At 37.7% G+C, this 72,089-nt stretch overlaps 4 protein-coding genes across 4 annotated transcripts; 1 reads left to right on the forward strand and 3 right to left on the reverse strand.

Moving 5' to 3' along the window:
* Window positions 1-215: 215 nt before the first annotated feature.
* On the reverse strand, window positions 216-1,154 carry LOC100018206 (olfactory receptor 4X2-like). The gene has a single exon (XM_001371485.3). It carries the CDS (start codon window positions 1,152-1,154, stop codon window positions 216-218), a length of 939 nt encoding a protein of 312 aa, XP_001371522.3.
* Window positions 1,155-27,238: 26,084 nt separating this feature from the next.
* LOC100018133 (olfactory receptor 4X2-like) lies at window positions 27,239-28,166 on the reverse strand. The gene has a single exon (XM_001371435.3). The coding sequence runs from the start codon at window positions 28,164-28,166 to the stop codon at window positions 27,243-27,245; it is 924 nt and encodes a 307-aa protein (XP_001371472.3). The 3' UTR covers window positions 27,239-27,242.
* A 12,700-nt stretch (window positions 28,167-40,866) lies between these two features.
* LOC100018093 (olfactory receptor 4S2-like) lies at window positions 40,867-42,249 on the reverse strand. The gene has a single exon (XM_001371411.3). The coding sequence runs from the start codon at window positions 42,159-42,161 to the stop codon at window positions 41,226-41,228; it is 936 nt and encodes a 311-aa protein (XP_001371448.2). The 5' UTR covers window positions 42,162-42,249; the 3' UTR covers window positions 40,867-41,225.
* Window positions 42,250-67,756: 25,507 nt separating this feature from the next.
* LOC100018060 (olfactory receptor 4X2-like) lies at window positions 67,757-68,711 on the forward strand. The gene has a single exon (XM_001371392.3). It carries the CDS (start codon window positions 67,782-67,784, stop codon window positions 68,709-68,711), a length of 930 nt encoding a protein of 309 aa, XP_001371429.3. The 5' UTR covers window positions 67,757-67,781.
* The last annotated feature ends 3,378 nt before the right edge of the window (window positions 68,712-72,089 follow it).

Below are 72,089 nucleotides of genomic sequence, written 5' to 3' on the forward strand. Positions count from 1 at the left end.
AAACTCTTCATGACTCTAATCAGAGAAAGATTTTTTAAAACATCTCTGGGAGTACTATTGCTGATAACAGTTTCTATTACTCTATAGTCTTATAAGTTTATTATTTTTGTAACAATAATATTATTATTATATTAAGTATATGTTAATATAGAATAATAAAAATTCTCCTAATTTTTACCCATTCTACTTCACAATCAATTGTTAGGGGTCTTACATTACCCTCTTCCTGTCTCTCCTTGATTCATTGCCCTGAACCACAGTTTCCTCATGGAATTCTTCACTTCAGCATTCCGCAAGGAATAGATGAATGGGTTGAGGAGGGGAGTGATCACTGTGTAGAATATGGCCACCATTTTGTCCATGGAGTTTGTGGTGGAGGGTCGCAGGTAGATGATGGCACAGGGTCCAAAGAACAAGATAACTACAATGACATGGGAAGCACAAGTGGAAAGGGCTTTTCGGCGTTCTTCCTTGCTATGCCCCCTTAAGTGAAATAAGATAACACTATAAGAGATTAATAGAATTATGAAGCTGACCATTGATAGGCTCCCTCCATTAGCCACAATAAGCAACCCAATGAAGAAGGTATCAGTACATGCAAGCTCTAACAGAGGGAGCACATCACAGAAATAATGGTCAATCACATTAGGTCCACAAAAGGGTAAGTGGAACACAAAGACAATTTGAGCAATTGAGTGTAAAAAGCCACCCAACCAGGCCATCCCAACCAGAATGGCACAGATCCGGCGGTTCATAATGGTCACATAATGTAGAGGCCTATAGATGGCCAAGTATCGGTCATAAGCCATTATTGTGAGGAGAAACATTTCAATGGCACCAAAGACATGGAAGAAGAATGTTTGTGTAATGCAGCCCTCTAGGGAGATTGATTTCCTTTCAGAAAGCAAATCCACAATGAGTTTTGGGGAAGTGGTAGAGGAATAACAAATCTCCACAAAGGAGAGGTGGCTGAGGAAAAAATACATGGGCGAGCCAAGGCTCTTGCTGAAGCTGACAGTCAACACAATGAGAGAATTTCCCAGAATAATAGCGATGTACAAGAACAAAAATAACACAAAGCACACTCTCTGAATTTCTGGATTAGGAGAGAGTCCTAGAAAAATGAATTCTGTCACATTGCCAGACTGCACCATGACTTCTGGTCCAAGAGTGAAGACCTGGGATTTTTACCACAGCACACAGCTTTTTATGAGACTTTGGATGCTAAACTATTCTACTTAAAATTCCAGAGGAGAAACTAGGATGGTAGTTAAATAGATTCCCAAGGATCACACAGACAGTTTAGGAAATCAAAGGATAGTGAACAAGAATCTCCGATGTGACCATGCAGCTTTCAGATCAATGAACCAAGATAAGGACTAAGGAGTTGGGCTTTCAGAATGGGTGGTCAAACTTTGGGAAACAAGCCTTTTGAGGATGATGTATCAAGTAAGTAAGCTAGAAAGGATAAAAAACTATTAGAATGCCAAACTTTCTCTAGTTTTTCATTCTGCTCTTCTGATCTTTCAGATGGAGCTCTTGTTCTTGGGCAGCCATAGATCTTGAACAGTCTTGGTGAAGAGACATCTACAATAATTCCAAGAAATAATGTTGTCAGGAAAATGGAGGATATAGAAATAAAAGAGACTTTGGAAAAAGTCTTATTGAAGCCCTCTCTTCTGCAGACAAATTAGGGGCCAAGAAAGTGAAGGAATATGCCTAACATCACATGGCTAAGTTCTCAATTTTTCCATTCTGTAGTGTTTCCAGTCTGTAGTGTTTGCTCCTCATCTTTTTATGTTTCATTATTCTACTTGTTTATCATCATTCCTTTCAATGATGTTATCCTCAAACCCTGAATGAATGAGTTACCTTTTCTTTTTCAGATGTGATTATGATGATGGTGATTCTAATGATGATGAGCTTAGGTACTTTTTATAAAGTATTCCTACTTTGTCTCACTAAAGACATCTATGAACACAGGAAAACAATTTATTAGTGGATGATCAGAAGGGGATGCCAAAAAGAAGTCCCGAGGGTAGAAAGAGCACCTTCTCAATCTGTTGATTAATAAACAAGCTACCAGCTAGTGCCATAACATTGTTTGTTTACTTAATTATTCCAAAGCCTGTGACTCGGTTCCATCCTCATGACTTTTTCCTGTATTGTAAATATATAAAACATATTGAAGTTACTGAACACTCTAATGAACTTGATGTCCATTTGGACAATAATTCTTGATTTAAATTTAGTCCAACATTCCATTAGCACAATAATGTCATGAACCACTTTAATAAAATATAGCAATTTTTAGGAAGATAGCTTGAATCTTTATAGTTTTGCCCTAGCTTTGAATTTATCATCTTTCCTCAATAGAACTTTAGATTCCCAGTCTTGCCATTACATTACAATGCTCTGTCGGTAGATTGTATCATGTTGCCTTCTCCAAAGTATAGCCAGATTTTTTTGTTTGTGGGTAACAGATGTAACACTTTCACCTGAAGAGTCATAGTCAGTTTGTGCAGGCAGGGTCTCTGATGACTACTTGCCAGCACAAGAATAATTAGGATGGTACAACATGGGTCTTGCTCCATGCTGGCAAATGTAAATGGTCAAAGACTGAGAGTGACCTAATGATCAGCATCCTATACTGTGGGGATGAGGAAAGGCAGATTTGGGGGGAGGACTTAAATATAATTCTTCTAAGCAAAGAGGTCAACCTTCTACTATGCCATGTCTCCTTAATTTTGAAACTTTAAAGCATTATATGAATATGATTTATTCTGATTCCTTTAAGTTTCAGTCTACTCTGGGATTGTATCCCGACATTCTCCATCCTTCTTCCTTCCCCTAATTTGCTTTAAGAAGAAAAAAAACCCTTTACCTTCCTTCTTAGTATCAATACTGTTCCAAGGCTGAAGAATGGTATGGGATAGATAATGGAAATTAGGTGACTTGCCCAGGGTCACACAGCTAGCAAGTATCTGATGCAATATTTGAACCAAAGATCTCCTATCTCTGGGCCTGATTTACAATACACTGAATCAACTAGAACCTCTGATTTTAAATCCAGAATTCCTCCATTATACCACACAACCTAATTTGATCAGATAATCTTGGATTTGCAAGGAACTTCAAATACCATCTACCAACCCCTAACCCCTAAGAATGTCCACTTTGAGATATTCCTATAATCATCTAGCCTTGAAGACCCTCAAAGAGAGGGACCCCAAATATTTGATCCCAAAGCAGTCCCTTCTGCTTTTTAATACAATGTCTTCTATTTTTCCATGTTTATATATTTAGAGTTTAAAAGGACCTCAAAAGCTATCTATTCCAACCCACCCATTTTGCAGATGAGGAAACTGAGGCTCAATGAGATTAAATTAATTGATGAGGGTTTTACAGAGGTGGAATTCCCATTAGCAATTCCTTATTATCTCCTCCTACATTACTCCCCATCTTTACACAAATTCTACAGTTAATACAAACCAGCCTTCTCAGCACTCATCATATATAGCAATATGCCTCTACCTTTAATCCATTGATCCTAGTTCTGCCTGTCAAGACCAAACTCAAAATTATAGCTTCCCTCTATGACAGCCCCCCAGATACTTGGAGACATACCTGGAAATCTGTACCTTTAATTGGTTCTCAGGGGAAACTAGAATGTAATTCCTCTTCCCATTCAACTATTAGAATCCCTTTCTCCAAAGCTCATAAAGCCTTTCCTGACCATCCTCTAAGCTTTTGGTGCCTTAACATCCCTGCAAATAATCTTGTATCTGTTTTTGCATTTTAATGGCTATAATGGTACAAATCTCTCCCAAAAGAATGTGAGCTTTTCAAGGGCAATAACTAACTTGTGTCTTTGTTTCCCAAACACCTAATACAGTGTAATGGCATAAAGTAGGTTCTTAATAAATGTGTGTTGTTTTATTATTCATGGAGCCAAATCTCTGAGCATCAATGGTATTACACCCAGTCTGTTGGAGACTCTACCAAGGTGGGTTGGAAAACAAAGGTAATGTAGTTTCAGAGGACTAGCCTAGATTACTCTTGAATGCTACTTTGTGCCACACAGATACTTGTCCCTGTAACAATTCTGATTGTTTTCATATTTTAGGAAAAAAATAATTTATGAAACTGTCTTCAGGGAGTCATCCAGGTAGCTCAGTAGATTGAGAGCCAGGCCCAGAGATGGGAGGTCCTGGATTCAAATCTGGCCTCAAACACTTTTCAGCTGGGTGACCCTGGGAAAGTCACTTAACCCCCCATTGCCTAGCCCTTACCAGTCTTCTGCCTTGGAATCAATTGATTCCAAGACAGACAGTAAGGGTTTTTTTTAAAAAGAAACTGTCATCAGGAAGTTCTGGGTTCAAATGTAACCTCAGACATTGTGTGTCCCTGAGCAAGTCATTTAAATCCATTGCCTAGACATTGATGATCGTCTGCCTTGGAACAAATGCACAATATTGCATCTAAGACAAAAGGTAAGGGTTTAAAAGAAAAAGAAACTATCAGGAAATGTAAATAAATATGTGATATTGAGTCTAAACCTGAGGTCAGGAATCTATTAACATATGCAATCAGATCATTAATGAGAGCTGAAAGAAATCTTAGAAGTTATCTCACACAGCTCTCCTCTAGATTCATTCTACAACCACTTATTAGTAACATGCTATGTATAAGGTATGTTTTGCTAGACTCTGAGGATATTAAGACAAAACAAACTCTGCACAGAAAAGTGAAAATACTTACCGGAGGTCACACAGTAATAAGCACCAAAGTCAGGATTTGAAATCACAACTTCTAACTGCAAATGAAGAGTTCTCTCGACTTGACATTTACAAAGTAGACAATTTTCTTCTGTGTACAAAGCATCACCAGTCAAGCATTATTGAGAAGCATCAACAAATAGAAATTAGGAGAAGATCTCTTCACTGAAATCCCACTAAAACCAATGATAATATCATACAGAAACAAGCTCTCATGGCTGTTAGTTTTCAACACACCAAAAAATTGATTCAAACAGTCTTAACATCTTGACCATTGTCACTAGCCAGTCATGGCAATGAAGTGAATTCCTTTATTATCTAAAGTCAGATGAACTTGACCAGGCTGATCTTTTCCCCCCTCCCAGGCATGCCTCATATAATTACTCAAGTTCATTGATTTCCTAGGAGAAAGGATCTTGAGGACACCAAATGACTAAACAGTACCCTCTTGGGGCAGATAGGAGGCTCAGTCCATTGAAATCCAGGCCTAGAGATGACAGATCCTGGATTCAAATAGGGCCTCAGACACTTCCTAGCTATGTGACTCTGGGAAAATCATTTACCCCCTGTTGCTAGGCACTTAGAACTTTTCTGCCTTAGAATCAATATGCAGTACTGACTCTTTTTATACTTTAAAAAATGGGAGCTTCTCTAGCCTTCGCTTTATTGGACATATTCTCAAGGAGGGCTTCAGCTGAAAACATTCTCCCCTTCTCTCTCAGTGAGCAGCAAGGAAGTCTGACATAGCAATCTGAGGGTGTCAGTTAACTAAGGATTAATGCCTGATGAGACCTTGCCTACATTCACTTCAATGCCACCCTTTAGCCCAATCTATTCTAAAAGCTACTGACCTTTAGGAAGATCAGAAGTAGCTATTTCTACTCTGAAGAAGCCTTAAGTTGATGAGATAGAAAACTGAAATCAGGGAATTGAAGTCCCTGAGGTTTTCTAGCATTCCCTGTCAAGAGCCTTTCCCCAGAAGAATAAGGTAAACTGAGAGATTAATTAATCCAATCAGAGATCCTGGACCTCTACCAGAGAACTATTTGGCTACCTTCTTCCTCCCTAAAAAGTTATCATGATTACTTGGGCCTACCACATGGACTCTAATTTGCTTTTTCATCACAGATGCATAGACATAATTCAAGCACACACACACTCATCGCCCATAGGATAAAATTTCTATGACTATTAATCTGTATTTGGCCAAAAGCAAATGCAGTTGGACATGCTTATAGAATTAACATTAGGAGAAACCTTAGACATCTTCTTTGTAGTCCAAGACTACTGGACACAAATCAAATTGACTAAGAAAAGGCGATTGCTATATTTTCATTAAGAACAAATATAGATAAACCAAGGGGTGGAGCCAAGATGGCGGCTTAGTACCAGCAAAGGCTGAAACCCCTATGACATTCCTTCTATATTAATCTTTAAAATCACCTCAAAATGACAGGAGTCAAGTAAGACAAGCAAGAAGGTGGGGCATAGGGGAGGTTCTGCTACTGAAAGCAACATAAAAAGTAGAGAGGGAGAGAGTAAATTTTCACAGGATAAGGGGGAACTGGAAGCAAAACTGCACACAAAGGAGTATTGGTCAACCACCTCCTTCTACTGTGCTTGGTTTCACAATTGGGCATAAGCTAATTTCTTGATCCCAGAAAAGGGGTTACACCAGTAAAAGAGCACCTAAGATCATCCCTTGAAGTCCCAGGTCCTGACAACCACCCACAGTGATGGCTGGAAATCATGAGCACTGGCTCCTTTCAAGCCTTCCCTGCTGCTGTACCAGACCTAGCTCCGGAGCAAAATAGCTCACACTGCCAAACCCAGAGACCCAATGGCAAGGAGGCAGACTTTCTGAAATCCCAGTCTACAGGCAAAAAATAGTGGGCAGATGAAGAAACATTCAGTATTCAAAAATCCCTATGGGGATACACAGCAAAACACAGAATCAAAAGATGGTGGGAGCCAAGAAAACACATGCAAAAACTTCCCAAAAAATGGGAATTCATCTCAAACTCTGGAAGAACATAAAAAAGGAATTCATAAGTCAAATAAAACAGATCAAATAAAGATGAAGAAAATAAATGAAAAAAGATAACAACAATATGATTAGCAAAATTAGTCAAATGGAAAAAGAGGCACAAAAATCCAACAAAGAAAAGAGTTTTGTTTTGTTTTGTTTTGTTTTTAAACAGAACCAACTTACTGGAAAAAGAGGCAAAAAATCTAATAAAGGAAAGAGTGCCATAAAAAGTAGGATAGAGGAAATGGAAAAAGTAGGATCAAAAGGTTATAGCTGAAAGTCAGTCTTTAAAAATTAGAATTGGTTAAAGAGGAGCTAATGACTTCATGAGATATCAAGAAACATAAAACAAATTCAAAAGAATGAAAAAATCAAAGAATATATGTAATATCTCATTGGAAAAAAACAATTGAACTTGAAATTAGATGCAAAAGAGACAATTTAAAAATTATTGGACTATCTGAAAGCCATGACTTAAAAAAAAGGCTAGACATCAATTACAAGAAATTATCCAAGAAAACTACATTACACAGGATCTGGCAACTTCCATATGAAGGCATGGAGAGGGTGGAATATGATATTCTGAAAGGCAAGGCACCTGCGTTTACAAACAAGAACAAACAAACTTATCCCTCAATACTGTCATAAATAGACTCGAATACAGGACTACAATCCCCACAAGCCTTTGTTCCACTTCCCCAAGATGCTTTGTAATTTAATGGGAATTCTGAGGTGGGCCGAGATCGAGGAAGGATTTAAACTGGTGGCAAAGGTTTTTGGGTCTCTCTCGCTCTTTTGGACTTCCGTTTTGGAGCAGAGGTGTCTCTTCCATGATGTGAGGTTATTTTGTCTAGGCCTCTGGCCTAGGCACATATTTCTTACTTGTATATTCTTTAATCCTTAATCGTTAATAAACCTCTAAAAAATACAATACTCCTTGCAGAGAGAAACTAATTTCTACCTGCCTCAGTCTCCCCATATTCCTAAATTTTAATCTTTACAATTTGGCGACCTAATGGGAAAAAAAACTCTCAATGTTCTGATTTCTTTTCTGATCTTTAGTTAATCTTTAATAGCTAGTACCTAGAAATTTTTTTTGAGCCACATCTCTCTGGCCAAGGTTTGTTTTTTTTTAACCCTTGCAAAGCTACAGTCCCTGATCCAGACCTGTTTCATTTGCCGCCCACCTTGCCCCTGGCTGCTAAGTTCTGCCTGCCTGCTTCTCCTGCTTCTGCTCCTGGCCTCTCACCTGGTGCCCGAGCTCCCAGCCCTGCCCACCCCACAGTCTTTCTCTCGCTCACCTGGCCCACCTGATTCAACCAAGATTGCAATCACCTAGTGACCTGCCTGCCCAACAAACCCAGTTCCTTGGAGGAGATCGCTCAGGACTCATTTCTATCAGCTGGTAACATAATAAGCTGGTATTGGCTCCACGTGGGAGGCCTGGGCTCCACGTGGACTGGGGCAGGAGGAGGTATCAGAGCAGGGGAGAGAGAAAAGGGAGAGGAGAAGAAACAGATTTTTTCAAACAGAAACTTAAAAAGCAATGGGCTGTTTAAAAGGATACCTTTTGACTCTTCTGGTAATTTCATTGATTTTACCTGCCTGTCAGGGATCAGATTCAGCCCAAAGATTCAACTTTAACTTTGAAGGGGCAAATAGGTGGCTCAACAAACTGGGAGCCAGACCTGAGGACATGCGGTCCTGGGTCAAAATATGGCCTCAGATACTTCCCAGCTGTGGGGCCCTGAGCAGACCCCTTAGACCCCATTGCTTAGCCCTTACCACTCTGCCTTCTGACAATAGACATTTAAATGGATAAGAACCCAAGGAACTTTGAAGAGACTAAAGGCTATATTCTAAGGCATTTCAGACTCCAATGGTTTATAAAAATCTTTGTATTCTATTGCATTTTTTGTTATGATTTAACTTTGTGATTTTAAGTTCATATATTACTGGATTCAATATTATTCTGCTTAAACTGAAGGTTGATTGAATTTATTTTGAATGTACTGAGTTTTTAAAATTCTGTTGTTTTTCCCCTATAAATATTGAACAAATATTATTGTGAATAAGCCCATATATGAAAAAACAGCTTTTTTCTATTTTGCCAAGAAGAGATGGACTTCAGAACTGGTTATAATTGTATTAACAACCTTGGAAAAATTTAATGTGCTAAATACCTCAAATGATTTGATTTTAAGGGTTTTTTAAATATGATTTTTGGAATTTTTTTTAACAATCTGGTTATTTTTGCCTGCCCCTACCACGAGGTAAGGCCCATTCTAGTAGCTGAAGTGAAATACATTTTATAACCCCCAACCTTCCCACATGTGAATGGAAGTTGGGCAGTTAATCTCAGGGCATTTGTATCCCTAAAAGCCTCCAAAAGGAGCACCCCTTTATTTATACTCTTCAGCTCACTACTTTACTTGCACCAGAATGATATATAGATTTCTTGATTATGTTCTTAACTCAAGATGAGTTTTACTTTGTTTAAAAAAATATGTTTCAATATCAAGGTTGAAAGATTGCTACATTTGTAAAAATTGTGACAAATGTCCATCAATTGATAGGTTTTAAAAATGTCATACAGCAACTTATGTGAAATATGAAAGTGTGTTTGTTTGCTATTGTAATTAATTGGACTATTGAGAATTTTGGGGATATTGATAACTACATATTTGTACTACTGTATTTTTAAAGATGAAAAATTGTTAATCTTGTTCAATTCATTTGCCTTCTATTTACAGTGGAGCATGGCCAGATATTAAGAGGAAATGGATCTCATTTTTGGTGAGAAAGCCTTGTATTTTATATTTTCTTAGCTGACACAGAGTGTCAATGATTATAAGCTATATTTTTGAATTTTTTAAAGCTCTTTTATTATTATATTTTTCTTGCATGTGCAACATACTTTTTCAGTTTTTTTATTTTTTTCTCTCTTTTTTATATTTGAAGCACATGTCACCAGCATTAAGATTTTCTTTAACCTTTTGATTTTTCAGTACTACAAATTTGAAATACATTTGCTAATGCATGTCCTAAAAGGCTTGTGACTATAAAAATGATGCCACTATTTAAATAAATTATGGGACTTTGCTTAATGATTCTGTCTGATTCCAGGACAAGATATACACAACAGAGCCATTGCACAGAGCCAAAGAAAAGCCAATCCAGGATGGATTGATGCACTTCTAGGCCAATACAAAGGTCTTGAACCTAGTGTGAAGACTCGAGGTTACTATGTTTAACATGTGTTAAGATAGGCTGTCCTTGTGTCCACACTCACTCTGAAGATACTCACAGATGAGTATCCCCGAAACTTTGGCTCATATAATCTGGTTCCCTTTTCTGCCTTTCATAGTGTGGTACCTTTCTGTAGTCCTGACTACTGACTGGGTAAATGCATCATTGCTTAGATCATTTTAATTCGTCCCTGATTCAAGGACCTGTTATAGATTTATTTTTCTTTTTACTTGGAATTTTTACACATAAGACTTTGATAGTCTATATTTTCATCCAGAGTTTTTTCTTTTTTTATTTGGATTTTTCTGATGTCTTTTTAATATCTCTTGCCAATTGATTCATATACCTCATACCTCAGCCATACATCCCTAAGTGATCCTGTATTTGTCAATCACCCTCTTAACGGGGAGAATGTAAAAAAATATTATTATTTTAAATTTCAAAGTTTAAATTCCTTTTGAGAAGAATTTTAGGTAAAGAAGATGCTACCTCTCTGAATCCAGAACTGAACTGTTGGAGAAGCCACCATGAAGAAACCTCCAGACCACAAGTTGCACAAAATTGAACTTTGGGTGTGGTTGATTGAACATTTATTTGTATGTATACTTTCATGCCAAAGGGGACTGCCCCCTAATTGGCTTTCTGTCAATGCGTCCAGTAATTATTGGTTTTGTTTTTTTTTCTCTTATCCTCAAATTATTGTAATCTTTAAATTGATTATGTTTTTATGATCCTTTGGGAAAGGACTTCTTCCCAGAGGATCAAAAGGAGGTATGTAAAAAATAGACTCGAATACAGGACTACCATCCCCACAAGACTTTGTTCCACTTCCCCAAGATGCTTTGTAATCTCACGGGAAATCTGAAGTAGGCTGAGATCGAGGAAGGATTTAAGCTGGTGGCAAAGGTTTTGGGGTCTCTCTCGCTCTTTTGGACTTCCGTTTTGGAGCAGAGGCATCTCTTCCATGATGTGAGGTTATTTTGTCTAGGCCTCTGGCCTAGGCACATGTTTCTTACTTGTATATTCTTTAATCCTTAATCCTTAATAAACCTCTAAAAAATATAATACTCCTTGCAGAGATAAACTAATTTCTACCTGCCTCAGTCTCCCCATATTCCTAAATTTTAATCTTTACAATACTGACTATATTATTTTAGGGGAAAGTATGATCATTTAACAAAATTAATTTCTATGCCTTCGTGAAGAAAATACCAGAATTAAAAAGAAAATTTGATATCCAAATGCAAAATACAAATGAAACATAAAAAGACAAGTACAAAAGAGGAAAAATTTATGGACTACAATAAGGTCAGAATGTTTATAGTCCTATATTGAAAAATATCTGTAACTCTTTAAAATTGTTATTATTATTATAGTATTTAGAGTATTTAGTATTAGAGTATCATAGTATTTAGATAGACAGTGTGACAGTAAGCTTTTTAGGATGACATGAAAAAAACTAGGACTGAAAAAGATGATTGTACTAAGAGAGATAAGAAGAGAGAAGTAAAATGAGGTAAATTTTATTAATTTTTATTATCGTTGGACTTGAATATTTAAACTGGTGGTTACAAGGGATTTCATTTCTAAATCCAAAAGTGAATTACAAAATAATTGACATTTATGGGAGTTAAATTTTACAATAGAGGGAAGGTATTAAGGAAGAGAGAAAATATGAGAGAGAGAGAGAGAGAGAGAGAGAGAGAGAGAGAGAGAGAGAGAGAGAGAGAGAGAGAGAGAGAGAGAGAGAGAGAGAGAGAGAGAGAGAGAGAGAGAGAGAGAGAGAGAGAGACTTCTGGCTTCCTCAGAGTTAGGTAGAAATTCTAAGCCTCAGTCAAGGGAAAGGAGTCTCAAGACAATGGGCCTTACTCATGGTTCACACCTCCAGAAAGGGCAAGGAAACTAAGTCAGTCTTTCACTCACCAGGGTGACTGTCTAAAAGAAAAATAGATCAAGATCGTGGTGTAGAGGCAACAAAAGTTCAGACCACTGAAAATCCTTCCTTACCAATTAGGAACTAAATGCTCCTAGGGGACTGAAAATCAAATGTAACAACAAGACAGAGTCAAGGAGCCCTCCTGCTGGACTCAAATTAAAAGTACACCCCCAAAAATTGGAATTCAAGAATACACTGGGTTAAGGGGAAGGAAGAAGGAAGGTCCCGTGACCCCTCCCCCACTCAGAGTGCTAAGTCTCCAATGGCAGCTGGAAACTCTGGGCAGGCAAAGTCTCAGGTCTGGAGGGAGTACCTTGTGGGCATCGCAGTCCCAGGCTCAGAGCATCCAGCACAGGCAGTGGAGAGGCAGATAGAGGAGAAATGCAGAGCACAGAGCAGGAAGCATAGTTGCAGCAAAAGAGACACTCCATATTGCAACCCCCCTTCCTGAGGTTTTAGACTCAGGGCACATTCAACAACCCAGCTGTACTTAACCCCATCAAAGCTTACAGAGGGCAGGGAAGCTCAAGCACCAACAACTCTCCCCCACTGACTGAACTGAGAGATTTATGTGACAAAACTCCAAGGGTGAAGGTGGGAAAGAAAAGCACAAAAGCACAAAAAGTAAGAGAAGCAAGAGCTCAGGCAATAGCAGGGAGTAAAGAAGGGGCAAATATGAGCAAACAACACACACAAAAAGAAATTATAATCAGCAGCTTCTATACAGGCAATAAACAAAGAGCAAATGGAACAGATAAGAATGAGGGAACTCCAAGCAAAAAAGGGAAACCCCAGTGAATTGGATACAGGCTCTGGAAGAACTCAAAATACAATTCAAAACACAATTAAGAGAGGCTGAAGACAACTGGGAAAAGAACTTAAAAACTAAGATAAGCCATCTGGAAACAAAGCAACTTGAACTAAAAGAAGAAAATACTGCCTTGAAAGCCAAAATCAACCAGTTTGAAAATGAGGCAAAGGAGATGAAAGATGAGGCAAAGAAGATGAAAGATGAGGCAAAGGAGAAGGAAGATGAGGCAAAGTAGATGAAATATGAGGCAAAGAAAATGAAAGATGAGTCAAAGAAGATGAAAAATGACCTCCAAAGAAAATCAGGAGAAGGATGACCAAAAAGTCAAGGAAGATATCCAGTCTCTAAGAACCAGAATACAACAACTAGAAACAAGTTACTTCACAAGGCATCAGGACACTATAAAACAAAACCAAAAGAATGAAAAAAATTGAGGAAAATATGAAGCACCTCATTCACAAAACAGAAGATTTAGAAAATCATTCCAGCAGAGACAACTTAAGAAATATTGGTCTACCAGAAGACCATGGCAAAAGCAAAAGCCTGGACATCGTACTACAGGAAATTATCCAAAAAAAACTGCCCTGGTATTCTAGAACAAGAGGGAAAAGTGGAGATTGAAAGAATCCACAGATCACCTCCTGTATTTAATCCCCAACCGACAACACCCAGAAATGTTCTAGCCAAATTCAAGAACAATCAGACCAAGAAAAAAATATTACAAGCTGCTAAGAAGCAGTCATTCAGTTACCATGGAGCCACAGAGAGGATAATACAGGATTTCGTTGCATCTGCCCTGAAGAACCATAAAGGCATGGAATATGATATTCTGGGAAACAAGGGAACTAGGCCTACAACTAAAATCACTTACCCAGCAAAACTGACTATATTCTTACAGGGGAAAGTATGGTCATTTAACAAAATAGAATAATTCCAAGCATTACTAAAGAAAAGACCAGACCTGAACAGAAAATTTGAAGACCAAGCACAGAATTCAAGAGAATCATCAAAAAGTAATTTTAAAAGAGGGAAAAAGAAACACACCAAAAAAATTTTTAAGAGACCCAATAAGTTAAAATGATACATATCCCTATAACAAAAGAGGTCATTGGTAACTCTTAAAAATTGTCATTATCACCTGGGCAGCTAGAAGAAGTTCACTTAGTGGAAACAGTGACAAACTATATAGGATGAAATGACAAGACATAAATATGCATATAGATATATGTATGCATAAATACATATATGTGTGTATATATATATATGTACACATATACATACACAACTAGAGCTTTAAAAAGAGGCTAATACTAAAAGAAATGGGAAAAGAAAATGAAAGGGGTAAATTTATATTTCACAAAAAAGCTAATGGTGGGAGGGGGGAGAATATCAATACACTGGAAGGGTAAAGAGGTTGGAGAAAGAAAATACTCAAATCTTATGCTCATTAAAATTGAATCAAAGGAGGAAGAACAATCAAATCCACTGGGGCAGAGAATTGATTTGTGCCCTATACTGAAGTAGAAGGATAACAAATGGACTGTTGGGAAGGGAAGCAATATAAGGGATGAAGAAGGTGGGGCGTAGTTTAAAACAACTGTAAAGAAAATAAGGGGGAAATAAGAAGGAATGGGGTAGAAAGAGAAGTAAAATAAGGGTGGTAATTAGGGGAACTGATTAAAAACCATAACATTGATGTAGAAGGAAATAGTGGTAGTCTCTCAGTGACCGAGAATGACTATAATGTCCTGATGTTCCATGCTCCTAGTAGGAGTTTCTTTGTATTTTGTTTCTTTTGATTTTGACCACTTAAAGGGATGACCCACCAGCCGTGGTGTGCTGACCTGGTGTTTGTAGGGCAGGCAATGTTTGGGACACCTTTTCTAGTCCCCTCCCTTGATTAGGGTGAGCAGTGCTGTCCTAGAGAGGGCTGCTCAGTCGCCCAGGATGCTGCCAAACGTCCCTGCTGCCCTACATGGCCAAGCAACCACTGGTCCATGGGCCACCTATGTGCAGGATCATGACTACAACTGCCAGTGGTCACCTCCACCTGTTGCGTCGCCACTCCCCCATCGCCGCAGGTTTTGAAGAGAGTGGACAGGGTCAGGATAGATGAGTGTGCACAAAGATACTTATGCGTGAAAGAGATTTAAGTGGAAAAGTTGATGCACAGAGACAGTCCTACTCTCTTGGCATTGGAAGCCTGGGTCCAGTAGCATGAAAAATTGTTACATCTGGAGACTTCCTCAGCTGCATTGGATGGCCATGTTGTCTTTTGTGCTCCAATACACCCTAAGCACTCCACAGTGCTTTGCTGCATCGCCATCTCAGCCATTGAACCTTCTTATTGGTTTCTTCCACCTGTTCCACTGGAGCAGTTTTCACATCCTGGGTGAGCAAAGCCCTAGTTCACCAGGGGTCGATGACCCAATGGCTACCCTCACAAGGTTTAGCCGGCCTGTCAAAGCCGTTGCCCGGGGTGTGGCCGCTGCCACATGCTAGCAGCTACTGGGAGCCACAAGTGAGAGCTGGGTGTTAGGTGGGGGTCAGAGTCTGGAGAGCTGCCCTAGGAGGGCATGACAAGCCCTCCATACCAGAGATACTACCCCTCCCTGAGCACCCCTTACACCCCAGAAAGGTAATAGTGAAAGAAGAAAAGGCAGGACTGGGAGTAGAAATCAAAATGCTGGGAAATACACAGCTAGTAATCATAACTCTAAATATGAATGGAATGAACTCACCCATAAAACACAAGCTAATAGCAGAGTGGATTAGAAACCAAAAACCTACCATATGCTATCTACAAGAAACACACATGAGGAAGGTAGATACACATAGGGTAAAAGTAAGAGGATGGATCCAAATCTTTTGGGTATCAACTGATAAAAAGAAGGCAGGAGTCTCAATCATGATATCTGACAAATCCAAAGTAACAGCAGATCTAGTTAAAAGAGATAGGGAAGGTCATTACATCCTGATAAAAAGCAGTATAGACAATGAGGAAATATCAAGTACTCAACATGTATGCACCAAATGGCATAGCATCCAAATTTTTAAAGGAGAAACTAGTGGAGTTCAAGGATGAAATACATAGAAAAACTATACTAGTGGGAGACCTGAACCTTCCTCTATCAGAACTAGATAAATCAAACCCAAAAAATAAATAAATAAGAAAGAGGTTAAGAGCAGTGAATGAAATCTTAGAAAAATTAGAGTTAGTAGATATGTGGAGAAAAATAAATAGGGACAAAAAGGAATACACCTTCATGTATTAGGGTATGAAAACATTACAACCAAGTGCAAAAGAGCAGTAATAATAATTGCAACCTTCTCAGATCACAACACAATGAAAATAATAATTAGTAACTGTACATGGAGAGGCAAATAAAAATTAATTGGAAATTAAACAATACAATTCTCCAATATTGGCTAGTTAAAGAACAAATCATAGAAACAATAACTTCATTGAAGAAAATGACAATGATGAGACATCCTTTCAAGATCTATGGGATGCAGCCAAGGCTTGAAAAGGTTGATTTCATCCCTAATGAAGAGTAAATGAAGCAATTACTAGGAGCTATTTCACTATATGACAATAAATCTAGGGGAAATGGATGAATATTTACAAAAATAAATTGCCTAGATTAATAAAAGTTGAAATAAAATGCCTAAGTAATACCATCTCAGAAAAAGAAACTGAACAAGTCATCAATGAACACCCTAAGAAAAAATCTTCGGGGCCGGATGGAGTCACAAGTGAATTATATCAAACATCTAAAGAACAATTATTCCCAATACTATACAAACTATTTGGCAAAATAAGCAAAGAAGGAGTCCTACCAAATTGTTTTTATGACACAAATATGGTTCTGATACCTAAGCCAGGAAGACCAAAAATATAGAAAGAAAATTACAGACCAATCTCCTTAAGGAACATTAATGCAAAAATCTTAAATGAACTATAAGTTAAGAGACTACAGCATATATCACAAGGATTATCCACTATAATCAGGTGGGATTTATACCAGGAAAGCAAAGCTAATTTAATATTAGGAAAACATCAGCAAAGTTGACCACATCAATAATCAATCTAACAGGAATCACATGATAATCTTAACAGAAGCAGAAAAGTCTTTGATAAAAATACAACAACATTCACTAGAAAGCTTAGGAATAAAAGGGTCTTTCCTTAAAATAATAAGTAGTATTTATTTAAAACCATCAGCAGGTATCATTTGTAATGGGGATAAGTTAGAAGTCTTCCCAATAAGATCAGGAGTGAAGCAAGGATGCCCATTTTCATCACCATTATTTAATATTGTCCCTGAACTAAGTTAATAATTAAATTTAAATTTTCAAACTATATTTTACTAGAAATGCTAGCGTTAGCAATTAGAGAAGAAAAAAATTAAAGAATTAAAGCAGGCAATAAGGAAATGAAACTATCACTCTTTAAAGAGTGTACTCAGAGAATCCTAAAAAAATCAATTAAAAAAAACAGGTGAAATAATTTTAGCAAGGTTCTAGAATACAAAATAAACCCCATAAATCAACAGCATTTTTATGTATTGGGAATAAAACTCAGGAGCATGAATTAGAAAGAGAAACTTGATTTTAAATCACCCTAGACAATGTAAAATGTTTGGGAATATATTTTCCAAGACAAACACAGGAAATATATGAACATGGTTACAAAATTAGATCTAAACAATTACAAAAATATTAATTGCTCATGGGCAGGCCAACTGATATAATAAAAATGACAACCCTAACTAAATTAATTTACTTATTCAGTGCCATACCTATCAAACTACCAAAATTTATTTTATAGGACTAGAAAAAAATAACAAATCTAATCTAAATAAATAAGAGGTCTAGAATATAAAGGGAATTCATTAAAAAAATGTGAAGGATAGTGGCCTAGCAGTATCAGATCTTAAGCTGCATTATAAAGCAGTAATCATCAAAACAATCTGGTATTAGCTAAGAAATAGAAGGGTTGACCAATGGAATAAACTAGCGATAAATTACCTCAGCATGATACTGTTTGATAAATCCAAAAATCCCACCATTGGGGACAGATTTTGAAAGGATAAAGTTTTGGAGCATGAGGAGGAAATAGATAGTAATACTGTGCTAGTGAGCGACCTCAACCTTCCTCTGGCAGTTCTAGATAAATCAAATTTAAAAATAAATAAGAAAGAAGTAAGAGATATGAATAAAATTTTAGTAAAAAGATAGAGTTAATACATATATGGAGAATAGTAAATAGGGAGAAAAAGAATATAACTTTTTTTAAAACTTTACCATTCATCTTAGAATCTCTAATAAATATATTGGTTCCAAGGCAAAAGAGTGAAAAAGGCTAGACAATGGAGGTTAAGTGACTTGCTCAGATTCACACAGCTAGGAAGTATCTCAGACCAGATTTAAACTCAAGACCTCCCATCTCTAAGCCTGGCTCTCAATCCACTGAGCCAGCCAGCTGCCCCCAGGAATATATTTTTTTTTTCAGTAGCACATTGTACATTTACAAAAACTCCCCATATACTAGGGCATACAAACATTACATAAAAATGCCAAAAAGCTGAAATAATGAAAGCAACTTTTTCAGGTCATAATGTGATAAAAAATTAAATTTACAAGAGTCCATGGAAAGGCAAATTTAAAATTAATTGGGGAACTAAATAATCCAATTCTTCAAAATTGGTGGGTCAAAACACAAATCATAGAAACAATTACAGATTTCATTGAAAAGCATGACAGTGAGGAGGCAACATGTCAAAATTCATGGGATTCAGCCAAAGTCATACGCAAGGGAAAATTTATATCCCTGGGTGCCTATATTAACAAAAAAAGAGAATGAGGAGATTAATAAATTGGGCATGCAACTAAAAAACTAGAAAAAAAATTCAAAAACCCTCAGATAAAGACCAAAGTGGAAATCCTAAAGATCAATTGAGAAATTAATAAAATTGAAAATAAAAGAACTATTGAACAAATAAATAAAACAAGAGCTGGTATTAAAAACACACACACATACACACACACACACACACACAAAATGCAAATGTCACTTCTTGATGATCATACCTGGAATCAGACTCAGTGAAATCAATTACACTTCCATAAAATTTCACTTCCAGGAGAAACTTTCACTAACCACAAGTCAGAGCCAATTTTGGATTTCTCTCCTGGTGTTAAATTAATAAAGTTGACCAAACCTTAAAATGTTACTCACATAATTCTCTGAGAAGTTAAACTCATCCTGCTACAAAATCTATCACTAGAAATCAAAAATTAATTATATTCTGGAATTACACAGAAAGAATCAATACCTAGTAGTTGACTTAAAACTCTCCAAAAAAAAAATAATGTTGGACAAATAAGTCAACCTTGAGAAAAAGGGAGAGGGGGAATATCTATCTATCTATCTATCTATCTATCTATCTATCTATCTATCTATCTATCTACTAGTCGTCTATCTATCTACACATACAAATATGTACAAACCCTTTGAAGTACTCGACACATAAACACCACAGACCTACCTTCCCTCTTTCAGGCTTCTGACAAGGAAAAGAAGATAATTCCAAGGCAAAGCTACAAAATCTATCACTAGAAATAAAAAATCAATTGTATTCTGGAATTCCATAAAGAGTCAATACCTGGTAATTGACTCAAAACTCTCAAAAAAAAAATAATGTTGGACAAGTACTGTATATATGTGTGTGTGTGTGTGTGTGTGTGTGTGTGTGTGTGTGTGTATACCCACACACCCATATATACACATATACCTATATGTTTGTGTGTGTGTGTCCCTCTATATGAGGATTATAATTCCACTGCTGCAGATATAACTTCATAGTTCATAATAAAAGAGTTCTATGGGATGAAGAAAGGAGAAGAAATTGCTAATTACTTTCCCTGTTATCAAGGACTGGTTACAGTGGGGGAAGGAAAAAGAAATTCACTACTACTACTAACTAGGACAGCCACCTGGGTGGGATCTCTCCTAAGTCTGGCACTCACTCACACCAAGATGCTGATGGTGATGGTGATGCTGACTGTGACAGTGACGTCTGCGATGCCCACGCCCATGCTGTCGCTGAAGCATCTCCATCACTTGGAGGAACTTTTCTTTGTCCCACACTGGCACATCGGAGGCCAGTGCCTTGACCCGAAGGGTCCTATCCTCCGAGAGGAGGACCAGGTCCCCAGCACACAGACGAAGAGGAATTTGCTGCTTTTTACGAGAACGACCTTTATTTACGGTTTTTACTGGCCTGTACTTGAGGCCACATGCTAAGATGTTGTCATCATTATTTCCAGGCTGCCTGATGAGATTCTTCTCCTCATAGGCAATGGTTGCAAGCTCCTTCCCACAGGAGCTGAGGGCCCTGAGGTGCCTGTTGGAGAGTTCAAACTCTTTCTCAAGGAAGACAATGGAATCTTGGGCCCTCTGCTGAAGCCCCCCAGCCTTCTGCTCTCCCTGACGCCCCTTGGACAGGCCCCTCAGCTCATGGACCACAATCAGGGGCACCAGAATGACATATCTCCGGCTCTCTAACAGCTTGCTGAGGTGCTCCAAGTGCTTGATAAAACAGTTGGTGTCTACTAGCAGGAACCTAGGTTGCCTCTCTTCTTCCACCTGCACCTTCTGAGCCTGGGCCTTCAGAATAGCTTTGATCTTCTCTTGAACTTGATGCCCTTCTGCTATCTGTTGGGCCAGGACCTGTCGCCTAGCCTTCAGGTCTCCGATGTCCCACTTATGTGCTCCCAAAGCCACCAGCAAATCTCTCAGCACATCAACCCTTCTACAGTCAGCTGCGATGACCGGGTCTGAGTTCCTCTCCATGTAGCAGTGGTCTTGGGGACTAGCCGGCAATGGGCCAAAGCCAGCGAAGAGCTGATCCTCTTCCAGGACAAGAGGGGCAAGTCCAATGCCTGGTTCCTTGTACAAGAGCACCTCTGAAGTCTTCACCACCGCCAGGCTTTTCCAGAACTGACTGAGGGTCTCCTGCACCTCCTGGGTAACGTCTGGGTAGGGATTCCAGGAGGAGGGAGGAGGAGCGCTCCACAGAGGTCGGGAGATCAGCATCCATCCCAACCAAACCTTCACGCTGGGCAGCAGTGTCTTCAGGGCAGAGCCAAAGGAGGAAACAGGGACCTGACCAGGTGGGGGATCCTCCTGAGCTCGCGGAAGTGTCCGCTGCCGAAGCCAAGAGGTGCAGCACCTCACCGACACGTTAAACATGGCCAGGCCCAGGGCGGTAGCCTCTGACTAATCATGTGCCTACCTCTAAGTTGGTTTTATGAAGAGGTAAGGGTCCATTTATAGTTGAAGTAGAGTGCAATGGCATAGTTATATTTTCCCATCTCGTCCTTTATTGAAAATTTAGTAGGTGACACATGTGAAGTGATTTTCACTTTTACTCCTTGGCATTACGTGAAAATGGTTAGGACATATTGGACACATTTCTGTTGCACTGTTACAGTCTCATACCAAGAGGGAGGGAGGTGCCCAAGTGTCTTAGTTACCCTGTGATGTGTTATAATCTCATCCAGGAAGTGGGAATGATTTTCCCTGTGAAGCCTAATACCTTCAACATGGACTTATTATATTTGTAACTCTTCAGTTTATTCTACCATTTCACCAGAATAATCTAGATTCTTGGTGACATTTTTGGACCCACAAGGTTTTCATCAATGGTACAGAAATTTTCTGGTTTTTCTCCCAGGAATTTTTGGAATGATGGTAAAAATAGACTTTGTTAAAAATCTCTTCCAAGGTTGAAAGATTGGCTACGGTTGTAGAACTTGTATATTCATGATTTCAAAAGTTTTTTAAAGGTCGCACAGCAAGTCATATGAATCCTAATGATACTGGGTTTGTTTACTATTGTCATTAAGTGGACTTTTATAATTTGGGGGATTTGGGTACTTCTTAGAATCTGTATTCCTTATTGAACTACTGTTTTTAAAAGGTTTTTACCTGGTGAAAAAAATCATGTATACTCACACTGTGGATTCTGGACAGTTTAAGAGAGATATAAAGATCATTTTTGAGTGAGCACCTTTTGTGTTATGCTTCTGCATGGCTAACACATTGTCACATGGAATATGAACTGTGAAATTATAATTTTTTAAATTATTTTTTCTCTTTCTCTCTTTATGTTTGTAATGGGATATTTGATTTTTTTCTTTCTTTTTTTCCTATCCTTGATAATACTTGAAATATTATTGAGAAAGGAATCTCAAGACAATGGACCTTTCTCAAGGGTTCACACAGAAAGAGTAAACTGGGAAGTCAGCCTTTAACTCACCATGGTGAGCTTCTAAAAGGAAAGCAGTCTGAGGTCTCCTATAAGAGCTCCTCCAGGGGTCCAGTTCCACAGCCAAGTATCTTCACTCCAAGTCTGAGTGTCTGTCTTCAAGTCTCTCCTCAAGTTTCTGTCTTCCAGTACAACTCTGAGTAACTACTGATTCCAGTCCAGGCCTGAAGTGACTAATTCTTCCAGTCCAACTTTGAGTGACTGAATGAATTCTTCATGTGTCTCTGTTACCAATATTTAAAGACCTTTTTCTCCTGTGTCACCTCCCCTAAATTTATGTCTACCAATCACAGCAGATGCTTTTCTCCAGGACTTCCCATTCTTTCTCACAAGGGTCACAGACCTCCCACTCACTCAATGTATGAACTGGGTGTTCACACCTTTTGTGGTTAGTTCACACCTTTTTGCCCTTAAAATGGGTAGATTTATTTTAAGTACTGGGTTTACACTTTGGGGATTAAGACCTAAAAATAGAGAGGGGATTACAATTTAATCTTCACAATAAAGGAAGAGCTAAATACCTTCATTGTTACAATCAGTGGAGAGCTAAATCCAGTCTTCACACTGTTCAATTTCTTTGATTTTACTGAGTCTCCTGAGAAAGAGATAACAGCTGAAGAAAGTACCTTACCGACTTATTTCTTGTTCATTATGCTAACAGAGAGAAGCTCAACCAAGAGCCATCTCCCCCTCTCTCTTCATGAGTGTAATAAAACCTAGTGCCTTGTTCTGCAGATGCCAAAGTGGTCTCAACTCAGAGAGTAGGCCCAGTTGCAGCTATCTCTCCCCCACGACTCCCACAAATATCAAAAAGAAGCCAAAACTTCAAAAGAATAATGATCCAAGCTTCCAGCCTAACTGTTCTGAAACCCACCAAAACTGGAGGATTAATAGGGTAAAGCAGTTTCTAGACAAGGAAGTCCCTAATATAATTTTTAAAAAAAGAAAAGAGAAAGGGAATGGCTGTCCCTAGTGTTTTCTAAGCCCCCCTACCATGGGAGTTTTCAAGAAGATAGGTTAAAGAACCATTAGACTAATTAGTCCAAACAGCAATCCTAAACTTGTTCTAGACTCAGCACTTGGTTTATCTCCTCTACCTCTAACCCAAGGAGGAGGCAGCTAGAGGCAACTAGTTGGATGATGGATAGAGCTCTGAGCCTACAGTTAGAAAGGCTTGAGTTCAACTCCAACCTCAGACACATATTAGCTATTGGTCCACAGGCAAGTCACTTGCCTTCTGTTTACCTCACTTTCCTCAATTGTAAAATGGGAATAATAATGGTACTTACTTTGAAAGGTTCTAGTGAGGATAAAAAGAGATACTATTTATAAATCACTTAAAGGGGGGAAATGTAATAAATGCACATTCCCTTCCTTTCTAAGACCTAACTAAAGAAATTGCTCAGAACTGTCCTCCCCTTACTCTCGAATGCCTTTAATTTGGGGCTGTTTTAAAACTCCCAAGCCAACAACATCCTCGTGGTCTCCCTGCCAAGTTATCCTTTGAGAAAACATTTTGAGTATTGTCTACATTTGTTCATAAAGAAGTATGTCATATCCAAGATTTTGTGGACAACTCCTTGCAATTATACTGAATTATATTTATTTAGTACTTGAAAGTTTGGGGAACATTTGACAGAAATGATCTTACTTGAGCCTTGTAAAAGAACAAGGTTCTAAGTCAAATAATATGGGCCATATTCACCCCATTTTAAAGATAAGGAAACTGAGGCTGGAAGATATTGTGGGCAGCTGCCTATAAGCAAGACCAAAGGGAGGAAATTGCTGGATTCTTTGAGAACCAGCTCAGAGAAGCTAAAGAGGACAGACACAACGAGAGAGAGAGAGACAGACAGAGAGAGAGAGAGACAGAGAGACACAGAGAGACAGAGACAGAGAGACAGAGAGACAGAGAAACAAAGATAGACAGTCGAGTGCAGGAGTCCCAATCACTGCGTTATATGGGCTTGAGGGGATAACCAGGCCTTTCAATCAACAGGTTTTCATTTTATTGAGCATATAGGTCCAATATATACATGATCTTACAAAAGAAGCATTATATCATTGAAAGCCAATCAGGACTCACAAGGGTTACATCAGACTGAGCCAATCATGAGTTTGGGGATAGCGCACAGGCGTCATTAGGTTATACACAAAATACAAAGGGTTTTTGGTCTTAGTATACATGTGTCTATTAAGATACAGCTTCAAGGTCTCTTTCCTGAAACAGTGCTAGGCCTTGCACATATTGCTTCTCTGAAGAGTTTAGCCAGACAACTGGGGCCCACTTGAGGAATGATTTAACTTGTTATGTTGGAGCTAACCTTGGCTCCTAACAAAGGGCCATAGTGGTCTCAAAATCTGCCCTTGCCAAAGGATTTCCAAGCAGTTCAGGCCTGTCTATTTTGCTGCTTTTCCTCAGGTGGCCGAAAGTGTCTTTAAGACTCAGTAACTTGGTCATCATGGTAACGGGTATCAGGAGTAAGGTTGAAACCAGGCCTTTTGGGACTTGCTAGAGTCTTGCACTCTATCCATTGTATCTCACTACTGTATGGATAATGATAAACTTGAAGTTATTTACTCTGAATGAGTGACTTGCTGCCTCCTCCCTTTCACAAATCAATTAATATAACATGATTTGTCCCTAATCTTTGGAGTCAACAAGGCAAGAAGGTAGCATAAAAAGGAGAATGTTTGAGATGGATGAATTTGAAGATCTGAGTTCAAATTGTGGCTCAAAGACTCCCTAAGTCTTCCCAACCTTTAACAAGTCACTTGATCTCTCTCTTGATCAGTTTCCTCATTTGTAAAGTGGGGATAATAATATCACATCTCCCAGGATTGTAGTAAAAAATCAAATGACATAACACATGTAATGCATTCTGAAAACCTAAAAGAGCAAGTTATTATGATCATCATCATTATTATTATTGGCACACCAAGTCCTAGAATCCATATCCTCCACTTCTATGTTCTTTCATAAGGGCTGACATTCTTCAGGCTCTATTTTCACAAACTTTTCAGACCAATCATGTCAATGAATTAAGATTATCTGATGCCCTCAATAATCCAAAGGCCATTTATTCTCCCCCTTAGGAGTAAAAAATAAGGATTAGGTGAAGGTGTTGAGTTTTGGTTTAATAGTTATAACTAACATTTATTTAGAGTTTTAAGATTTGCAAAACACTTTGCAAGTGATCTCTTCTTTGATTCTCAAAACAATCCTATGAGCTAGGGGCTATTATGATGTCCATTTTACAGATGAGGAAACTGAGGCAGAGGTTAAGTAACTTGGTCAATACCGCACAACCACCAAGGGCCGACCAAAGTGGATTTGAGCTCAAGTTTTATAACTCTACATCCAGAAATCTTTTTATTGTTCCACTTGGAAGGATGTTCAGCCTCAGCTGCCTAACCAGTTTGTTTCGTATGAATTCTACTTTGCTGTATATGTTTTTCATTTAATATTCTTCAGTGAATATTGCTCTCTCCCTTAAAGACAAACTACTTCATATGTGTTTTTCCTACATACTAGGTGATAGAAAAGATCAACCTGACATTTACTATATGTCTGGTGTGTACTATCCCTATACAGGAGATGTCCAGCTCCCACTAGGGGGTCGAAAGCAAATTCTATTCCAAAAACACTTTTTAAGTTCAAAATCAGAACTCAAGCCTGGGGTTATAAAGGTATAAAAGCATTCAGTCCCTGCCCTCAATGAGTTCATAATTTAAAGGCAGAACACAATACGTAAACAAATAAATATAATGCAGAGCCTAATGTCATCAAGATGGAAGAGAGTCAAAGTGAAGAAAAGAAATTATCTTCATATTTTCTTTGATGGTCTTACAAGATTAGAATGAGAAGAAGACTTAGGAAAATGAATCCCAAAGGAGGAAACAGCTGGATAGATAGTGGAGAGAGTCCTGAATCTGTAGTCAGGAATATCCAAGGGCAAATCTTGCCTCAGATACTTATTAGTTATGTGACTAAGGGAAAGTTCCTTTGCCTTTCTCTGCCTCAGTTTCCTCATCTATACAGTTAATATTAGAACCCACCTCATAGGATTGTTGTGAACATCAAATTAGATGATGCATGAAAAATATTTAACCCACTTTATGATAAAGGATGGAAAGGTTTGCAATTTGCAAAACTGTGCAAGAACTGAAAAGTGCAAACCAAGGGTTACATGGAAGCCGGAGCTGGAGGATCTGGAAAGACTCCATCTTGCCCCAACAGACTTTTCTTCTGATCTCCTGAGGAAGTCAAGAGGAAGGTCTGAAGAGGATTTTCCCTGTGTTGAAGTGAGGAAGGGTTCCTGTATCTAGCTGCTGGCTGCATTCAGTCTCGCTTGGACATCAGGACTTGCTTGGACATCTAACAACAGATCCTGGCTTTAACTGTTTTTGGTTTTGTTTTGTTTTTTTGTATCCCTGCTGAGTAAGATTTGGGAACTTGGTTAAGTTTTAGTTTAGTAACCTAGTTAGCATAGTTAGTTAGTTTTTTTTAAAATAAGAATAAGTAAATCCCTAAGGCTTTATTCCTTTCCCTTCCAAAACAATAAAGTAGATTTTTATATGTTTTTTTTTCCTCTTGTGTTTCCCTTATCCAAAATCCTATCCTAACAACTTCAATGTTACACAAATGGTAGTTATTGTTTGTGTTGTTTGCCTAAAGTTACAGAACAACGAAGTAACTGAGCCAAGACTGGAACCCATGTCACTGTTCTGTCTACTATACCACACTTCCAATGAGAAATATGCAAAATAGAAAAAAACTTTATTACACACACACACACAATCATATGCATTTATGCACAAACTTTCATACATATGTGTGTAAGTTAAATCCAAAGCAAATTTTTTATGAATACAATAAAGAAACTCTCCATGACTCTGTAGTCAGAGAAAGATTTTTTAAACATCTCTGGGAGGACTATTGCTGATAACAGCTTCTATAATTCTATAGTCTCCTAATTTTTATCATTTTTATTATTATATTTATCATATATATTATTATTAGAGAAGTATAAAAATTGTCCTAATTTTTCCCCATTCTGCTTCAAGATAAATTGTTAGGGGTCTTACATTACCCTCTTCCTGTCTATTCTTGATTCATTGCCCTGAACCACAGCTTCCTCATGGAATCCTTCATTTCAACATTCCGCAAGGAATAGATGAATGGGTTGAGGAGGGGAGTCATCACTGTATAGAATATGGCCACCATTTTGTCCATGGAGTTTGTGGTGGAGGGCCGCAGGTAGATGATGGCACAGGGTCCAAAGAACAAGATAACTACAATGATGTGAGAAGCACAAGTGGAGAGGGCTTTTCGACGTCCTAACTTGCTATGCCCCCTTAAGTGAAATAAGATAACACTATAAGAGATCAATAGAATTATGAAGCTGACCATTGATAAGCTTCCCCCATTAGCCACAATAAGCAACCCAATGAAGAAGGTATCAGTACATGCAAGCTCTAATAGAGGGAGCACATCACAGAAATAATGGTCAATCACATTAGGTCCACAAAAGGGTAAGTGGAACACAAAGACAATTTGAGCAATTGAGTGCAAAAAGCCACCCAACCAGGCCATCCCAACCAGAATGGCACAGATCTGTGGGTTTATAATGGTTACATAATGTAGAGGTCTACAGATGGCCAAGTATCGGTCATAAGCCATTATTGTGAGGAGAAACATCTCAATGGCACCAAAGACATGGAAGAAGAATGTTTGTGTAATGCAGCCCTCTAGGGAGATTGATTTCCTTTCAGAAAGTAAATCCACAATGAGTTTGGGAGAAGTGGTAGAGGAATAACAAATCTCCACAAAGGAGAGGTGGCTGAGGAAGAAATACATGGGGGAACCAAGGCTCTTGCTGAAGCTGACAGTCAACACAATGAGAGAATTCCCCAGAATAATAGCCATGTACAAGAACAAAAATATCACAAAGCACACTCTCTGAATTTCTGGATTAGGGGAGAGTCCTAGAAAAATGAATTCTGTGACGTTTCCAGACTGCATCATGACTCAGCAATCTTTACCACAGCACACAATTTTTTATGGGACTTTGGATGCTAAACTCTTCTACTTAAAATTCCAGAGGAAAAACTAGTACGGTAGCAAAATAGATTCCCAAGGATCACACAGACAGTGAAGGAAAGCAAAGGTTAGTGAACAAGAAACTATGATGTGACCTTGTAGCTTTCAGATCAATGAACCAAGATAAGGGCTAAGGAGTTGGGCTTTTGGAATGGATGATCAAACTTTGAAAAATAAGACTCTTGAGCATGATGTGTCAAGTAAGTGAGCTAGAAAGGATAGAAAACTCTTAGAGTGCCACACTTTCTCTAATTTTTCATTCTGTTCTTCTGATCTTTCAGATGGAGCTCTTTTTCTTGTGCAGCAATAGATCTTGGACAGGCTTGGTGAAGAGACATCTACAATAATTCCAATAAATAAATAATGTTGTCAGGAAAATGGAGTATTTAGAAATAAAAGAGCCTTTGGAGATAGCCTCATTTAAGTCCCCCATTCTACAGAGAAGTTAGGGGCCAGGAAAGTGAAGGGATATGGCTAGCATCACATGGTTAACTTTTCAACTTTTCCATTTTGTAGTGTTTCCAATCTGTAGTATTTGCTCCTGATCTTTTTATGTTCCTTTATTCTTCTGGTTTATATCTTAACATTCTGTTTCACTACTTGACATGTTCCAGTCTTTTCTTAACACGCATCTCCCTTGTCATTCATGACCTCATTGCTCCTCTCCTTTCTCAACAAGTTTATCATCTGACTATATCATTTCTTTCAATGATGCTCTCCTCAAACCCTCAATGAATGAGTTACCTTCTCTTTTTCAGATATCATTATGATGATGATGAGCTTAGGTACTTTTTATAAAGTATTCCTACTTTGTCTCACTAATGACATCTATGAACACAGGAAAACAATTTATTAGTGGACGATCAGAAGGGGATGCCAAAAAGAAGTCCCGAGGGTAGAAAAAGCACCTTCTCAATCTGTTGATTAATAAACACGCTACCAGCTAGTGCCATAACATTTTTTGTTTACTTAATTATTCCAAAGCCTGTGACTCAGTTCCATCCTCATGACTTTTCCTGGATTGTAAATATATAAAACAGACTGAGGTACCTGAAAACCCTAATGTATTTGTTGTTCATGTGGATAATGATTCTTAATTTAAATTGTCCAACATGCCATTAATACGTGAACGTCAGGAACTACTTTTATAAAATATGTCATTTTTTAGGGAGATGGCTTAAATTGTTATGATTTTGCCTAGCTTTGAATTTATCATGTTTCCTCAATAGAACTTTTCAGTTTAAGTCTTGCCATTACATTACAATGCCTTCTTATTACAATGCTCTGTAGATATACTGCATCATGTTGCCTTCTCCAAAATATACCCAGATTTTTTTGTTTGTGGTTAACAGATATAACACTTTCACCTGAAGAGTCATAGTCAGTTTCTGCAGGCAGAGTCCCTAGATGACTACTTGCCAGAACAAATATAACTAGGGTGGTACAACATGGACCTTGCCCCATGCTGGAAAATGTAAATGGCCCATTCAATGAATAACCTAATAATCATCATTGTATTCAGTGTGGATGAGGAAAGGCCATTTTGGGGGGAGAGCTCAAATATAGTTATTCTAAGCAAGGAGGTCAACCCTCTACTATGCCATATTTCCTTATTCATATTTTAGGAAAAAATAACTTAAGAAACTGTCATCAGGAAGTTCTGGGTTCAAATCTGAACTTGGACACTACCTAGCTGTGTATCCCTAAGCAAGTCATTTAAATCCATTGCCTAGACCTTACTAGTCTTCTGCCTTGGAACAAATGTACAATATTGCATCTAAGACAAAAGGTAAGGGTTTAACACAAAAATAAACTATCAGGAAATGTAAATAAATGAGTGATATTGAGTCCAACTCTGAGGCCATGAATTTATTAACATGTGCAATAAGATTAATACTCAGAGACCTACTTAGAAATTATCTCACACAGGTCTTCACTTGATTCATCCCAGGAACACTTATTAGTAACATGCTATGGGTAATGTATGTTTTGCTAGACTCTGGAGATATTAAGACAAAACAAACTCTCTTTAGAACTTGCTAACAAGTTCTAGTAAGGGAGTAACTGCATAGAAAAGTAAAATTACTTACCGGAAGTCCCACAAGTAATAAACACCAAAGTCAGGATTTGAAATCACATCTTCTAACTGCAAATGAAGAGTTCTCTCAACTTGATGTTTACAAAATAGACACCTTTCTTCTGTGTACAAAGCATTACAAGTTAAGCATTGTTGAGAAACATCAACAAATGGAAATCAGGAAAAGATTTCTTCACTGAAATCCCACTTAAAAATGGTAATATCACAAAGAAACAAGCTCTCATGGCTGTTAGTTTTTCAATAAACTAATGAATTTTTTCAAATGCTCTTTAACATCTTGACCATTGTCACTAACCAATCATGGCAATAAAGTGAATTCCTTCATTTTCTAAAGTCAGATGAACTTGACCAGGCTGATCTTTTTCCCCCTCCCAGGCATGCCTGATATAAGAACAATTACTCAAGTTCATTGATTTCCTTGGAAGAAGGATCTTGAGGACAACAAATGGCTAACCAGTACCCTCTTGGAGCAGATAGGAGGTTCAGTGCAAAGGGAGCTGGGCCTAGGGATGATCCTGTGTTCAAATAGGGCCTCAGACACTTCCTAGCTATGTGACTCTGGGAAAATCATTTACCCCCTGTTGCCAGGCACTTAGAACTTTTCTGCCTTGGAATCAATATGCAGTACTGACTCCAAGGTAAAGGCTTTTTATACTTTAAAAAATGGGAGCTTCTCTAGCCTTCGCTTTATTGGACATTTTCTCGAGGAGGGCTTCAGCTGAAAACATTCCCCCCTTCTCTCTCAGTGAGCAGCAAGGAAGTCTGACATAGCAATCTGAGGGTGTCAGTTAACTAAGGATTAATGCCTGATGAGACCTTGCCTACATTCACTTTAATGCCACCCTTTAGCCCAATCTATTCTAAAAGCTACTAACCTTTAGGAAGATCAGAAGTAGCTATTTCTACTCTGAAGAAGCCTTAAGTTTATGAGATAGAAAACTGAAATCAGGGAATTGAAGTCCCTGAGGTTTTCGAGCATTCCCTGTCAAGAGCCTTTCCCCAGAAGAATAAGGTAAACTGAGAGATTAATTAATCCAATCAGAAATCCTGGACCTCTACCAGAGAACTATTTGGTTAGCCTCTTCCTCCTCCCTAAAAAGTTATCATGATTACTGGGCCTACCACATGGACTCTAATTTGCTTTTTCATCACAGATGCATGGACATATTCAGGCACACACACACACTCATTGCCCATAGTATAAAATTTCTATGACTATTAACCTATATTTCCCCCAAAACAAATGCAGCTGGACATGCTCCTAGAATTAACCAATGCTAACACTAGGACATGCCTAAGGATCTTCTTTGTAGTTCAAGACTAGGGGAGACAATTTAAATTGACTTTAAAAATCTAATTGTTACATTTTAGTAAGAACAAATACAGGTCAACCTGGGAGAGGCAGAGCCAAGGTGGCAGCTTAGTACCAACAAAAGCTGAAACTCCTATGAGAGTCCTTTTACATCCATCTTTAAAAACTGATTCAAGAGGCAGAGTCAAGATGGTGGCTTAGAGGCAGCAAAATTTCAGACATCTGAAATTTTTATTTCAGACATCCTTTTAATTCAGACATCCTTACCAATTACAAACTAAATGCTCCCAGAGGACTGAAAATCAAACCTAATAAAAAGACAGAGCAAAGTAACCCTCCTGCTGGACTCAACTTAAAATGCACACCCCCAAAAGCCTGGATTTGAGAATACTCAGGTCTAAGGGGAAGGAAGAAGGAAGGTCCCGGAACCCCTCCCCCACCTAGAGTGCTAAGCCTCCAGCAGCAGCTGGAACTTCTCAGCGGGCAAAGGCACTGGTCTGGAGGGAATATCTTATGAGCAAAGCTGCATCAGGTTCAGAGAGTAAAACAGGTGGTGGGAAAGCAGTTAGAGAAGAAGCACAGGGCACAGAGTGGGCAGACTAGTTGCAGCAGTGGAGACACTCCATATTTCCATTCCCTCCCAAGGTTTTGACCTCAGGGCACATCCATGCTCTGCAACACAGCTGGGCTTAATCTCATCAAAGTTTTCAGAGGGCAGTGAAGCTCAAGCTCCAACACCCCTCCCCCAGAGACTGTGCTGACAGATTTGCTGACAAAACTCCAAGGGTGAAGGCTGACAGAAAAGTCCAAACCCACAAAAAAAATAATAAAAACTAGAGGAGCAAAATGCAGGCAACTGCATGGAGTAAAGGGGATAAATATGAGCAAACAACAGAAAAAGAAAAAAGAAAATACAATCGATAGCTTCTATACAGTCAATGAACAAAGAGCAAATGGAACAGAGAAGGATGAAAGAACACCAAGTAAAAACACAGAAACTATAGCAAATTAGATACAGTTTGGAAGAACTCAAAATAAAATTCAAAACACAATTAAGAGAGGCTGAAGACAACTGGAAAAAGAACTTAAAAAGTAAGATAAGTCACGGGGAACCAGAAAACAGTGACTTGAAAGCCAAAATTAATCAGCTTGAAAATGAGGCAAAGGAGACAAAAGATGAGGCAAAGAAGATAAAAAACAAGGCAAGGAAAATGAAATATGAGGCAGAGAAGATGATAGATGACCTCCAAAGAAAATCAGACCAGAAGGAGGATGACCAAAAAGCCAGGGAAGAAATCCAGTCTTTAATATCCAGAATACAACAACTAGAAACAAGTGACTTCACAAGGCAGCAGGACACTATAAAACAAAACCAAAAGAATAAAAAAATTTGAGGAAAATATGAACCACCTCATTCACAAAACAGAAGATTTAGAAAATCATTCCAGCAGAGACAACTTAGGAAACATTGTCCTAGCAGAAGACCATGACAAAAGCAAAAGCCTAGACATCAAATTACAGGGAATTATCCAAGAAAACTGCCCTGATATTCTAGAACAAGAGGGAAAAGTGGAGATTGAAAGAATCCACAGATCACCTCCTGTACTTAATCCCCAACTGACAACACCCAGGAATGTTATAGCAAAATTCAAGAACTATCAGACCAATGAAAAAATATTACAAGCTGCTAAGAAGAAGTCATTTAGATACCATGGAACCACAGTGAGGATAATACAGGATCTGGCTGCATCTACACTGAAGGACCAAAAGGCATGGAATATGATATTGCAGAAACCAAGGGAATCAGGTCTACAACCAAGAATCAATTACCCAGAAAAACTGACTATATTCTTATAGGGAAAAGTATGGACATTTAACAAAATAGAAGAATTCCAAGCATTTGTAAAGAAAAGACCAGACCTGAACAGAAAATTTGATACCCAAGCACAGAACTCAAGAGAATTATCAAAAGGCAATTAAGGAAGAGGGAAAAAAGAAAAAAAACTGTTTTTAAGAGACCCAATAAGTTCAAATGATATGTATCCCTATAAGAAAAGCAGTCACTGGTAACCCTTAAAAAATGCTATTATCAACTGGGCAGTGAGACAAATTACACTTAGAGGGAACAGTGACAAACTGTATAGAATGAAATGCCAAGACATAAATACATAAATAGATATATGTATACATAAATACATACATATGTGTATGTATATATGTATATATATGTATATGTATATATATATATATATATATATATACAACTAGAGCTAAAAAGAGGTTAATACTAAAAAAATGGAAAAAGAAAGAAAAGGGGGTAAGTTTATATGTCACAAAGAACCTTATGAAGGAAGGGGTAGAACATCAATACACTGGAAGGGTAAAGAAGTCAGAGATAGGAAATATTCAACTCTTATGCACATTGAAATTGACTCAAAGGGGGAAGAACTATCCAATCCATTGGGGAAGAGAACTGATTTGAGCCCTATAGGGAAGTAGAAGGGTAACAAACTGACTGGTGGGGAGGGAAGCAGTACAGGTGAGAGGGAGGGTGGGGATAGTATAAAAAGACTGTAAAGAAAATAAGAGGGGAATAAGAAGGGAGAAGGGTAGAAAGGGAAATAAAATATGGGTGGGAATTAGGGGAACTGATTAAAAACAAAACATTGTTGTAGACAGAAATAGTAAAAGAAGAAAAGGCAGGACTAGGAGTGAAATCAAAATGCTGGGAAATACACAGCTGGTAATCATAACTCTAAATATGAATGGAATGAACTTACCCATAAAACAAAAGCTAACAGCATAGTGGATTAGAAAACAAAAACCTACCATATGCTATCTACAAGAAACACACATGAGGAAGGTAAACATACATAGGGTAAAAGTAAGAGGATGGAGCCAAAACTTTTGGGCATCAACTAATAAAAAATAAGGCAGGAGTCTCAATCATGATATCTGACAAAGCCAAAGAAAAAATATATCTAGTTAAAAGAGAGATGGGGAAGGTATTACATCATGAAAAAGGCAGCATAGACAATGAGGAAATATCAGTACTCAATATGTATGCATGAAATGGCATAGCATCCACATTTCTAAAGGAGGAACTAGTGGAGTTCAAGGATGAAATATATAGAAAAACTATTCAAGTGGGAGACTTGAACCTTTCTCTATAAGAACTAGATAAATAAAACCAAAAAATAAATAAGAAAGAGGTCAGAGAAGTGAATGAAATCTTAGAAAAGTTAGAGTTAGTAGATATGTGAAGAAAAATAAATAGGGACAAAAAGGAATACACCTTTTCAGCAGCACATGGTACATTCACAAAGATCAACCATTTACTAGGGCATAAAAACATTGCAAATAAGTGCAAAAGAGCAGAAATAATAAATACAACCTTCTCAGATCACAATGCAATGAAAATAATATTTTGTAAGGATAAATGGAGAGGAAAATCAAAAATTAATTGGAAATTAAACAATACAATTCTCCAAAATCGGTTAGTTAAAGAATAAATCATAGAAACAATTAATAACTTCACAGAAGAAAATGACAATGGTGAGACATCCTTTCAAGATCTATGGGATGCAGTCATAGCAGTACTCAGGGGGAAATTTATCCTTAAGGGAGTTCATATATTAACATACTAGAAAGGGCAGAGGTTAATGAATTGGACATGCAAATTTAAAAAACTAGAAAGTGAACTAATTAAAAATCCTCAGATGAAGACTAAATTAGAAAAGGAGAAATTTTAAAAATTGAAACCAAAGAATTATTGATTTAATAAATAAGACTAGAAGCTGATACTTGGAAAAAAACAAATAAAATAGACAAAGTACTAGTCAATCTAATTTTAAAAAGGAAACAAGAAAACCAAATTGACAGTATCCAAAATGAAAAGGGAGACCTCACCTCTAATGAAGAGGAAATTAAGGCAATCATTAAACACTTATGCCTAATTATATGGCAATAAATAAGGCAATCTATGTGATATAGATGAATATTTACAAAAATATAAATTGCCTTATCTAACAGAAGAAGAAATAGACGACCTAAACAACCCCATATCAGAAAAAGATATTGAACAAGTCATCATAGAACTCCCTAAGAAAAAATCCCCAGGTCCAGATGGATTCACAAATGAATTCTATCAAACATTCAAAGAACAACTAATCCCAATACTATACAAACTATTTGACAGAATAAGCAAAGAAGGAGTTCTACCAAATTCATTTTATGACACAAATATGGTACTGATTCCAAAGCCAGGCAGGTCAAAAACAGAGAAAGAAAACCATAGACCAATCTCCTTGATGAATTTAGATGGAAAAATCTTAAATAGAATACTAAAAAAAGACTCCAGCAAGTGATCACAAGGGTTATCCACTATGACCAGGTAGGATTCACACCAGGAATGCAAGAATGGTTCAATATTACGAAAACCATCCACATAATTGACCGTATTAACAAGCAAACCGACAAAAATCACATGATTATCTCAATAGATGCAGAAAAAGCCTTTGACAAAATACAGCACTCATTCCTATTGAAAACACTAGAAAGTATAGGAATAGGAGGGGTTTTCCTAAAAACAATAAACAGTATATATCTAAAACCATCAGCCAGCATCATCTGCAATGGGAATAAACTAGAAGCCTTCCCAATAAGATCAGGAGTGAAACAAGGATGACCATTATCACCTCTATTATTTAACATTGTACTAGAAACACTAGCTGTAGCAATTAGAGAAGAAAAAGAAATTGAAGGTATTAAAATAGGCAATGAGGAGACCAAGCTATCACTCTTTGCAGATGAAATGATGGTCTACTTAAAGAACCAGAGAGAATCAACCAAAATCTAGTGGAAATAATCAACAAATTTAGCAAAGTTGCAGGATAGAAAATAAACCTATATAAGTCATCAGCATTTCTATATATCTCCAAACCAGTTCAGCAGCAAGAATTAGAAAGAGAAATTCCATTTAAAATAACCCTAGACAATGTAAAATACTTAGGAATTTGTCTGCTGAAACAAACACAGGAACTAAATGAACACAACTACAAAACACTCTCCACACAATTAAAACTAGATCTAAATAATTGGAAAAAAATCAACTGCTCAATGGTAGGATGGGTTTGTACCCCAAAGAGATAATAAGGAGAAAGAATTGTACAAGAAAATGACAATCCTACCCAAATTAATTATTTATTTAGTACAGTATCAAGGAACTACCAAAAAACTTATTTTTTTAATTTTAAAAATTATTCTATTTGGTCATTTCCAAACATTATTCACTGGAAACAAAGGTCGTTTTCTTTTCCTCCCCACCCCCCCTCCCACCACTTTCCCTCTCCCATAGCCGACACACAATTCCACTGGTTATCACATGTGTTCTTGACTCGAACCCATTTCCCTGTTGTTGGTATTTGCATTAGAGTGTTCATTTAGAGTCTCTCCTCAGTCATATCCCCTCCAAATCTGTAGTCAAGCAGTTGCTTTTCATCGGTGTTTTTACTCCCACAGTTTATCCTCTGCTTGTGGATAGTATTTTTTAGATCCCTGCAGATTGTTCAGGGACATTGCATTGACACTAATAGAGAAGTCCATCACCTTCAATTATACCACAATGTATCAGTCTCTGTGTACAATGTTTTCCTGGTTCTGCTCCTTTCGCTCTGCATCACTTCCTGGAGGTTGTTCCAGTCCCCATGGAATTCCTCTTCTTTATTATTCCTTTTAGCACACTAGTATTCCATCAACAACATATACCACAATTTGTTCAGCCATTCCCCAATTGAAGGGCATCCCCTCATTTTCCATTTTTGGCCACCTCAAAGAGCATAGCTATGAATATTCTTGAACAAGTCTTTTTTACTTATTGTCTCTTTGGGGTACAAACCCAGCAGTGCTATAGCTGGATCAAAGGGTAGACAGTCTTTTATCACCCTTTGGGCATAGTTCCAAATTGCTCTCCAGAATGGCTGGATCAATTCACAACTCCACCAGCAATGAATTAGTATCCCCACTTTGCCACATCCCCTCCAGCATTCATTACTTTCCATAGCTGTCATGTTAGTCAATCTGCTAGGTGTGAGGTGATACCTCAGAGTTGTTTTGATTTCCATCTCTCTGATTATAAGAGATGTAGAGCATTTTTTCATGTGCTTATTAATAGTTTTGATTTCTTTGGCTGAGAACTGCCTGTTCATGTCCCTTGCCCATTTATCAATTGGAGAATGGCTTGATTTTTTGTACAATTGATTTAGTTCTTTGTAAATTTGAGTAATTAAACCTTTGTCAGAGGTTTTTATGAAGATTTTTCCCCAATTTGTTGCTACCCATATGATTTTGGTTACATTGTTTTTGTTTGTACAAAACCTTTTTAATTTGATGTATTCCAGATTATTTATTTTGCATTTTGTAACTCTTTCTAAGTCTTGCTTGGTTTTGAAGTCTTTCCCTTCCCAAAGGTCTGACATGTATGCTATTCTGTGTTCACCTAATTTACTTATAGTTTCCTTCTTTATGTTCAAGTCATTCACCCATTCTGAATTTATCTTGGTGTAGGGTGTGAGGTGTTGATCTAAACCTAATCTTTCCCACACTGTCCTCCAATTTTCCCAGCAGTTTTTATGAAATAGTGAATTTTTGTCCCAAAAGCTGGGATCTTTGGGTTTGTCATATACTGTCTTACTGAGGTCGCTTGCCCCCAGTCTATTCCACTGATCCTCCTTTCTGTCTCTTAGCCAGTACCAAATTGTTTTGATGACCACTGCTTTATAATATAGCCTGAGATCTGGAACTGCAAGGCCCCCTTTCTTTGTATTTTTTTCATGATTTCCCTGGATATCCTTGATCTTTTGTTCTTCCAAATGAACTTTGTTATGGTTTTTTCTAAATCAGTAAAAAAAATTTTTGGAAGTTCCATGGGTATGGCACTAAATAGATAGATGAGTTTGGGTAGGATGGTCATTTTTATTATATTGGCTCATCCTACCCATGAGCAGTTAATGCTCTTCCAATTGTTCAAATCTAGTTTTAGTTGTGTGGAAAGTGTTTTGTAGTTGTGTTCATATAGTTATTGTGTTTGTCTCGGGAGATAGATTCCTAAGTATTTTATTTGTCTAAGGTAATTTTGAATGGGATTTCTCTTTCTAGTTCTTGCTGCTGAGCTGTGTTGGAAATATATAGAAATGCTGATGACTTATGCGGGTTTATTTTGTATCCTGCAACTTTGCTAAATTTGTTGATTATTTCAATTAGCTTTTTGGTTGAATCTCTAGGATTCTTTAAGTAGACCACCATGTCATCTGCAAAGAGCGATAATTTGGTCTCCTCCTTGCCTATTTTGATGCCTTCAATTTCTTTTTCTTCTCTAATTGCTACTGCTAGTGTTTCTAATACAATGTCAAATAATAGAGGTGATAATGGGCATCCTTGTTTCACTCCTGATCTTAATGGGAATGGATGTAGTTTGTCCCCATTGCAGATGATATTAGTTGATGGTTTTAGATATATACTGTTTATTGTTTTTAGGAAAGACCCTTCTATTCCTATGCTTTTTCTGCATCTATTGAGATAATCATGTGGTTCTTGATGGTTTGCTTGTTGATGTGGTCAATTATGTGGATGGTTTTCCTGATATTGAACCAGCCCTGCATCCCTGGTATAAATCCTACTTGATCATGGTGGATAACCCTTCTGATCACTTGCTGGAGTCTTTTTGCTAGTATTCTATTTAAGATTTTTGCATCTATATTCATTAGGAAGATTGGTCTATAATTTTCTTTCTCTGCTTTTGGCCTGCCTGGCTTTGGAATGTACCATGTTTGTGTCATAAAAGGAGTTTGGTAGAACTCGCTCTTTGCTTATTATGTCAAATAGTTTGTATAGTATTGGAGTTAGCTGTTCTTTGAATGTTTGATAGAATTCACTGGTGAATCCATCAGGCCCTGGGGATTTTTTCTTAGGAAGTTCTTTGATGGCCTGTTGGATTTCTTTTTCTGATATGGGATTACTTAAGAAATCTATTTCTTCTACTGTTAGTCTAGGCAATTTATATTTTTGTAAATATTCATCCATATTTCCTAGGTTGTTATATTTTTTGCCCTATAGTTGGGAAAAGTAGTTTTTAATGATTGCCTTAATTTCCTCTTCATTGGAGGTGAGATCCCCCTTTTCATCCTTGATGCTGTTAATTTGCCTTTCTTCTTTCCTTTTTTTAATTAGATTGACAAGTACTTTGTCTATTTTGTCTGTTTTTTCAAAGTACCAGCTTATAGTCTTGTTCATTACCTCAATAGTTCTGTCACTTTCAATTTTATTAATTTCTCCCTTAATTTTTAGGATCTCTATTTTGGTTTTCTTCTGGGGGGGTTTATTTTGTTTGCTTTCGAGTTTTTTCATTTTCATTTCCAATTCATTGATCTCTGCTCTCCCTAGTTTGTTAATATAAACATTCAGGGATATGAATTTACCTCTGATTACCTCTTTGGCTGCATCCCATGCCTAGTCCTTAACACTCTCCTGCCTTGGAACCAATACCCAGTATTGATTCTAAAACAGAAGGCAAGAGTTTAAAAAAGAAACTGACAAGAAAATTAGCAAAAATGAGAGAGTGGAATTCTAATAATTAGTAAATATTATATATTAAAAGAATCCAAAGAGAAGACATTAAGAGGGGAAAAATCAATGAACAGTAACCCCAGAATGAAAATGAAAATTTTAATGAAAGGTCAAATTATGTAATAAACATTTTGAGGATATTTTTATTAAAATATATGTCATTAATTCTTTAAAAAAATACATGATCAGAAATAATTCCATGGAAAAAAATAATCCCACAGCCTGGAGAGAAGTATGGAAAATTTTAATAAGAATATGGATTTTCTCTGAATTTGAATTGTTTTGCTTCAAGTCAAATGTCCAAAATAGAAAGCACAATAAATTAAAATAACAACTCATTTAACATAAATTTTGATAGCTTTACAAGTGAAGATGATGGAACTAGAGGACAGAATAAAAAGAGTTTATCAACAGTAACACACTCTGAAAAAGAGTGAAGGAAGAGATTTCAGGAGCTCAGAGAAGAAAGTTTCTATCAGCTATCTTCCAGGTTTGTTGAAAGGATCAAGTGAGACAAATGTTTATAATTTTTAAGATAATATTTATAATAAAAACAAATGTTAAACATTGTATATACATAGAATTAGGGGAAAATAAAATATTAGCTAAATTAAAAAGATAGTCTAAGTTAATATCAACATTAAAACTCTAGATGTAGCCATGATCTAAAAGGGCAGTGTGTGTGTGTATGTGTATGTGTAGTGTGTGAATATAGCACTTATGAAAACCAGAGGCTCTTTGTTGAATAGGACCAAGTGAGGCATTATCAGTGGCACCTGTTGTTTAAATGAACAAAGGACAAAATGAAAGAAATCACAAATAAGAGAGGGCTGATTTTAGTGTTAAGAATGATGTGGTCTTTACTAGGTCATTTGAGTGACAAGTTTAAAAGAAAATTGGTAGAAAGCTCTTCTACCAACCCTCTATTAGCTGGTATACCCATATTCAAGACTCATTTAAGGTCTTTCCTTGCCTCTCCCATCAGTTTCTTGCTCCATAGCTTTTTCAAGGAATTCTTCACTTCTGCATTCCTCAGAGTATAGATCAATGGGTTCAACATAGGGGTTATGATGGTATAGAATACAGCTACCATCTTATCTTCTGTGAAGGTGGTTGAGGGTCGCATGTAGATGAAGATGCAGGGTACAAGGAACAAAATTACCACAATGACATGGGAAGCACAGGTGGAGAGGGCCTTACGCCTCCCCTCTGCAGAATGAGTCCTGAGATAGAGAAGTATGACAGCATAAGAGCCAACAAGAATGATGAAGCAGGTCAAGGATATCATTCCAGTGTTGGCCATCACAATGACCCCTACCACATAAGTGTCTGTGCAGGCCAGCTTCAAGAGGGGATGAACATCACAACAGAAATGATCAATCATGTTGGGACCACAGAAAGGCAACCGGACAGTGAGAAGGGTCTGAATAATAGAATGAGTAAAGGCCCCTACCCATGAACTCACCATCAATATGGTACAGACCCTTTGATCCATAATGGTTGCATAGTGTAGTGGCTTACAAATGGCCACGTACCTGTCATAGGCCATTACTGTGAGGATGAAGATTTCTGTGCAGCCAAAGAAATGACCCACAAAGAGCTGAGTCATGCAACCTACAAAGGAGATAGTCTTGACTTTGACTTGGAAGTCCACAATCAACTTGGGAGCAGTGACAGAAGAGTAGCAAATGTCAACAAAAGATAAGAAACTGAGAAAGAAGTACATGGGAGAGTTGAGATTTGGGCTAACCCTGATGGTCATGATAATAAGAAAGTTCCCAAAGATGATGATTGTGTAAAAAAGAAGGAAGAGATAAAAGCATACTTGCTCTACCTCCTCAATCTGGGAAAGTCCTGTCAGAATAAATTCTGTAACATTATTTTCCATGAGATCTTGACAGGTTTCAAGTGAGGCAAACCACGCCAATTTACCTGAGGGTATGAAGCAACAAGAACATCATTAGTCTGGGGTCATATGTGAAGTCAATGCCATTTTTTACTAATGCTTCTTTTCTGAAGTTCTAGCTCAGTGATGCACTGGATGTGTTTGTGTGGTGAAATAAATGCAGTCAAAAATTTAAAATTACTCTTTTAATGTATGAAAGATCATAGAACCATTGATCTATTCTTGGGAGAGACTCCAGAGGCCATCTAGTTGACTCCCTCAATTTCACATGAAGAAACTGAGACCCAGAGGGTGATTCTCTCAAAGTCATATAGGAAGCCTGTGGAAAAGTGGTATCTTAGTCCTTTATAATTCCTTCTGGAAAATTTCCACTGTGGGAAATAAGCATGTCTCCAAAAATGAAAAAAAAGAGATAACAATCCCTCTATAAATTAGTAGGGAGATATCTGAGGTCCAAAAGGGTTAAGTGATTGATAAAGGTAACACAGTTAGTAATATGAGCAGGATTTAAACATAGGTCTTTCTGTATCTTATGCTACATTGCCTCTTTCCAAAATTAATAAGCAAGGAAAAAGGAGATATCTGATTGACTTTCTTTTTTTAAAACCCTGCTGTCTGTCTTGGAATTGGTACTAAGTATCAATCCTAAAACAGAAGAATGGTAGGGGTGAGGCAGTTGGGATGAAGTGACTTGCCCAGGGTTACATGTTTGGGAAGTATCTGAGGCCAGATTGGAACTCAAGTCCTCTTGACTGTAGGCCTGGTGCTCTATCCATTGTGCTACCTTGTTGGCCCTTGATTCACTTTTTGTAGGGGAAACAATATCTCTTGTTGGAGAAAGGAGTAGTAATTAATTAATTGACTGAAGAAGCAATATCAATAGGAAAGGTACTCAGAATTAGCTTTTATTTCTCACTGATACATTTTGATGTCATAGAAAGAGCAAAGGACTAAGAGTCAAGCAATTTGAGTTCAAATATTAGCCCTGCAATGCACTTAGGTGACTCTGGATATTTCCCTTTCCTTCCCTGGGTCTCGGTTTCTTCACCTGTAAAATGAGGAGGTCAGGCTAAAGAATCTCTGAAGTTCCTTCCAGCTCTGATATTATATAAGATTTTATTCCTTGGCCACACTTAGCCTCAGGAGGGAAGGTGGAAAGAGGTTCCATGACAGTTTCCATGGAAACAAATTCAAACATGGAGGTGACTGAGCAGTGCTTTTCATCAACTTAATTTTGTCACCACCATAGTAACTCTTCACCTCATTTCCCTCACTCCTGTCACTGCCCAGCATAGCTGATCCTTTATAAATGTATCTGATAAACTCAGAAATTGTTAGCTCTAAAAGGGATTTTAGAACACAGATCACAGAACATTCCAGGTAGAAGACACTATAGAACACAGAATACAGAGAGAAAAAAACTTAGCTGGGAGGTGAAGCCCTGGATAAGTGATGAATTAGAATCCATTTGCCCTGAAGGAGTTTAACTCACCCAGACTAGATCTAATGCATCCTAAGTCTAGAGAAAATAATCCATCAATAAGCATTTAGTAAATGATTGCTATGTGCCAAGCACTGTGTTAAATTCTGAGAATCTAGACAAAAATAGTCCCCGACACCTAAGAGGTTATATCCTAGTTGGGGAGACAACATGTACTTAAATTTGTATATGCAAGCTATGTCCAGATTAGAAAGAAGGTAATCTGAGGGGAGAAGGCTTAAGCAGCAGCAGCAGCAGCAGCAGGGGGAAGTGGGAGTCTGCCTGCCTAAATTGGTATTTGAGAAGTGGCAGGTCTGATCTGATTACTAAGTGACTATTGGTGATCTTCCAAAGACCAAATGAGATCAGGAATGTAAAATTAGTCATGAATCTGACAATAAGCACAGAGCATCTACAATGTGCTATGCAATGTGCTTTGAAAAACTTTAAGCATGATATAAATTGCATCTATTATTGTTACTGTCATTATTATTTTAGAAAATGGGAGATGTGTGATAGGACTGGAGAAGGGCAAATGTCCAAATTCTCATTAAAGAGTGATTGGAGTGTAATCAGAAAAAACATTACCAAGCAAATTCGACTTTCATTTCTGGAATAATTTTCAAAGATATGATTAAGGGGAAGTTTTCTTTAAGCATTTAGAAGAGGAAAGAGCAATTGCCAAATGTCAGCATGTTTTCTGCAGGAACAGGGCATACCATATTCCTTTTCATTCCTTTTCCTCACAGTATTACCAGACTAACCTTAATCAGAGGGCTGTTGTACACATAGAATACTTAGATTTTGTCAAAGCATTTAAACAATCTTTGGACAGTTTTGTGTGTGGAGAAGGAGAAGAGATATTGACTAGATGATAAAAAAGTTAACTAGATTAAGAATCTTGTGAATGACCTGACCCAAAATGGAAATCATGATTTCCCCCTCAAACCCTCCCCTCTTCCTAACTTCCCTAGCCCCATTTTCCTGGTCATGTAGGCCCAAAACTTAGCTGTTATCCTCAACTTCTCCTTTATCCAATCAGTTTTCCAGTCTTATTATTTCTATCATCATAAAATGTCTCATGTATGCTCCATTCTCACCTCTGACACTGAAACCACTCTTGTACACGACTTCATGCCAAGACTATTGCTGTAATATCCTGATTGATCTCCCAATATTCTTTCTCCAAATTCCAATCCATCTTCCACTCAGCAGTCAAACTGAAATGGGACAATTTTTGCCAAGAAGAGTTCAAGAAAATGTGGGAAGTATCTTCCAGCTTTGGAAAAGCTCTCTTGTAAAGCCAGGATTAGATTTATTCTTTTTGATCCTATAAGGCAGAAATACGAACAATGAGTGAAAGTTGAACAGATGTAGATTTAGGCTTAATGTTTAGAAAATTTTTCCTAACAATCACAGCTGTCCAAAAATGAAATGGCATGTGCAAAATAGTAGATTTCTCTTCATCATATATGTTGTTGTGGAAGAAAACATCAAGAGGAATTCTTATTCAGGTATGATCACTGGTTCATCTCTAAGATCTAGAGACTTTGTGATTTTGTGAACATGGAGAATAAAATACAAAGGTTAGAATAACCAGAGACATAGAATGTTATACCTGAAAGGAAACTTATAGGGAAGATTTTATCTAGTGTGGAGCAGGAAATGACTGTGATGAGTAGACAAAAGGTATGTTTGTAATTTTGTGTGACAAAATTATTTTATTAATTTTATTATTTCATTATTATTATTTATTTTGTTAAATTATTATGTAATAAATAATTTTATGTAAATTTGTGTAATAATATGTAATTTTATAAAGGAAGCTAGAACATAAAATTTGAGAGCTGGAAGGAAACTTAGGATGCTGAATCTATATACTGAGTTGGAAGGATGTTTAGGGACCATATACTCTCACATTCTCCTTTTACAGGTAAAGAAAATGACACCCAGAGAGAAGTGATTTGTTTAAAGTGTCATAGCTAACTGGAGTGGAATGAGGACTAGACCCCAAGTTCCATAGCTCCTAGGTCAGTGCTCTTCATAATATAGTTATATTTCCTCTTGTCTCTCAATTTTTGGCAATTTCAGGTTCAGAACCCCAAAGCAAGAGAGCTGAGATACTCCTTGATTTCATGGTAGACAGATTCATTGATACAAAACATACTTTGGAAGACAGGATTCTTTTGCCCACAAAGTGAATCCCAATAAAGAAACCTCTAGTTATCGAAGTCACTTGACACTCTTCTTCAAAGTCCTAGAATGAACTGCTTGATAAAATCTCAAAGTGACAAAATGATTTTCTTAGACCCTTGGCTAATGAACTCGGAATGTATTTGTCAAAGTTCATGCCTTCTCTCTGGCCATTATCTCCAATTTTCACTGTATGTGTATCTTGTATGCACACAGCTATTTCCATGTTGCCCATTAGACTGTGTACTTGAGTGAAGGGACTGCTTCTTATCTTTCTTTGTATCCCAGTGCTCAGAAATAGTTACATATGTACTGAAATACATGTTTCTTTGCCTTCAGGACCATGGACAGGTGGTGTATAGCAGCCCACACTTGCCACCTTGGAATTTACTCTCCATTCTTTCCTACTTTCTGAATAGACCTGATCCCTAGAACTCCACCCAGTCTATTAATATTTATTACCTACCATAACACAGTAGTTGCCTGGATTCATAATTTCCTGTTTCTGCTCCTGAATCTTTAATCTTTTCCTGACTCCTTAATATGGGAGTTCCCCAAGAGTTTGCTCTTAGCTTCCCCTGCTTTTCTGTCTCTCTCCACATTCTTTCTCTCTCAACAACCCCACCTATTCCCATGGTATGAACTACCACTTTAATGTGATTTACTTCCAAATTTGTATCTGTGCCCCTGAGTTTGAGACTCATATTTCCAGTTGCCTTGAAGGAAGCTCATTTTGTAATATTACTTTATAATTGATATGGATAATTTTGCAAACATACACAAAATAAGCATACATCTCCATATCCAAATAAAATTCATATAATATGACAAATTATCCTAGAAGTTATATCAATTGCCAGAATCACAGAATTTCAGAACTATAAGACCATTTAGTCCAACTCATGTTTTAAAGATAGTGAACAAGGGAACCGAACTCATGTCCCTAGAAAGAATTCCTTTCTAATCCCCACTGAGCTCACTTCAAAATTCATGTCAAGTGCTACATTCTCCTTTGGAAAAATACTTCCTGGTTCCCCTATTTTTAGTTCTCCTTGTCTCTTTATATTATCTTTTATTTGTTTATAACTCAAATTTCCATAGTTCTTTAACTTTTGAAAGACACTTTTCTCTCAACAACTATATAAGTTTAATAGAGCATTTCACCAATTTTAATGATGAATTCCTCCCCCTTTAAGATTTAAAAGGTTTAAATGGCTTGTTTAGACTCACATCATTAGTAAATGTCTGAAATAACATTTGAATTTCAGCCTTCTATCTCCAACTCCAGTATTCTATCTGCTATGCCATTTTATAAGAAAGAAGGATTGGAGGGGAGAAAAAGTGAAAATAGAAAGACCCATTAGATAACATAAATAGTAGTTCAGGTTGATGATAATGACAACCTTATTAAGGTGATTGTAGTGAGAATATTGGGCAGGGGAAGTATGTAAGAGATATTAAGGATGTGAAGCCAATGGAAGTGGGTAAATGATTGGATTGAGAGACAAGGGCAAGAATCAAAGATAACACCCAAGTTTTTGATCTACAAAATGAGCTGGAGGATGGTACCACTGAAAAACCTAATGCAGTCAGTCAAGCAACAAGCATCTGTTAATCTACTATATTCAAGGAAAGGTGGAAGGAAGCACTGACTTGGGATGGAAGAAAGAAGAAAAGAAAAAGCAGAAACAACTTATTTTTGGACAAATAAAGTTTGAGGAAATAGCAGGACATCAAGGTAGAGTTGCATTTTAGGCAGCTGGAAATATGAGTCTGAAATCCAGGGCAAAGATATAGATTTGGAAATAATCCACATTAAAGTAATAGTTGAAACCAGGAGTATAAGTGAGGTTGTTGAGAGAGAAATAATGTGGAGAGAAGCAGAGGGTGGGAGAAGTCAAGAGCAAACTCATAGGGAACACCCATATTAAGGAGTCAGGAGAAGATTGAGGATCTAGCAGTGGAAACAGGAAATATTATTTAAAGAAGTGGGAAGAAAACCAGATTAAAATGGATTTATTTTCCCCTGCTGCTTTGTTGAGGGTGGAGTCTATAAGAGTGAAACATTGCATAAAATGTCATACTTTTTCAATGTAATTTGGTTTAGTGTCCTTTCTTTTTCATTCTGTAAAAACTCTGTCATAATGGCAGAGATATAGAGAAAATCAGATGTTGCAAAAATAAAACACAACAATAAAAAAAGGCAAATGATGTTTCTGAAATCCAATTGAGAATTTCCATAATTAAGAGTAACCAGCAATGCCACATGCTACAGAGGGATACCGGAGGATAAATAAAGAAAAAACTTAGAGATTTATTGGTTACAGGACAATTGGTAAAATTTTGGGAAATGTTTCTTTAAAGTCACTGTGGAAGACTTATCTATATAGGTAGTTGAAGAGTGAGGAGAAACAAGGAAGAGGCATACTGGTTAATATTTAACAATTGATCCTCCAAAATGTATGCATGACACACTTTTAAATATGAATGATCTACATGATCATTTCTCCACAACTCTCTTAAATCTGGACAATTGACAAAATAGTCAACCAAGCCTTGATTGGCAGTGTTTGTCAATTTTTGAAGACTAAAAGCTCCCAAGGAAAATTTTACAACTGGCTTTCTGGAACTTATTTGAGAGCTCCAGCATTTCCCTAGAGTGGAGATAGAGCTTTAAAGACATTTAGCAGTGAAAGATAGGAAAAAAGATGATAATAATAAAAAAAGATAATAAAATAAAATAAAAAAGGAAAAAAGATAATAATAAAAAAGAAAATTAATAGATAATAAAGATAGGAAAAGATAATAATAAATAAAAATAATAAAAAGATAAAAAGATAAAAATAAAAAAATAAAAATAAAGAAAATAATAAAGTGGAGTAGGGAGCCCTGAGCTTTGATTATTTATTCGTTTATTCAAGGAGCCATTAGTGATGGAAAGACTGACTGATGGGAGGTAGGTAGAGGATGCAGGAAATAATGACTGGAGCAATATCTTGGAATAGGCAGGAGGGAATGTGATCAAAGTCACAAAGAGAGGGGTTAGGATTAAGGAATAGAAGTGATAGTACTTATTCCAGGTTGGGAGGCAAAGAAAAGATGATGTATAATAATATAGGAAAGTGACAAGAAAGGGGAGTGGGTGGGAAGAAAGAACTCATGTTAACATCCCTCTTCTTACTAAAGTAGGAGGCTAAATCATTCATGATATATGTATAGTGGGGACAAATGAACTTGAGATACAGGAAAAGACTTACAGACTTTCTTTAGGGACTGAGATATGAGGTCAATAGGGTTCAGTGAGAAGTCGAGTGACATCATAGAGAGTGAGCTAGCTTCAGCATCAGGAAGACCTTGGTTCAAGTCTCATATCTGACATATCCTGACTATAACCCTGAGAAAATGAACTTCTCATTAACCCCAGACAACATGCTAAGATGATAATTTACAGGTTCTAATATGTAGGTTTAGTTTAAAAAAGAGATAGAATTGGGGTACAAAGTAGAAGAATCCTTGGTCAACAAGTGAAAAATTGACTAAGGCTCTGCATTTGGAATCAGGAAGATCAGGTTCCAATACCACCTTTATATTTCCTTTTACCTTCCTGTGTGACTGAGCAAGTCATTTTATCTCCCCTCACCCTTATTTTTTTAATATATAAGATATGTAGAATAATAACAGCAGACATGAAGATCAAATGGGATCATGTATTTCATGTACTTTGTGGACCTTAAATATTATATGACTGGCCTCTGATAATAATGATGGTCAGTGTGATGTAGAGGAAAGAGAGTCAGTCTTGTGCTAGGAAAGCTTCTGTTCAAATCCTTCATTTGACACACTGGCTGCATAACCTCCTAATAAGTCCCATCCTCTCAGAGATCTGGGCAACTAGTTTTCTAAAAGCATAAAAAGCATAGAAAGTATCAGCCTTCACTGATAGTTTCCTATCTTTGTGAATATTCCCGAAATCACTGAAATCCCAGGCCCAGTCATTTTTCTAAGCTCATTATTGTCAACAATTATTGGGAAAAAAGCATCTAGGAGGCAAGGGGGATAGAGTTTGGGGAAAGGAGTCATGAAGACCTAACTTCAAATATGGCATCGGACATTTACTAGCTGTGTGACCCCGGGCAAATCACTTAACTTGTATTTGCCCCAGTTTCCTTTTCAGTAAAATGAATTAGAGAAGGAAATGGTGAACCATTCCAGGATCTTTGCCAAAAAAAAATAAAGCCCTGAATGAAGTGAGGGAAGAGACTGAACAACAAATGATTTTCAGAAATAGAGGGAAGGCTGTGAAGGTTGGTCCCTTTTTCTGGATCAGTTCACTTGGGCCAAGTATGTTCTAGCACATGTGCATTCATGCATTAGTAAGAGGCTAAATGCAACAGAGAATGATGGAGGTTCAAAGACATTAACTTACTGGAAAAATTTCAATTGTCTTTAAGGTGTTTCTGGTTCTTATTCATCTCCTGCCTTTTACATCCCTGTATTTTCTTCTACTTTAAATGGCATCAGCTGCATGTTGGTGCACCCAGTGTTGGTGGCTCAGGAAAAGCAGTCTCCCAGTAAAAAAAAATCTTTCCTTTTCTGTCTCCAATTTAGGAAATCTAATTCTGCTGAGGACAGAGACTAGAAAGTATTAGTGAGAAAGCAAGAGAAGTTCTCTGAGACTTATATTACTATATCCTTAATAGGGTCCCATATCAGATTGATTAAAACTATTGGAGGGCCCACAAGTCAGCTCCCTCTTGCTCTGAGGTCAGCAGGCATATTGAATAGTGATTCCCTTCAAACTAAAGTGCTATGCCTTGGGCCAGAGAGACCGGTCCCTGGATCCCCAGGTGACTCTGGAGCTACTGGAAATGCATTGTCCCTGCCACCACTGACCAAAGTAATGAGTTCCCAAGAGTTTTTATATCTGGAAGCTCTGGGCTAAGAAACAGCTCAGTTTTCACTGCACTGGTCAGGTGCAAAAGCCCACTGGGAAGAGGATTGCCAAGTGTCTACTCTAGAGTTTTAGGGCACTTAGAAACCCAGTTAGCCTGCATGTTCTGTTTGGCCCACTTTGCAATTAACGACATCATTGTCCATTACCTAAGCAGGTTCCTTTCTTACACCTTGAGTCCAAATTTAATGAAAAGGGTAAATCACTCCTGTCAATTCAAATAAACAAAGATTTATGAAGCATTTACCATGTGTCTGGCAGTGTCCAAGGGTTTGAGAATACAAGAAGTGTAGTCGAGGATTACCTCCTCTTTTCTTTATTTGTATTTGCTTAAGATAAAGTTGTGGATTTGCTTGTCTTTGCTTCAGACAAAGATGAGGATTAATCTTTACCCATCCTGGGACCAAGGATGGAACAGTAAACATGAAGGAAGCAGGATAACACTTATGAAAGGCAATTTATGATTAGGTGGGCGCTTATCCCCTTCTCTGCCCCTCTTCCCCTTGTTTGTATTTGTAATAAACGAAGGATGTGGGTTAACCTTTGAACACCTGCCTATCCCTGGACCAAGGTTAGGGTTTCTGGAATAAAGAATCATAAATTCCTGTGGGTTTTGTCTAAGTAGTCTTTGCCTATAAAAGTTCTGTGTGAAGCAAATAAAATTGGCACTCTTTCTCTCTTTTCATATAGTGTCCATCTCTTCTTTTGTTACTCTTCATTTTTTGTTACCCCAAACAGGATGTCACAGGACTGGCCGACCCTCTGGATGAGTCTTATAAGCCATAGAGTCTTACAAAGAAGAGGAAAAAGAAAAGTTTCTGCCTTCAAGAAGTTTTCATTCTCTTAGGGGTTATGGCATATAGACAGGCAAAATGTTAAATATATACGAAAGTATAAAACTAATTTCACTATTTAGAAAGCTCTAATTAGTGGGGATGAGGGGATCAGGAAAAGCCTCAGGTAAAAGGTAGAACTTGAGCTGTGATGTGAAAGAAGCTAATATTCTAAAAGGTAGAAATGAGGTCAGATAGTCAAGAAATGGAAGGACAGCCTTTGCAAGAGATGGGAGGTTGAATACTATCCTCCTCCATCTGAATATAAGCTCCTTAAGAGTAGTGATTGTTTCCTTGTATCCTCACTGCCTACCACATACTTTTATTTTTAATGTGTTTATTGAATGACTAATGGGGTGTCAGGTATGGAGAATCATGCTAAAATATTTGAATGGAATATATAGTGTGTAAAAGGGAGAAATAAGAAACAAAATGGGAAAGGAAGGTAGAAGGCAGATTGTGGATGACTTTAAATAAAAAATGAGCATTCTGTATTTTATCCTAGAAGCACTTGGGAGCCACTGTAGATTTTTGAGTAGGGAAGTGACTTGGTAAGATCTGCATTTTAAAATTACATATTTGATAGTTGTGTGGAGGATAAATGGGAAAAGGAAAGATTGGAGAGATCCAAAGGAATTAGGAAGCTAAAAAAATCTCTATGTAATGGAGATGGGAGATTGAAGTAGGGGGTAACAATATGAGGGTAGACATATGAAGTGGTGCAGGAAACATTGTGAACCAAAGATCAATCATACTTGCTATTAATAGGATATGACATGTAAGAAGATCAAGTTAGGAAGTCGAATGTAATACTAAGGCTGGGGACTGGAGCTACTGAAGGATGGTGATACCCTTAAAAGAAACAGGGAAGCTGGGCCAAGGAGTGAGGTTGGATAAGGGGTATAGTAGCCTGCCTACTGATCAAGGTACTGGGAGCTGGAGGAGATATGAAGCTTAAGCAAGATATGGTCTCATTGTCTAATAGTGGTAGCACAAAATACAAATAACTAGAATATTCAATAATATGTGATAAAACTTCGAGAGGTAAAAAGAATATGGAGTGCTTTATGAAGTAAGTTTAAGCTTAAAAACTTCCAAATAGGGGCAGATCCAAAAGGATGGAGAAAATGCAAAGGTTTGCCTGAGCTTCCCCAAATTCCCATCCAAACAACTTTAAAATAATGCCTCAAAATGAATTCTAGAGCAGCAGAAACCATAAAAGGATGGGGTGAACAACTTTCTAGCCCAAAACAACTTAGAAGTTTGACATATCTCATTTAATCATCTCTACATCCACCCATCCACCTACTCATTTACCCATCAATACAATGATCGCTCCAATAGTCCATCCATCCACCCACCCACCCATCCATCCATCTATCCATGTGAAAAGGTCTAAGCTGGTAGAAGTGAGGTGCCTCAGTGAAATGTCTAAATATGTGAGGTCCTGGGTTCAAATCTGTCCTCAGACACTTCTTAGCTGTGTAACTCTGGGCAAGCCACTTGATCCTCATTGCCTAGGTCTTATACTCTTTTCCCTCTAAACAAATACTTAGTATTGATTCTAAAATGGAAGGTAAAGGTTTAAAAAAGAAGAGGGAAGGCCCAAGCTTTTATTTTTATTTTAAAAAATAACCTCTAGTTATTGATAGTTTACATGCTGAGAATTTATACAATTATTAAACAGAGGTTGAGGTTAATATTTAAAGTTGTGACCATTGCCACCATCTTATTCTATACTGTGCAAAAATGAAGAATTTAAATATTAATCTAATATTGATTTTGAATAGTGTGATAATATACTTCCTTTTAATCCCCCAACATCATTAAAATAACTTGCTTAAGGAAAGGCTAATAAAGATATTGGGGAGGAAGAGATGGGAGCAAGTAAGATATCAGACTATTCTCTATAGATTCTCCACAGAATCTTCTTTTTGCATCTAATAACCATTTTGTGCAATTATTGGTTTTCCCACTTTTCCCTCCAAAAAGAACAATTGATGTATGTGATGTCTCAGTTTGAAAAATGCTTTATGTATATCTCATTTGAGTGTCACTATACCTTTAAGACTTGGGTATTACAGACTTTACTACCTCCAAATTCTGCAGAGGAGTCAGCAAATTTTAGTTGGTAAAGATCTCGTATTAAGCCCCCAAAGACTGTGGTTCGAGTACTGCCTCTGACACACACTGGTTGTATGACCTTGGGCAAGTTACAGAACCTTCCAGTGCCCTAAGCAGCTCTCTAATTGTACGAATTGTAGTGAAAGGCCAGTAGTCTAATGTTAGAGGGAGTTTCTTTAGCTTAGAGCTCTCTCTACCAGCAAAATCACCGGTGCTGCTATATTCCTTTTTAGCTTCATTTTACAGATGAAGAAGCTGTGGAGCTCATAGACAAAATGTTTTATTTATGATCTTAATTGACTGTCATAATATGGTCAAATACAGAAAAAAGGATGTCCTTCTTTCCCCTCTCCCACGCATCTGTCTCTTCCTTTCCCTTGCTAATATGTAGTTAGGAGAAGTTCACATTCAGGGTTGCAGTGCTTGGAATCTTCTCTTCTTCTCCATTCTGTCTCTCTTCCATATAGAAAACATGGGCTTCTACTTGATTTTTCAGGACCAGTTATGGGCATTTAGGAGACAAATGGTCTATTTTTCATTATACTTAGAGGAGCAAGTATCTAGGGAAAGTCTACATAGATTGTTTCACTAGTTTAGAGGACCTAGCCTATGGCTAGGCTTGGGATACCAGTCTACTTTGTATATCTGGTCCTGATTCTAGATCTGTGCTCTACTCCATACTTCCCAAGCTTATATGAAATCTCTAGTGGATTATCCTGTGGTTCCCTTAAACCTACCTTGTCTAAAATGCAAGTGATTACCTTCCCCTTGCCCCTGAGGTAACTCCCTTTCTCTATTCTATTGAATAACTTTTAATCAAAGATCTTATCTTGATTATATTAATTAAAAATATTTTTGTGACAAAATAAATGCAGCCAAAGTTAGAAGGAAATCAGAAAGCTGGGAGAAATTTTTACAGCAAGTGACTGGTAAAGGTTTCATTTCTCATATATATAGAGAATTCAACCAAACTTATAAAAATATACTATTCTCTAATTCAAATGTGGTCAAAGGATATGACTATGCAGTTCTCACATAAGGAAATCCAAGCTATCTATAGTCATATGAAAAAAAATGCTCTAAATCACTCTTTTTAAAAAAAATTTAAAATCACTCTTGATGAGAGAAATGCAAATTAAAAGGACTCTGAGGTACCACCTCACACACTGTGGTAAATATGGCATAAAATGAAAGCATCGAATGCTAGAGGGAATGTGGAGAAATTAGGGACCTGATGCACTGTTGGTGGGGTTGTGCTTGGATATAACCATTACAAAGCGCAATTTGGATCTATGTTCAACAAGCTCTAAAACTGTTCATCCCCTTTGATCCAGCAATACCACTACTACATTTGTATCTCCCCCAAAAAAATACCAAAAATGGGGAAGGGACTTATTTGTACAAAAATGTTGATTGCAGCTCTTTTTGTGGCAGTAAAGAATTGGAAGCTGAGGGTTCTCCAATTGGGGGATGGCTGGATAAGTTGTGGTATATAATTGTAATTGATAACTATTGTTCTCTCAGAAATAACAAGTAGGATGATTTCAGAAAAACCTGGAAATATTTACATGAGCTGAAGCAAAGTGAAGTGAGCAGAACCAGAAGATCATTGTACATAATAACAGCAATATTTTTGATGAACAACTGGGAATGCTCTAGTTATTCTCAGAAATGCAGTGATCCAAGACAATCCCAGAGACTCATGATGGAGAACTCCATCTGCCAAAAAGAAAGAATTGATGGAGTCTAAGCACAGATGCAAACACATTGTATTTCACTTCCTTTCTTTCCTTCCTTCATCCTTTCTTTCTTTCTCTCCTCCTCCTCTTCTTTTTTATTGCCACATGCCAACATACCAGTTTTAGTACTCCCACCATTCAGTTCTTTCAGTATTCCAATTTAAATGTTTCAAATATTCTCTTTGTGTTTCTTTCCATGCCTTACCTTGTAATGAAACATAAAGAGAACTTTTGAAAAGAATTAAGCTCATTCTTCTCCAGAACTAAATTTTTTTGGTCCATTCCCTCTAATGTCTGGTGGTTTCTTTCAAGCTATCACATTTTCCCTAGATTTAGAATTAAGCTATGAGGATCTGAAGATTCCATTAAAGATACCATAACAGTATCCATTTTTAGTAGTTGTTAATAGTCTTTATGAAGAGACTATTGGAAATGATTTTCATTTAAAATCACTGGGTTGTAAAGAGATCAAAAAAAGGGCAAAGGACTAATTTGTACAAAAATACTTATTGCAGCTTTTTTGTGGTAGCAAAGAATTGGAAATTGAGGAGGTCTCCATCAACTGGGCAATGGCTTGCACATTGTGGTATGTGATTGTGATTGAATACTACTTTTCTATAAGAAATGACAATAAGATGATTTTACAAAAACCTAGAAAGGCTTAAATAAACTGAAGCAAAATAAAGTGAGCAGAACCAGATAATTATAGCAATGGTTTTTTTTTATGAATAATCATGAATTCCCATCAATGCAGTGACTCAAGACAATTCCAGAGACTTATGATGAAAAATATTATCTGCTTTAGAGAAAACTAATGGAGTCTGGATGCAGATTAAAACTTAGTATATTTCACTTTCTTTCTCCTTTTTTGTTTAAGATGTATCTCTTCCACAAAATGACTAATATGAGAAAATGTATTACATGATTGCACATGTAAGGTCTATATCACATTGCTTACCATCTCAGGAAGGAAGAGTGGGAATGTAGGAGAGAATATGAAACTAAAATTTTTAAAGGAAATGAATGTTAAAAATTGTTTCTGGAGACTTCCAGTCAAGATGGTGGCTTAGAGAAAGCTAAAGTTCAGATCTCCGGAAAACCCTTCCCAACCGATCTCAAACTATAAGCTCCTAAGGCGCCAAAATTCAAAAAGATCAACAGCACAGACCCTGGGAATCCTCCTCCTGGACCTCGACCTGGATCAAAAGGTACAGCCCCCCTCAAAAGCCAGAACCCGAGATCACTCGGACCTAAGGGGTAGGAGCGCAGAGTCCAAGGCTCCGGGAAGCCGCAGCCCCGCCCCGCTCAGAGAGCAGGGTCGTCTGAAACAACAGCAACCCTCAGGGCAGGCAAGACAGCCTCACAGGCTGGATCCTTCTATCAGAGTCCCAGTGAAAGTCACTGCCCTCGGAGCTCCCGGAAGCCATGGCCCATCCCCTCGCAGAGAGCAGGGTCCTCTGAAACAACAGCAACCCTCAGGGCCGACAAAACAGCCTCACAGCCAGCTATTCTGAAGGCAACTTCCGGAAAGCAACCCGACCCAGTCCAGTCGAGGGGGAACCTTAGCAGCAGGGAAGCAGATAGAGCTGGGGGAGAGTGTGGCCCCCTGGTCCGACCCTTCCATTCCAGTTCCAGTGAAAGTCATTGCCCATACTCAATTTAACCCAGGGAAAGCTCATAGAACCGACAATCTGCCCAGGACTAAAGCCTCTGAACACCAGACAGAGATAAGAAAAAATAATCCTCCACATTCAGAGATGGCAAACTCCACAGAAGCACAGAAGCCCCAAAATACCAAGAAAAATAAGAAGAAAGGGGCGACTTTGGACACATTCTATGGAGCCAAAATACAAAATACAGAGGAGATTGAAGATATACAAGAAAATGCTCCAAAATCTTCCAAAGGAAATGGAAACTCACCACAAACCCATGAAGAATTTGAATCAGAAATGGCCAAAAAGATGGAAGCCTTCTGGGAGGAAAAGTTGGAAATAATGCAAAAGAAATTCATGCATCTACAAAACCGGTGTGATGAAACTGAAAAGGAAAACCAGGCTTTAAAGGCCAGAATCAGGCAGCTGGAAGACAACGATCATGTAAAAGAGCAAGAATTAATAAAGCAAAGCCAAAATACCAAGAAATTAGAAGAGAACATAAAATATCTCACCGACAAGGTGACAGATCTGGAAAATAGAGGGAGAAGAGATAATTTAAGAATAATTGGACTTCCAGAAAAGCCAGAAATAAACACCAAACTCGACATCATGATACAAGATATAATCAAAGAAAATTGCCCAGAGATTCTAGAACATGGGGGCAATACAGCCACTTACAGAGCTCACAGAACACCTTCTACACTAAATCCCCAAAAGACAACTCCCAGGAATGTAATTGCCAAATCCCGAAGCTATCAAACAAAAGAAAAAATCCTACAGGAAGCCAGAAAAAGACAATTTAGATATAAAGGAATGCCAATCAGGGTCACACAAGACCTTGCAAGTTCTACTCTGAATGATCGTAAGGCATGGAACATGATCTTCAGAAAGGCAAGAGAGCTGGGTCTTCAACCAAGAATCAGCTACCCAGCAAAACTGACTATATACTTCCAAGGGAAAGTATGGGCATTCAACAAAATAGAAGACTTCCAACTTTTTGCAAAGAAAAGACCAGAGCTCTGTGGAAAGTTTGATACTGAAAAACAAAGAGCAAGGAATACCTGAAAAGGTAAATATTAAGGAAAGGGGAAAAATGTTATCTTCTTCTTTTACTCAAACTCTCTTCTATAAGGACAACATTTATATCAATCTATGTATACTAACATGTGGGGGAAATGTAATGTATAAATAGGGGGTAAAGAAAGACCAAATAGAATAATCTTTCTCACACAAAGATTCACATGGGAAGGGGAGGGGAAGAAAACTCCTATAAGAAGGAGAGGAAGAGAGGGTTTTTTACTTAAACCTTAATCTCAGGGAAATCAACTCTGAGAGGGAAAAACATCCAGATCCATTGGGATCTTGAATTCTATCTTACCCAACAAGGGTAGGGAGAAGGGAAAACCAAGGGGGGGAGGGAGAGAGGGAAAACAAAAAGGGAGGGAAAGAGAGGGGCAGGGGAGGGAACAAAAAGGAAGGGACTAAAAAGGGAAACATCAAGGGAGGGGACAAGGGGGACTGATTAAAAGTAAATCACTGGACTAAAAGGTAGAGCCAAAGAAGAAAAGGTTAGAATTAGGGAAGGCTATCAAAATGCCAGGGAGTCCACAAATGACAATCATAACTTTGAACGTGAATGGGATGAACTCACCCATAAAACGTAGACGAATAGCAGAATGGATTAGAATCCAAAACCCTACCATATGTTGTCTTCAAGAAACACACATGAGGTGGGTTGACACCCACAAGGTCAGAATTAAAGGATAGAGTAAGACCTTCTGGGCCTCAACTGACAGAAAGAAGGCAGGAGTGGTAATCATGATATCTGATAAAGCCAAAGCAAAAATAGACCTGATCAAAAGGGATAGGGAAGGTAATTATATTTTGTTAAAAGGGACTTTAGACAATGAGGAAATATCATTAATCAACATGTATGCACCAAATAATATAGCACCCAAATTTCTAATGGAGAAACTAGGAGAATTGAAGGAAGAAATAGACAGTAAAACCATATTAGTGGGAGACTTGAACCAACCATTATCAAATTTAGATAAATCAAATAAAAAAAATAAGAAAGAGGTAAAAGAAGTGAATGAAATCTTAGAAAAATTAGAATTAATAGACATATGGAGAAAAATAAATAGGGATAAAAAGGAATACACCTTCTTCTCAGCACCACATGGCACATTCACAAAAATTGACCATACATTAGGTCACAGAAACATAGCACACAAATGCAGAAAAGCAGAAATAATGAATGCAGCCTTCTCAGATCACAAGGCAATAAAAATAATGATTAGTAATGGTACATGGAAAACCAAATCTAAAACCAATTGGAAATTAAAAATATGATACTCCAAAACCATTTAGTTAAAGAAGAAATCATAGAAACAATTAATAATTTCATCGAGGAAAATGACAATGGCGAGACATCCTTCCAAACCTTTTGGGATGCAGTCAAAGTGGTAATCAGAGGTAAATTCATATCCCTGAATGCTTATATTAACAAACTAGGGAGAGCAGAGATCAGTCAATTGGAAATGCAAATGAAAAAACTCGAAAGCAATCAAATTAAAAACCCCCAGCAGAAAACCAAACTAGAAATCCTAAAAATTAAAGGAGAAATTAATAAAATCGAAAGTGATAGAACTATTGATTTAATAAATAAGACAAGAAGCTGGTACTTTGAAAAAACAAACAAAATAGACAAAGTATTGGTCAATCTAATTAAAAAAAGGAAGGAAGAAAAGCAAATTAACAGCATTAAAGATGAAAAGGGGGACAGCACCTCCAATGAAGAGGAAATTAAGGCAATCATTAGAAATTACTTTGCCCAATTATATGGCAATAAATACACCAATTTAGGAGATGTGGATGAATATATACAAAAATACAAACTGCCTAGACTAACAGAAGAGGAAATAGAATTCTTAAATAATCCCATATCAGAAAATGAAATCCAACAAGCCATCAAAGAACTTCCTAAGAAAAAATCCCCAGAGCCTGATGGATTCACCAGTGAATTCTATCAAACATTCAGAGAACAGTTAATCCCAATACTATACAAACTATTTGACATAATAAGCAAAGAGGGAGTTCTACCAAACTCCTTTTATGACACAAACATGGTACTGATTCCAAAACCAGGCAGGTCAAAAACAGAGAAAGAAAACTATAGACCAATCTCCCTAATGAATATAGATGCAAAAATCTTAAATAGGATACTAGCAAAAAGACTCCAGCAAGTGATCAGAAGGATCATTCACCATGATCAAGTAGGATTTATACCAGGGATGCAGGGCTGGTTCAACATTAGGAAAACCATCCACATAATTGACCACATCAACAAGCAAACCAGCAAGAACCACATGATTATCTCAATAGATGCAGAAAAAGCATTTGATAAAATGCAACACCCATTCCTATTAAAAACACTAGAAAGCATAGGAATAGAAGGGTCATTCCTAAAAATAATAAACAGTATATATCTAAAACCATCAGCTAATATCATCTGCAATGGGGATAAACTAGATGCATTCCCAATAAGATCAGGAGTGAAACAAGGATGCCCATTATCACCTTTACTATTTGACATTGTACTAGAAACACTAGCAGTAGCAATTAGAGAAGAAAAAGAAATTGAAGGCATCAAAATAGGCAAAGAGGAGACCAAGTTATCACTCTTTGCAGATGACATGATGGTCTACTTAAAGAATCCTAGAGATTCAACCAAAAAGCTAATTGAAATAATCAACAACTTTAGCAAAGTTGCAGGATACAAAATAAACCCACATAAATCATCAGCTTTTCTATATATCTCCAACACAGCTCAGCAGCAAGAACTAGAAAGAGAAATCCCATTCAAAATCACCTTAGACAAAATAAAATACCTAGGAATCTATCTCCTGAGACAAACACAGGAACTATATGAACACAACTACAAAACACTCTCCACACAACTAAAACTAGACTTGAGCAATTGGAAAAACATTAACTGCTCATGGATAGGACGAGCCAATATAATAAAAATGACCATCCTACCCAAACTTATTTATCTATTTAGTGCCAAACCCATTGAACTCCCAAAATACTTCTTCACTGATTTAGAAAAAACCATAACAAAGTTCATTTGAAAGAACAAAAGATCAAGGATATCCAGGGAAATAATGAAAAAAAAAACACATATGATGGGGACCTTGCAGTCCCTGACATTAAACTATATTACAAAGCAGCAGTCATCAAAACAATTTGGCACTGGCTAAGAAACAGAAAGGAAGATCAGTGGAATAGACTGGGGGAAAGAGACCTCAGCAAGACAGTATACGATAAACCCAAAGATCCCAGCTTTGGGGACAAAAATACACTATTCGATAAAAACTGCTGGGACAATTGGAAGACAGTGTGGAGAGACTAGGAATAGATCAACACCTCACACCCTACACTAAGATAAATTCAAAATGGGTGAGTGACTTAAATAAACATAAAGAAGTAAACCATAAGTAAATTGGGTAAACACAGAATAGTATACATGTCAGACCTTTGGGAGGGGAAAGGCTTTAAAACCAAGCAAGACATAGAAAGAATCACAAAATGTAAAATAAATAATTTTGACTACATCAAACTAAAAAGCTTTTGTACAAACAAAACCAATGTAACTAAAATCAGAAGGGAAACAACAAATTGGGAAAAAATCTTCATAGAAACCTCTGACAAAGGTTTAATTACTCATATTTATAAAGAGCTAAATCAATTGTACAAAAAATCAAGCCATTCTCCAATTGACAAATGGGCAAAGGACATGAACAGGCAGTTCTCAGCCAAAGAAATCAAAATTATTAATAAGCACATGAAGAAGTGTTCTAAATCTCTTATAATCAGAGAGATGCAAATCAAAACAACTCTGAGGTATCACCTCACACCTAGCAGATTGGCTAACATAACAGCAAAGGAAAGTAATGAATGCTGGAGGGGATGTGGCAAAGTAGGGACATTAATTCATTGCTGGTGGAGTTGTGAACTGATCCAACCATTCTGGAGGGCAATTTGGAACTATGTCCAAAGGGCGACAAAACAATATCTACCCTTTGATCCAGCCATAGCACTGCTGGGTCTGTACCCCAAAGAGATAATGGACAAAAAGACTTGTACAAAAATATTCATAGCTGCGCTCTTTGTGGTGGCCAAAAACTGGAAAACGAGGGGATGCCCATCAATTGGGGAATGGCTGAGCAAATTGTGGTATATGTTGGTGATGGAATACTATTGTGCTGAGAGGAATAATGAACTGGAGGAGTTCCATGGAGACTGGAACAACCTCCAGGAAGTGATGCAGAGTGAGAGGAGCAGAACCAGGAGAACATTGTACACAGAGACTAATACACTGTGGCATAATCGAACGTAATGGACTTCTCCATTAGTGGTGGTGTAATGTCCCTGAACAATTTGCAGGCATCTAGGAGAAAAAAACACTATTCATAAGCAAAGGATAAACTATGGGAATGGAAACACCGAGGAAAAGCAACTGCCTGAATACAGCGGTTGAGGGGACATGACAGAGGAGAGACTCTAAATGAACGCTCTAGTGCAAATATTATCAACATGGCAATGGGTTCAAATCAAGAAAACATGTAATGCCCAGTGGATTTGCGCGTCGGCTATGGGGGGTGGGGGGGTGGGGGGAGGAAAAGAAAATGATCTATGTCTTTAATGAATAATGCTTGGAAATGATCAAATAAAATATAATTTAAAAATTGTTTCTACATGTAATTGAGGGAAAATAAAATATTTTTGAAATAAATAACAGTGAGTAGAAGGATCACTTTAATATTTCAAGTTTCTTTAAATAGGTAGGATCCAGAATAAATTCCTTGGCCTACATGAAGAAATAGGATTATAAAGAATATTTATGCTCCATTAGCATGTAGGTTTTGAAATAGTCAGCCATAGTTAACATCTCAACAAAAATAATAATTTTAAATCCCTGAGTTGGATGAATCCAAGGGTCCCTATGTTGGGGTCCATCAATTATTTTAATATTTTCATAACTATTTTGATATAGTTTCCTTTATAATCCAGTTGATTTTATGTTATTCATTTAAAAACATTCTGAAAAACCTTCTTAACAGACCTTAACAGCCTTTAACAGACCACCTAAGAGATCCGTGATATAAAAAAAGGTTAAGAATTCCTAAAATAGAGAAACTCCAAGGTACCCTATTTCCATTACCCCACCAACTGTAGCCTTTCAAGTGTCCAGAAAAAATGGTGTGATGTCACCATTAATTTGTGAATAAAGGCAAATGTTTATTAATTTCTCCCTGTGTGTTTGCATGAGTGTGCTATGAGAAAGAAACTGAGTAAATCAGTGTGGCATCTTGCAGTGTGATTGTGAGCCTGGATATTTCTTAACCCCATTCTAATGCCACTCAAAAGTTGGGTGGAGAAATGGTACAACTGGGGAGATATGAATTATTTCTTCATTCTTATCTGAAAGGAGAAAAAGTCAAATCAAGTAGATACCTGAAAGAAGGCAGCAATTTCTTAGTTGATCAATTAAATCAAATGTTCCTTAACCTCTGAGTTCACTTTAGTCTACTGGGGAAAGTCCCCTGACAGGAGACACTGAAAAGCTTCAGGGACCTCAATTCCCTGATTTCAATTTTCCATCTGATAAACTTTGGGCGTCTCAGTCTAGAAACAGTTTTTTTTTTTCCCAACCATTGGTGGGTTTTAGAACAATATGGGCTGAAACTTGGGTCACTATGTGCCCTTTTGCCCATTGGATTTGTTCTCAGAGAAGAGGGTAAATTGACTTGCCTGAACTCACATACTTAAGTAGGCATTGACAGGGTTTTGTTGGGCCATTATTCCATATTTAGCTGGCACCCCCTAAGCACAAGAGCAAACTTCCCTGCAACTTGCTAAGAGAAAGGGAAAGACTGTTTTCAGCTGAGACCCTCTCAGGTAATGTAAGTAGTACAGTAAGGATGGAGGGAGGATTTTTGGCTAACTGTTATCAGCTATTTCTTAAGCCCCTTCTTTCCCCTAAGAAATTGTGTTGCTTGACTATTTACTTGTTATGAGGTGGTTTTTTCCCTTTTTTTCAGGTGAGGGAGAAGCAAGAGGGAGAACACGCTTGATAACTGAGAAAATAAACATCTGATTATTTAAAAGACCCTTCCTCAAGAAAATCACTGCACTTGACCAGGTGTTCTCATATCATATATCCCTAGAAAGGATTTTAAAAAGATACAGTATACTTGGGTTCCTCTACTTCTTGGAAAATGTAAGCATTAAATCTTTTTTCATGATTCTGACTAGCAACAATAACCAAGGACATTTGAAAGCCCTTTTTTCTAATTCTTGACTTGTTCATGATGTAGCCCTCCATAAAATCGTAATATTTTATCAAATTAATTTTACGTCTTCCTGAGATCTCAGTAGGGAAAGTTTGCCTTGATTCCTGTGTATTGGCATATTTCTTAGGAAAGAAGCTATGAGACTTTTCTTGTGATTGTTTCTATAACGAGGGTTGGCTATATTGTGTGGTTTAGTGGCAAGTCATTGGCATTTTGAGGTAAAAGTTGTTGGCTATAATGCTAGTTCTGCAACTTCATATCTTTGTGACCTCAGAATTTTACTTTTGTAAGCAGCTTCCTCTCAGAAAAATGTAAGCTTCTAGAGGGCAGGGACTGGTTTTTCCTTGCTTTGTATCCCTGGTACCTAACCCAATAGCACCCTGAACATGACAGGTACTTAGTAAACTGTGGAATTAAACTGAATCTATGCAAAGAATGAATGAATCTGTTGGACCAGATATTCCTTTCTTGCTCTGATAATTCAAATGTATTGCAGATGTTCATAGGCCCACAGATCCATTCCTGAAATATCCCATCTACTTTTTTTGCAAATTTCCTGATAGCTCCTTAAGCTAAAATGGGAGATGAGGTATTTTGGAGTTGCATCTCATGCCACATCCTACTCCACCCCCATGCTTCTTGTGATTCAGAGAAGGTAGAGAGAATGTGGACTAAGACTAAGAGTTCAGAGCTTCTTGTTCCTGGTCTTTGAAGAAGCCTTATTCATTATTTATTCCTCTTTGTCTACCCTTGGCTTTTCTGGGCTCCCTTTGATATGGGTGTGACATCAGTTGTGTTAAGAGCCCAATGGTGATGGGGGAAGTAATGAAGGTGCAAAATCAAGAAAAACTTCTTAAATATTTTAAAAAGGGATTCTTAATGATGTGCATGTCTCTATCTGTGTCTTGGACCTCTAAGAAAATCTAGAGGTCTATGAAACCAACCTGAGAATAATTAAATGCATAAAATGAAATACACTGCATTAGTACTAAAATAAAACACATGGATTCCATCATATTAAATGCAATTATTAAATATTTTTGAAAGTTGATGGATCCCAGGTTTAAAAGACATACTTCAGAGCTTCCAAAAGTAGAACAGTTAACCTTGGAAGGCAGTTGGAGAAGAGTATACCACACCAAGGGTCTTTAAGCAGAGAATTGTCAGGTATCTTTTAGGAAGGATTCTTCTTCAGGGATGGGTTGTACTAGATGAACTCTGTGGTCCCTTATAACTTTCCAATTCTGTGATTTAGGTAGCAGATCAAGAAGAATGCTGATTATAAATTCACAGGTCTTGTATTCAACGTCTGGCTTTTCAACTTCTTACCTGTACAACCATTAGACTATGAACTTCTTGAAAACTAAGACTGTCTTTTTCCTTTCTTTTAATCCCAGCATTTATCACTATGACTGAATGGTGATTAATAAATGCTTATTGACTGACCTCTCTGGGCCTTAGATTCTTCATGCTTTCTAATATCTCATAATTTTAACACTAGCCTTGAGATGAGCAAATCTTTACTCTTAGGCATAGCTGGAATCAGACAGTTCTTCTTAACCCCCAGTGACTGAGTGTCTAAGAGGAAGAACATAGTTCTAATTTCCAGATCCTCAAGGAGTCAAAAGATATGCCAGGTGGGGTAAACCAGGCTGCTTCTTTGTTAGCAAATTAAGATACAGAGCAAGTTAGTACCTAGGATTAAGGTCAACATTTAATTGCTTGACCCACTCTCAATTTTTTTCCCAAGTATTTTGCATAGTCAAGACCCAAGAGTCTTCTCTCACTGGGGCTTTAGAAATTGACAGAGAAATTGGCTAGAGGAAATTTTTCCAAAAAATCTATTAGCATATGTTTATATGTGTGTGTATCTATTGAGCTCTGGGAATAAATTAATCAAGAAACATTTGTTAAGCCTCTACTAGGAGGTTGGGCTTCTTAAAGTTTCACCAAGAATTCAATCTCACCAGGAGCATTTTACTAGTAAAATGCACTGTGTGTTATGTGTTTAGGTAACAGTCATCTGTCAACTATACTAAGTTCTGTAAAAACAAAGGGACTTTTGACTCTGTGAAAGCCTTGGAGTTCCATGACCTTAAAGAGACTGAGCAATAGTGACGTCTTCCTTGAACACATGATAACTAAATTACTTTGGATGGAGTTCTATGAGGATATGCTTTATTCCAAATTCCATCATAAATGAGCATCTGCTACTTATGGAATGACAATATTATAATGAAAAATAACTTTGAAAGTCTTGAGTTCCCTGGTCTATGCGATTTCAAACCAGGATTCCAGAGGTCTAAGATTAAGCCTGCTACCTACTTCTTGTTAGGGAGCAGATGGGCTCAAGATGCAGAATGACACATACATATTTGGACATGGCCAATGTGACCGTTTTTGACTGTGAAAATTCCCTACAAGAGCTTCATTCTTTTTTTGTAATTGTTCCATGAAAGGGAGAAGAAAGTGAAGAGGAGAGAAAATAAGTTCCTGTCTACTGAAGTGTCCCTTTCCTCAACTTTTAGATAGATATAAAGAAATTCCTTGAGGGCAAAAACTATTTTTGTTTCTTTAGCTTTAATCCTTAGTGTCATATAATATATATGTTTGTGTATACTGCATTATCATATTATGCATAACATGTAAAACTATATATTATACTTAATAATATGTAGTAGGTCCTTAATGAATACTTGAATGGAATTCTCTGGGCCTTGGTTCTATTGGTCATTAAATAAGAGCTTGAGGTCAATGGTCTTTAAGGTGACTTCCAAATATAACAATGACACTTAACTAATATCAAAGACTGAATTTCTTCTTCGGTATCATTTCACAGGACTCTATCCTAGTCATGTGCTTTGTGACTACCCAAGGACAGTCATTCCATCCAGAGAAGCAGGTAAAAAGAGTTAAAAGCCATAGGTTGGAGGACATTAAGTCTCAACTGTTCTACAGCTCTGGTTGATTCCTCTTATTTTCTTATTCTCTTGTATTTTCCTGATAAATCCTTATCTCAACAATGAGATTACTTATAAATCTGAAATCTGTACCCCATTGACCTTACATTGTTAATGGTCCTGAAGCTGACTTTTTATTTAATTTATTTTATTTTTTTTGGTTATCACCTGATGAATTTAGCCTTGTATTTACCCTATTGACCACTCTTTATGTAATAGGTGAGGTTGCATTTGACTATTCTTCTGATTTAAGGTCTGGATTATTAAGTAATAAGTCTCAAAGAACTCTTGAGCCCTTAACTAGAAATCATGAGACCGATCAACAATGTAACCGAATTCATTTTCCTGGGGCTCTCTCCCAAACAAGAAGTTCAAAGAGTTTGCTTTGTGGTATTTCTGCTCATGTATGTAATGATAGTGCTGGGAAATTCTCTCATAGTGTTAACCATCAAAGCCAGCAAAAGCCTTGGCTCCCCTATGTACTTCTTCCTCAGCCATCTGTCCTTTGTGGAGATTTGTTATTCCTCCACCACATCCCCCAAACTCATTGTGGATTTACTTTCTGAAAGGAAAGTCATCTCCTTCGAGGGCTGTATGACACAGCTCTTCTTTATCCACTTCTTTGGTGGCATTGAGATCTTCCTACTCACAGTTATGGCCTATGACAGATATGTAGCCATATGTAAACCTTTACACTACATGACAATCATGAGCCAGCAGATGTGTGGCCTCCTACTGGGGATTGCCTGGATGGGTGGCTTCCTACACTCAATTGCCCAAATTCTCCTCATGTTCCACCTACCCTTCTGTGGTCCCAATGTGATTGACCACTATTTCTGTGACCTTCTCCCTCTGCTGGAACTTGCCTGCACAGACACTTTATTCATAGGCCAGCTCATTGTGGTTAATGGTGGAAGCCTTTCAGTGATTAGTTTTGGGGTTCTCATGGCCTCTTATGTTATAATCCTGCTACACTTGAGGGGGCACAGCAAGGAGGGATGCCAAAAGGCCCTCTCTACCTGTGCCTCACACATTACTGTAGTTGTCTTATTCTTCGGGCCCTGTATTTTCATCTATATGCGGCCCTCCATCACCTTGTCTATGGACAAACTGGTGGCTGTATTCTACACGGTGATCACTCCACTCCTGAACCCAGTCATCTACTCCTTGAGAAATGCTGAAGTCAAGAATGCCATGAAGAAACTATGGGTCAGGGCATTGAAACAAAGTGAGAAATGAAGTGGATAATGTCGGACCCAAGGAATTTCCTTGTCCCAAATCAGAGTGGGAGGAAACGGAAAAGGTAGAATTTATCCAGAGCAGTAGAAAGCTGTTCTTAACAATAATTTTCTGGAAAATGCTTTAAATAAACTATACAATCTCAACACAGAATGTCTTCCTCTTATTTCGTGGATTTATCACAATTTCTTCCTCAATATTTTATGGTTGAGGTTTTGGGGGATGGAGATCTAGGAAGGTGATATTTTGGTCTGGACCAGTACTTTCACCAGTGAAAATCATAACTGTTATAGACACTGCCTCCTACAATGATGTTGAAAGATTGACTTTCTCAGAGTTGCACAGTCAGAATGTATCAGAGATGGAGCTTTGAAACCACAGATTCATCATGCTAAGGCTGCCTAGCTATCTACCATTGCCATCTGCCTCTAAATGCATCTGTGTACTTAGAATGATCAGACTTTTCACTCTGGGCTCTTCAATATCCTGGTTCTGGTCAACTGTAGCAAGAAGGATGCTGAATCTGAAAGTGAGTGTATTCATCAAGTTTATAGTATGCATGGAGTTAGGCAAATCACTTAACCTCCCTAGATCCCCCTTTCCTTATCAGTACTAAAGACAGAAATTCTAGAATTTGTTTTTTGGGTACTACAGAATCCTGCTTATTCTAGATCAGTTTGCCAAGTTAGTTATAAGAATTCCTATGGCTCCCATTTACATTAATGGTTATTGTTTCAAAGCAGTTTCCTTATAGCAGGTAATTAGAATTATGGAAGAGGGATTTAATTTGTTTTGTTTGTCCTTTGACATAGGCAATACACAGAATACAAAGCATAAAAGGTATGCATTTGGACTTAAAATAAAGGGAAAACTTTTTAAAAGATAGAGCTGCTTAAAAATGAAATGGTCTTCCTAAGGCAGAGATGGTGAAGCTATGGCACTGGTGTCAAAGATGGCATGCAGAGCACTGTCTGTTGGCACACAGCTGTCCCCCATCCCCCAGTTCATTACAAGAAAGGCAGAGGGACTTCAGTGGAGCTGCTTCTCTCCCCTTCTCCATTATGCCTGATGATATTTTTTCACATTCCCTGCCCCTCCACCCAGCAGACCAATGAGAGCACCCCAGGAATAATGTGGGAGGATCACAAGTGGCAGAACTGGAGGGGAGCAGAGTACTTGGGCCACTCCCCTCCCCTTCTCTACACTTGCTGAGGACATTCCTCACTTCAGCCACACAGCAGCCCGATGGGAGTGTTTTCTCCCTCCTCTTTGTGGGATAAGGGGGCAGGGGTACTGTAACAGTTAAAATTATAGTTGAGACTGAAAAAAATCTAAATTTAAATGGTCGCCTATGGAAATCCCAAATAATAAAATACCCAAGTCAGCTGCCAAATTTTATGGTGATTTAATTACAACAGGAAGAAGAAAATATTAGAGGGAGAGAGAGAGAGGGAGAGAAGGAAAGAAGGAGAGAAGGAAAGGAGTTTAATTCAGAACCACTCTGGCTTAGGCTGAGCCAACATGGGCATTAAGGCCTTGGACAGCCAAGGCAGGGAAAGGGGTCAGTCCTTATCGCTCATGTGACCAATCTGAAGGAAATCAGTCTGCGGGGCTCCTCCAACCTCAAGCTCCAGCCTCCAACCGACTCTAGCCCTCTGCACAGGAAGTCCCGAGAACTCCAGAGGATGTTCTCTACCTCACTTACTGCATCTCACATGTGCCAATGGTGGCTCAGGCTTGACTTAGGACTGCCCAGAGGTCTGTCCTTTTTTTGCACATGTCTGTTGAAGGTCATATTCTCAAATAATTAAATCTTGAGTTTGCTGCAGTCCTTCCTAATCTTGTTACACTGAGTAGGGTGGAAAATGTAGTTTCCAAGACCTGATTCTGTTATTCCAAATATCTCTATTGTTATTGATCAGGAAATAGCTAAATCCAGTCTTCTAAAGAATGGTCTGAATAGGGTGAAATAGTTTTGAAATTTACAGTAATTCCAGAACTTGGTAGGGATGAGGGGCATGGCACACTATCTCGGGCTGGGGGGGGAGGCAGGTGTGGCACAAGGTATGGGGAAGGTGGGGCCCTACACTCCATCTCTAAAATGTTCACCATCATTGCCCTCAGGAGAAGGTAGAACTGCTTTCAATGGAAACCTTAAACAAAAGCTATAGATCATTTAGTTTGACTTCTTCATTTTACAGATATTATTCGTCAGTCATTTTGAGTCCTGTCTAACTCTTCAGCACCCCCATTTGTTTTCTTGGCCAAGATACTGGAGTGGTTTGCCATTTTGTTCTCCACCAACTCATTTTGCAGATGAAGAAAATGAGACAACTGTTAAGTGACTTTCCCAAGGTCATGCAGAGAGCAAGAGACTGAGATTAGATGGGAACTTAGGTCTTCCTAACTCCCAACCTGGCACCCTATCCATTATTCTACCTAGCTGCCTATTTTTTAGATAAAGAAATTTTTTTAATGAGTGGATTGGGCCAAATAAGATCTTTGATTAAAAGTTATTCAATAGAATAGAGAAAGGGAGTTACCTCAGGGGCAAGGGGAAGGTAATCAGTTGCATTTTAGACAAGGTAGGTTTAAGGGAACCACAGGATAATCCACTAGAGATTTCATATAAGCTTGGAAAGTATGGAGTAGAGCACAGATCTAGAATCAGGACCTGATATACAAAGTAGACTGGTATCCCAAGCCTAGCCATAGGCTAAGTCCTCTAAACTAGTGAAACAATCTATGTAGACTTTCCCTAGATACTTGCTCCTCTAAGTATAATGAAAAATAGACCATTTGTCTCATAAATGCCCATAACTGGCCCTGAAAAATCAAGTAGAAGCCCATGTTTTCTATATGGAAGAGAGACAGAATGGAGAAGAAGAGAAGATTCCAAGCACTGCAACCCTGAATGTGAACTTCTCCTAACTACATATTAGCAAGGGAAAGGAAGAGACAGATGCGTGGGAGAGGGGAAAGAAGGACATCCTTTTTTCTGTATTTGACCATATTATGACAGTCAATTAAGATCATAAATAAAACATTTTGTCTATGAGCTCCACAGCTTCTTCATCTGTAAAATGAAGCTAAAAAGGAATATAGCAGCACCGGTGATTTTGCTGGTAGAGAGGGCTCTAAGCTAAAGAAACTCCCTCTAACATTAGACTACTGGCCCTTCACTACAATTCGTACAATTAGAGAGCTGCTTAGGGCACTGGAAGGTTCTGTAACTTGCCCAAGGTCATACAACCAGTGTGTGTCAGAGGCAGTACTCGAACCACAGTCTTTGGGGGCTTAATACGAGATCTTTACCAACTAAAATTTGCTGACTCCTCTGGAGAATTTGGAGGTAGTAAAGTCTGTAATACCCAAGTC

The sequence above is a fragment of the Monodelphis domestica genome, chromosome 6, assembly GCF_027887165.1.
Source record: "Monodelphis domestica isolate mMonDom1 chromosome 6, mMonDom1.pri, whole genome shotgun sequence".
NCBI classification, from domain to species: Eukaryota; Metazoa; Chordata; class Mammalia; order Didelphimorphia; family Didelphidae; genus Monodelphis; species Monodelphis domestica.

Excerpts from the sequence above, each read along its gene's own strand:
- LOC100018093 (XM_001371411.3), bottom strand. The coding sequence starts at position 42,161 with ATGGAAAATAATGTTACAGAATTTATTCTGACAGGACTTTCCCAGATT.
- LOC100018133 (XM_001371435.3), bottom strand. The coding sequence starts at position 28,166 with ATGATGCAGTCTGGAAACGTCACAGAATTCATTTTTCTAGGACTCTCC.
- LOC100018206 (XM_001371485.3), bottom strand. The coding sequence starts at position 1,154 with ATGGTGCAGTCTGGCAATGTGACAGAATTCATTTTTCTAGGACTCTCT.
- LOC100018060 (XM_001371392.3), top strand. The coding sequence starts at position 67,782 with ATGAGACCGATCAACAATGTAACCGAATTCATTTTCCTGGGGCTCTCT.